Below are 71799 nucleotides of genomic sequence, written 5' to 3'. Positions count from 1 at the left end.
TATATGTGTGTGTGTATATGTGTGTATATGTATATGTGTATGTAGGTGAGAGAGTCTCTGCATGTGTGAGGTTGTGTGAATGTGTTTGTATGACGTTGTGTGTATGTGTGAGTGCAATACCGTGTGTGTGAGCATGTATGTGTGTGTGTGTGTGCGTGTGTGTGTGTGTGTGTGACCACATGGGATCCCCCGGACTTCATGGTTGCTAATCGCTCTCTTTTGCCAATATTTCCCATCTATCTGGTTTCATCAGGCTGAGATTATACAGGATTAGACAACCTTCCAGAACATAGACATGCTTTCATTCATTAAAAACGGTTCTATCTGCTCAAGCCATATTTCATTCACAATGGATCTAATACATCACGACCTTCCAACGAACATGTGTTTGTCCTATTTGAGAAGTCTGATTAATTTGTGTTATTTGATTATGGATTATGTGATTCAGAGTGGTGGTGAGATTTAGTGGAGTGGATGCTTGGTGTCATCGGGATGTAAAAGGTTGGGAGGTTTTAGCTTAGTGACCTTACCCTGACCTTCACCTTGTTTGTAATCATTTATTGCATCACACTATGTGATACATGGAGCAGACAATCCCGTGGTTCAGGATTCTGTTGGCTTGTCTGCAACATATTGTCAACAAGGGATACCTGGTCATTCTGTGTTGTTGTGAGCCTGTAAATATACAAAGGAATTTCTGATCTGATAATATAGTTTTCTGATTTATCTAACTATCACACTAATGATCAACAGACCGTTCAATGAATTAAGCAGGGAAGGAGAGAGAGAGGAGAGAGAGAGAGAGAGAGAGAGAGAGAGAGAGAGAGAGAGAGAGAGAGAGAGAGAGAGAGAGAGAGAGAGAAAGAAAGAAAGAAAGAAAGAAAGAAAGAAAGAAAGAAAGAAAGAAAGAAAGAAAGAAAGAAAGAAAGAAAGAAAGAAAGAAAGAAAGAAAGAAAGAAAGAAAGAAAGAAAGGGAGTGAGGGAATAGAGAGGGAAAATGGAGGGAAAATGGAGGGAAGGGGGAGGGTAGGAATCAATGAATAAACTTCAGCTATGACATATAAACTTTATACAGAGCTAGAGACAATCTGTTGTTCATCACTTTCAGAAAATCCCCTGTTACAAAAGGTACTATTTTCACTGAGGACATAAGATAGTGTAGGCTATTTAAAATGTGTATATCTATAGAGATGATATGATTGAGAACTTGTCTAACAGAACACAGAGGGTGTTCTTTAATGGAAGCCTATCAAATGTAGGCAGCCTGGATTGTACGGTGGAGCCTGGAGAATACATTGGAGCCTGGAGAAGACGATGAAGCCTGGAGAGAACAGAGGAGCCTGGAGAGTACAGTAGAGCCTGGAGAAGACAATGGAGCCTGGAGAAGATGGTGGAGCCTGGAGAGGACAGTGGAGCCTGGAGAGGACAGTGGAGCCTGGAGAGTAAGGTGGAGGAGTACAGTGGAGCCTGGAGAGGACAGTGGAGCACGGAGAGGACAGTGGAGCCTGGAGAGGACAGTAGAGCCTGGAGAGGACAGTGGAGCCTGGAGAGTACAGAAGAGCCTGGAGAAGACGAAGGAGCCTGGAGAGAACAGAGGAGCCTGGAGAGGACAGTGGAGCCAGGAGAAGATGAAGGAGCCTGGAGAGAACAGAGGAGCCTGGAGAAGACAGTGGAGCCTGGAGAGGACAGTGGAGCCTGGAGAGGACGATGGAGCGTGGAGAGAACAGAGGAGCCTGGAGAGGACAGTGGAGCCTGGAGAAGATGGTGGAGTCTGGAGTGAACAGAGGAGCCTGGAGATTACAGTGGAGCCTGGAGAGGACAGTGGAGCTTGGAGAGGACAGTGGAGCCTGGAGAAGATGGTGGAGCCTGGAGAGGACAGTGGAGCCTGGAGAGGACAGTGGAGCCTGGAGATGACGGTGGAGCCTGGAGAGGACAGTGGAGGAGGACAGTGGAGCCTGGAGAGGACAGTGGAGCCTGGAGAGGACAGTGGAGCCTGGAGAGGACAGAGGAGCCTGGAGAGGACAGTGGAGCCTGGAGAGTACAGTGGAGCCTGGAGAAGATGGTGGAGTCTGGAGTGGACATTGAAGCCTGGAGAGGATAGTGGAGCCGGGAGAATACATTGGAGCCTGGAGAAGACGATGGAGTTTGGAGAGAACAGAGGAGCCTGGAGAGGACAGTGGAGCCTGGAGAGGACAGTGGAGGCTGGAGATGACAGTGGAGGAGGACAGTGGAGCCTGGAGAGGACAGTGGAGCCTGGAGAGGACAGTGGAGCCTGGAGAGAACAGTGGAGCCTGGAGAGGACAGTGGAGCCTGGAGAGGACAGAGGAGCCTGGAGAGGACAGTGGAGCCTGGAGAGGACAGTGGAGGAGGACAGTGGAGCCGGGAGAATACATTGGAGCCTGGAGAAGACGATGGACTTTGGAGAGAACAGAGGAGCCTGGAGAGGACAGTGGAGCCTGGAGAGGACAGTGGAGCATGGAGAGGACAGTGGAGCCTGGAGAGGACAGTGGAGCCTGGATAGTAAAGTGGAGCCTGGAGAAGATGGTGGAACCTGGAGATTACAGTGGAGCCTGGAGATTACAGTGGAGCCTGGAGAGGACAGTGGAGCTTGGAGAGGACAGTGGAGCCTGGAGAGGATAGTGGAGCCTGGAGAGTACAGTGGAGCCTGGAGAAGATGGTGGAGTCTGGAGTGGACATTGAAGCCTGGAGAGGACAGTGGAGCCTGGAGAGGACAGTGGAGCCTGGAGAAGACGATGGAGCCTGGAGAGGACAGTGGAGCCTGGAGAGGACAGTGGAGCCTGGAGTGGACAGTGGAGCCTGGAGAGGACAGTGGAGCCTGGAGAGGACAGTGAAGCCTGGAGAATACGATGGAGCCTGGAGAGAACAGAGGAGCCCGGAGAAGACAGTGGAGCCTGGAGAAGACGATGGAACCTGGAGAGAACAGAGGAGCCTGGAGAGGACAGTGGAGCCTGGTGAAGACGATGGAGCCTGGAGAGAATAGGGGAGCCTGGAGAGGACAGTGGACCCTGGAGAGGACAGTGGAGCCTGGAGAGGACAGTGGAGCCTGGAGAGGACAGTGGAGCCTGGAGAGGAGACTGGAGCCTGGAGAGGACAGTGGAGCTTGGAGAGTACTTTGGAGCCTGGAGAAGATGGTGGAACCTGGAGAGGACAGTGGAGCCTGGAGAGGACAGTGGAGCCTGGAGATGACAGTGGAGCCTGGAGAGGACAGTGGAGGAGGACAGTGGAGCCTGGAGAGGACAGTGGAGCCTGGAGAGGACAGTGGAGCCTGGAGAGGACAGAGGAGCCTGGAGAGGACAGTGGAGCCTGGAGAAGATGGTGGAGCCTGGAGTGGACAGTGGAGCCTGGAGAAGATAGTGGAGCCTGGAGAGGACAGTGGAGCCTGGAGAGGACAGTGGAGCCTGGAGAGGACAGTGGAGCCTGGAGAGGACAGTGGAGCCTGGAGAGGACAGTGGAGGAGGACAGTGGAGCCGGGAGAATACATTGGAGCCTGGAGAAGACGAAGGAGTTTGGAGAGAACAGAGGAGCCTGGAGAGGACAGTGGAGCCTGGAGAGGACAGTGGAGGCTGGAGAGGAGAGTGGAGCCTGGAGAGGACAGTGGAGCTTGGAGAGTACAGTGGAGCCTGGAGAAGATGGTGGAGCCTGGAGAGGACAGTGGAGCCTGAAGAGGACAGTGGAGCCTGGAGAGGACAGTGGAGCAGGACAGTGGAGCCTGGAGAGGACAGTGGAGCCTGGAGAGGACAGTGGAGCCTGGAGAGGACAGTGGAGCCTGGAGAGGACAGTGGAGCCTGGCGAAGACGATGGAGCCTGGAGAGAACAGAGGAGCCTGGAGAGTAAAGTGGAGCCTGGAGAAGATGGTGGAGCCTGGAGATTACAGTGGAGCCTCGAGAGGACAGTGGATCCTGGAGATTACAGTGGAGCCTGGAGAAGATGGTGGAGCCTGGAGAGGACAGTGGAGCCTGGAGAGGACAGTGGAGCCTGGAGAGTACAGTGGAGCCTGGAGAAGATGGTGGAGCCTGGAGAGGACAGTGGAGCCTGGAGAGGACAGTGGAGCCTGGATAGTAAAGTGGAGCCTGGAAAGGACAGTGGAGCCTGGAGAGGACAGTGGAGCCTGGCGAGGACAGTGGAGCCTGGAGTGGACAGTGAAGCCTGGAGAGGAGAGTGGAGCCTGGAGAAGATGGTGGAGTCTGGAGTGAACAGAGGAGCCTGGAGATTACAGTGGAGCCTGGAGAGGACAGTGGAGCTTGGAGAGGACAGTGGAGCCTGGAGAAGATGGTGGAGCCTGGAGAGGACAGTGGAGCCTGGAGAGGACAGTGGAGCCTGGAGATGACGGTGGAGCCTGGAGAGGACAGTGGAGGAGGACAGTGGAGCCTGGAGAGGACAGTGGAGCCTGGAGAGGACAGTGGAGCCTGGAGAGGACAGAGGAGCCTGGAGAGGACAGTGGAGCCTGGAGAGTACAGTGGAGCCTGGAGAAGATGGTGGAGTCTGGAGTGGACATTGAAGCCTGGAGAGGATAGTGGAGCCGGGAGAATACATTGGAGCCTGGAGAAGACGATGGAGTTTGGAGAGAACAGAGGAGCCTGGAGAGGACAGTGGAGCCTGGAGAGGACAGTGGAGGCTGGAGATGACAGTGGAGGAGGACAGTGGAGCCTGGAGAGGACAGTGGAGCCTGGAGAGGACAGTGGAGCCTGGAGAGAACAGTGGAGCCTGGAGAGGACAGTGGAGCCTGGAGAGGACAGAGGAGCCTGGAGAGGACAGTGGAGCCTGGAGAGGACAGTGGAGGAGGACAGTGGAGCCGGGAGAATACATTGGAGCCTGGAGAAGACGATGGACTTTGGAGAGAACAGAGGAGCCTGGAGAGGACAGTGGAGCCTGGAGAGGACAGTGGAGCATGGAGAGGACAGTGGAGCCTGGAGAGGACAGTGGAGCCTGGATAGTAAAGTGGAGCCTGGAGAAGATGGTGGAACCTGGAGATTACAGTGGAGCCTGGAGATTACAGTGGAGCCTGGAGAGGACAGTGGAGCTTGGAGAGGACAGTGGAGCCTGGAGAGGATAGTGGAGCCTGGAGAGTACAGTGGAGCCTGGAGAAGATGGTGGAGTCTGGAGTGGACATTGAAGCCTGGAGAGGACAGTGGAGCCTGGAGAGGACAGTGGAGCCTGGAGAAGACGATGGAGCCTGGAGAGGACAGTGGAGCCTGGAGAGGACAGTGGAGCCTGGAGTGGACAGTGGAGCCTGGAGAGGACAGTGGAGCCTGGAGAGGACAGTGAAGCCTGGAGAATACGATGGAGCCTGGAGAGAACAGAGGAGCCCGGAGAAGACAGTGGAGCCTGGAGAAGACGATGGAGCCTGGAGAGAACAGAGGAGCCTGGAGAGGACAGTGGAGCCTGGTGAAGACGATGGAGCCTGGAGAGAATAGGGGAGCCTGGAGAGGACAGTGGACCCTGGAGAGGACAGTGGAGCCTGGAGAGGACAGTGGAGCCTGGAGAGGACAGTGGAGCCTGGAGAGGAGACTGGAGCCTGGAGAGGACAGTGGAGCTTGGAGAGTACTTTGGAGCCTGGAGAAGATGGTGGAGCCTGGAGAGGACAGTGGAGCCTGGAGAGGACAGTGGAGCCTGGAGATGACAGTGGAGCCTGGAGAGGACAGTGGAGGAGGACAGTGGAGCCTGGAGAGGACAGTGGAGCCTGGAGAGGACAGTGGAGCCTGGAGAGGACAGAGGAGCCTGGAGAGGACAGTGGAGCCTGGAGAAGATGGTGGAGCCTGGAGTGGACAGTGGAGCCTGGAGAAGATAGTGGAGCCTGGAGAGGACAGTGGAGCCTGGAGAGGACAGTGGAGCCTGGAGAGGACAGTGGAGCCTGGAGAGGACAGTGGAGCCTGGAGAGGACAGTGGAGGAGGACAGTGGAGCCGGGAGAATACATTGGAGCCTGGAGAAGACGAAGGAGTTTGGAGAGAACAGAGGAGCCTGGAGAGGACAGTGGAGCCTGGAGAGGACAGTGGAGGCTGGAGAGGAGAGTGGAGCCTGGAGAGGACAGTGGAGCTTGGAGAGTACAGTGGAGCCTGGAGAAGATGGTGGAGCCTGGAGAGGACAGTGGAGCCTGAAGAGGACAGTGGAGCCTGGAGAGGACAGTGGAGCAGGACAGTGGAGCCTGGAGAGGACAGTGGAGCCTGGAGAGGACAGTGGAGCCTGGAGAGGACAGTGGAGCCTGGAGAGGACAGTGGAGCCTGGCGAAGACGATGGAGCCTGGAGAGAACAGAGGAGCCTGGAGAGTAAAGTGGAGCCTGGAGAAGATGGTGGAGCCTGGAGATTACAGTGGAGCCTCGAGAGGACAGTGGATCCTGGAGATTACAGTGGAGCCTGGAGAAGATGGTGGAGCCTGGAGAGGACAGTGGAGCCTGGAGAGGACAGTGGAGCCTGGAGAGTACAGTGGAGCCTGGAGAAGATGGTGGAGCCTGGAGAGGACAGTGGAGCCTGGAGAGGACAGTGGAGCCTGGATAGTAAAGTGGAGCCTGGAAAGGACAGTGGAGCCTGGAGAGGACAGTGGAGCCTGGCGAGGACAGTGGAGCCTGGAGTGGACAGTGAAGCCTGGAGAGGAGAGTGGAGCCTGGAGAGGACAGTGGAGCCTGGTGAAGACGATGGAGCCTGGAGAGAACAGGGGAGCCTGGAGAGGACAGTGGAGCCTGGAGAGGACAGTGGAGCCTGGAGAGGACAGTGGAGCCTGGAGAGGAGAGTGGAGCCTGGAGAGGACAGTGGAGCTTGGAGAGTACAGTGGAGCCTGGAGAAGATGGTGGAGCCTGGAGAGGACAGTGGAGCCTGGAGAGGACAGTGGAGCCTGGAGATGACAGTGGAGCCTGGAGAGGACAGTGGAGGAGGACAGTGGAGCCTGGAGAGGACAGTGGAGCCTGGAGAGGACAGTGGAGCCTGGAGAGGACAGTGGAGCCTGGAGAGTACAGTGGAGCCTGGAGAAGATGGTGGAGCCTGGAGAGGACAGTGGAGCCTGGAGAGGACAGTGGAGCCTGGAGAGGACAGTGGAGCCTGGAGAAGATGGTGGAGCCTGGAGAGGACAGTGGAGCCTGGAGAGGACAGTGGAGCCTGGAGAGGACAGTGGAGCCTGGATAGTAAAGTGGAGCCTGGAGAGGACAGTGGAGCCTGGAGAGGACAGTGGAGCCTGGCGAGGACAGTGGAGCCTGGAGTGGACAGTGAAGCCTGGAGAGGAGAGTGGAGCCTGGATAGGACAGTGGAGCCTGGAGAAGACGATGGAGCCTGGAGAGGACAGTGGAGCCTGGAGAGGACAGTGGAGCCTGGAGGGTACAGTGGAGCCTGGAGAAGATGGTGGAGCCTGGAGTGGACAGTGGAGCCTGGAGAGGACAGTGGAGCCTGGAGAGGACAGTGGAGCCTGGAGTAGACGATGGAGCCTGGAGAGAACAGAGGAGCCTGGAGAGGACAGTGGAGCCTGGAGAAGACGATGGAGCCTGGAAAGAACAGAGGAGCCTGGAGAGGACAGTGGAGCCTCGAGAAGATGGTGGAGCCTGGAGAGTACAGTGGAGCCTGAAGAGGACAGTGGAGCCTGGAGAGGACAGTGGAGCCTGGCGAAGACGATGGAGCCTGGAGAGAACAGAGGAGCCTGGAGAGTAAAGTGGAGCCTGGAAAGGACAGTGGAGCCTGGAGAGGACAGTGGAGCCTGGCGAGGACAGTGGAGCCTGGAGTGGACAGTGAAGCCTCGAGAGGACAGTGGATCCTGGAGATTACAGTGGAGCCTGGAGAAGATGGTGGAGCCTGGAGAGTACAGTGGAGCCTGGAGAGGACAGTGGAGCCTGGAGAGGACAGTGGAGCCTGGCGAAGACGATGGAACCTGGAGAGAACAGAGGAGCCTGGAGAGTAAAGTGGAGCCTGGAGAAGATGGTGGAGCCTGGAGATTACAGTGGAGCCTGGAGATTACAGTGGAGCCTCGAGAGGACAGTGGATCCTGGAGATTACAGTGGAGCCTGGAGAAGATGGTGGAGCCTGGAGAGGACAGTGGAGCCTGGAGAGTACAGTGGAGCCTGGAGAGTACAGTGGAGCCTGGAGAAGATGGTGGAGCCTGGAGAGGACAGTGGAGCCTGGAGAGGACAGTGGAGCCTGGAGAGGACAGTGGAGCCTGGATAGTAAAGTGGAGCCTGGAGAGGACAGTGGAGCCTGGAGAGGACAGTGGAGCCTGGCGAGGACAGTGGATCCTGGAGAGGACAGTGGAGCCTGGAGAAGACGATGGAGCCTGGAGAGAACAGAGGAGCCTGGAGAGAACAGAGGAGCCTGGAGAAGACAGTGGAGCCTGGTGAAGACGATGGAGCCTGGAGAGAACAGGGGAGCCTGGAGAAGACAGTGGAGCCTGGTGAAGACGATGGAGCCTGGAGAGAACAGGGGAGCCTGGAGAGGACAGTGGAGCCTGGAGAGGACAGTGGATCCTGGAGAGGACAGTGGAGCCTGGAGAAGACGATGGAGCCTGGAGAGAACAGAGGAGCCTGGAGAGGACAGTGGAGCCTGGAGAAGACGATGCAGCCTGGAGAGAACAGAGGAGCCTGGAGAAGACAGTGGAGCCTGGTGAAGACGATGGAGCCTGGAGAGAACAGGGGAGCCTGGAGAGGACAGTGGAGCCTGGAGAGGACAGTGGATCCTGGAGAGGACAGTGGAGCCTGGAGAGAACAGTGGTGCCTGGAGAGGAGAGTGGAGCCTGGAGAGGACAGTGGAGCTTGGAGAGTACAGTGGAGCCTGGAGAAGATGGTGGAGCCTGGAGAGGACAGTGGAGCCTGAAGAGGACAGTGGAGCAGGACAGTGGAGCCTGGAGAGGACAGTGGATCCTGGAGAGGACAGTGGAGCCTGGAGAGGACAGTGGAGCCTGGAGAGGACAGTGGAGCCTGGTGAAGACGATGGAGCCTGGAGAGAACAGAGGAGCCTGGAGAGTAAAGTGGAGCCTGGAGAAGATGGTGGAGCCTGGAGATTACAGTGGAGCCTCGAGAGGACAGTGGATCCTGGAGATTACAGTGGAGCCTGGAGAAGATGGTGGAGCCTGGAGAGGACAGTGGAGCCTGGAGAGGACAGTGGAGCCTGGAGAGTACAGTGGAGCCTGGAGAAGATGGTGGAGCCTGGAGAGGACAGTGGAGCCTGGAGAGGACAGTGGAGCCTGGATAGTAAAGTGGAGCCTGGAAAGGACAGTGGAGCCTGGAGTGGACAGTGAAGCCTGGAGAGGAGAGTGGAGCCTGGAGAGGACAGTGGAGCCTGGAGAAGACGATGGAGCCTGGAGAGGACAGTGGAGCCTGGAGAGGACAGTGGAGCCTGGAGGGTACAGTGGAGCCTGGAGAAGATGGTGGAGCCTGGAGTGGACAGTGGAGCCTGGAGAGGACAGTGGAGCCTGGAGAGGACAGTGAAGCCTGGAGAAGACGATGGAGCCTGGAGAGAACAGAGGAGCCTGGAGAGGACAGTGGAGCCTGGAGAAGACGATTGAGCCTGGAGAGAACAGAGGAGCCTGGAGAGGACAGTGGAGCCTGGAGAAGACGATGCAGCCTGGAGAGAACAGAGGAGCCTGGAGAAGACAGTGGAGCCTGGTGAAGACGATGGAGCCTGGAGAGAACAGGGGAGCCTGGAGAGGACAGTGGAGCCTGGAGAGGACAGTGGATCCTGGAGAGGACAGTGGAGCCTGGAGAGGACAGTGGAGCTTGGAGAGTACAGTGGAGCCTGGAGAAGATGGTGGAGCCTGGAGAGGACAGTGGAGCCTGGAGAGGACAGTGGAGCAGGACAGTGGAGCCTGGAGAGGACAGTGGAGCCTGGAGGGTACAGTGGAGCCTGGAGAAGATGGTGGAGCCTGGAGTGGACAGTGGAGCCTGGAGAGGACAGTGGAGCCTGGAGAGGACAGTGAAGCCTGGAGAAGACGATGGAGCCTGGAGAGAACAGAGGAGCCTGGAGAGGACAGTGGAGCCTGGAGAAGACGATTGAGCCTGGAGAGAACAGAGGAGCCTGGAGAGGACAGTGGAGCCTGGAGAAGACGATGCAGCCTGGAGAGAACAGAGGAGCCTGGAGAAGACAGTGGAGCCTGGTGAAGACGATGGAGCCTGGAGAGAACAGGGGAGCCTGGAGAGGACAGTGGAGCCTGGAGAGGACAGTGGATCCTGGAGAGGACAGTGGAGCCTGGAGAGGACAGTGGAGCTTGGAGAGTACAGTGGAGCCTGGAGAAGATGGTGGAGCCTGGAGAGGACAGTGGAGCCTGGAGAGGACAGTGGAGCAGGACAGTGGAGCCTGGAGAGGACAGTGGAGCCTGGAGAGGACAGTGGAGCCTGGAGAGGACAGAGGAGCCTGGAGAGGACAGCGGAGCCTGGAGAGGACAGTGGAGCCTGGAGAGGACAGTGGAGCCTGGAGAGGACAGTGGAGGAGGACAGTGGAGCCTGGAGAGGACAGTGGAGGACGACAGTGGAGACTGGAGAGGACAGTGGAGCCTGGAGAAGATGGTGGAGCCTGGAGATTACAGTGGAGCCTGGAGAGGACATTGGAGCCTGGAGAGGACAGTGGAGCCTGGAGAGGACAGTGGAACCTGGAGAGGACATGGGATCCTGGAGAGGACAGTGGAGCCTGGAGAGGACAGTGGAGCCTGGAGAGGACAGTGGAGCTTGGAGAGGACAGTGGAGCCTGGAACGTACAGTGCTCAATGTGGACTCATTATCTTTCTCTATTATATCCAAAGTAGGATTGGCACTCATGGCCAAACTACATCATCTTGTCATGCAATTGATTAATTTATCTAAAATTATTTAGAGGTTCTTTGGTCCCTTGAGTGTTCTATTATTGCTTGGCCACTGTACAGTATGTTTCCAAGCAGGACGTGTGTGTCATGTGTAAATGGCACTGAAGAACTCAGGTTCTTCCAGGTGATTTTAGTCAAACTTGACTAAGCTTTTTGGACCAGATGAGTCCCATTATGTCTGGTGAAAACCAAACACTGCATTCCACAGTAAGAACCTCATACCAAAGGTCAAGCATGGTGGTGGTAGTGTGATGGTGTGGGGATGCTTTGCTGCCTCAGGACCTGGACGACTTGCCTTAATAGAAGTAACCATGAATTCTGCTCTGTATCAGAGAATTCTACAGGAGAATGTCAGGTCATCCGTCTGTGAGTTGAAGCTGAAGCTGAAGTGCAGCTGGGTCATGCAGCAAGACAATGATCCAAAACACACAATCAAGTCTACATGAAAATGGTCAAAAAGCAACCAATTTGAAGTTTTGGAATGGCCTAGTCAAAGTCCAGACCTAAGCCCAGTTGAGATGTTGTGGCAGGACTTGAATCGAGCAGTTCATTCTTGAACACCAAAGAATGTCACTGTTTTAAAGCAGTTCTGCATGCAAGAGTGGACCAAAATTGCGAGAGACTGATCCACAACTACAGGAAGCATTTGGTTGTAGTCATTGCAGCTAACGTTGGCACAACCAGTTATTGAGCGTATGGGGGCAATTAATTTTCACACAGGGGAATCAGAAAGGGGAACCAGAAAGGGGGCAAATACTTTTTCACGGCATTGTATAAGTGACAAGCTGAAGAAGCACCCATTTACTACATTCAAAATACTTCAACTTTTTTAATGAATGTAGCTTGCTTCTCTGGCCTTAGACTTGACTGTGCTGTGCCTCGTTAGCTGCACATAGGGGAATTCCTTTGGTGTGAGGAGCCTGGCACCAGTTTCATAGTGAACCCACCAGGTGAAGGGAGGGGTGAGAGGAGGGAAGGAAAGAGTAGAGGAGTGGAGAAGAGAGAGGAGAGAGAGGAGAAAAGGGGAAGTGAGGATAGAGAGGACAAGAGAAGAAAGGAGAGTGGAGGAAGGGAGGAGAGGAGATGAGAAGAGAGGAGGAAAGGGGAGCGGAGGTGAGTGAAGAGGAGAGGTTTGGTGGATCTAGCTTAAAAGGTGGGGGAGGATAGGAAATAATGACATAGAGGTAAATATTGAGGCGAGGTCATGGGAGGTGAGGGGAGAGGAAGGGAGGAGAGGAGGTGAATGAGAGAATAACAGGAGAGAATAACAGTAGGAAGATAATCCGCCACCTTCACTCAGAGATATTGGTGCTGCGCTTTCATTCTCTGAGAGAAAGGGTTATCTCTGATCTGATCCGGATTGATGCTCATCAGCTGTCCCAGAATTAAACTCAAGGCGCTTTTCCTTTTGGTTTTTGTCACCTACATGCATGCAAGGGTGAACTTTGGGGATTGATTATAGAAAGTGCTGGATATGAAGATTCTCTCTGATGCTGGCCAACCAATTGTGAAGGAACAAATTCAATGGGTGTGGAATTAAACTGTGCACCTACCATAGGGTTCTACATTGGAATATTCTCCAATACTTCAAAATACTCTAGTTTGCAATTTCATGGATCAGTAACTCTGCTGAAGTCCTGCTATAGATTTTAAATAGCAAAGACACTGAACTTTTAAAAATAGATGATTTTTTTGTTAAAATAAGGATTGGGCCATGGGTAGGCCTCTAGAGGAAGTTCAAACAGAAGTCAGAGGGAGAGACTCATGTCCATTACCTAGGGTCATGGAGTTGCTTTGATTTCTGAGAGTGAGCTGACACACTATTGCCATGGAGATAAGGGTAGTTCCTCGAACTAAGGACTGAAAATAATCAGACATGACATTCTCAGAGAGCGTTCATCCTCAGATCATGTGTTGCCATCTCGTAGGTCTATTTCAGTTCATTAATCAAAGTCAAGATAGACCAAAGGGGTGTGCTCCCACATAGTGGTACTCTCTCTCTCAAGCCCTTTAAGTTTAATCAAACTCAAGGCAATCCAAAGGGGTGTGCTCCCACATAGTGGTACCCTCTCTCTCAAGCCCTTTACGTTTAATCAAACTCAAGGCAATCCAAAGGGGTGTGCTCCCACATAGTGGTACTCTCTCTCTCAAGCCCTTTAAGTTTAATCAAACTCAAGGCAATCCAAAGGGGTGTGCTCCCACATAGTGGTACCCTCTCTCTCAAGCCCTTTACGTTTAATCAAACTCAAGGCAATCCAAAGGGGTGTGCTCCCACATAGTGGTACCCTCTCTCTCAAGCCCTTTACGTTTAATCAAACTCAAGGCAATCCAAAGGGGTGTGCTCCCACATAGTGGTACTCTCTCTCTCAAGCCCTTTAAGTTTAATCAAACTCAAGGCAATCCAAAGGGGTGTGCTCCCACATAGTGGTACCCTCTCTCTCAAGCCCTTTACATTTAATCAAACTCAAGGCAATCCAAAGGGGTGTGCTCCCACATAGTGGTACCCTCTCTCTCAAGCCCTTTACGTTTAATCAAACTCAAGGCAATCCAAAGGGGTGTGCTCCCACATAGTGGTACCCTCTCTCTCAAGCCCTTTACGTTTAATCAAACTCAAGGCAATCCAAAGGGGTGTGCTCCCACATAGTGGTACTCTCTCTCTCAAGCCCTTTACGTTTAATCAAACTCAAGGCAATCCAAAGGGGTGTGCTCCCACATAGTGGTACTCTCTCTCTCAAGCCCTTTACGTTTAATCAAACTCAAGGCAATCCAAAGGGGTGTGCTCCCACATAGTGGTACCCTCTCTCTCAAGCCCTTTACGTTTAATCAAACTCAAGGCAATCCAAAGGGGTGTGCTCCCACATAGTGGTACCCTCTCTCTCAAGCCCTTTACGTTTAATCAAACTCAAGGCAATCCAAAGGGGTGTGCTCCCACATAGTGGTACCCTCTCTCTCAAGCCCTTTACGTTTAATCAAACTCAAGGCAATCCAAAGGGGTGTGCTCCCACATAGTGGTACCCTCTCTCTCAAGCCCTTTACGTTTAATCAAACTCAAGGCAATCCAAAGGGGTGTGCTCCCACATAGTGGTACCCTCTCTCTCTCAAGCCCTTTAAGTTTAATCAAACTCAAGGCAATCCAAAGGGTGTGCTCCCACATAGTGGTACCCTCTCTCAAGCCCTTTACGTTTAATCAAACTCAAGGCAATCCAAAGGGGTGTGCTCCCACATAGTGGTACCCTCTCTCTCAAGCCCTTTACGTTTAATCAAACTCAAGGCAATCCAAAGGGGTGTGCTCCCACATAGTGGTACCCTCTCTCTCTCAAGCCCTTTAAGTTTAATCAAACTCAAGGCAATCCAAAGGGGTGTGCTCCCACATAGTGGTACCCTCTCTCTCAAGCCCTTTACGTTTAATCAAACTCAAGGCAATCCAAAGGGGTGTGCTCCCACATAGTGGTACCCTCTCTCTCAAGCCCTTTACGTTTAATCAAACTCAAGGCAATCCAAAGGGGTGTGCTCCCACATAGTGGTACCCTCTCTCTCAAGCCCTTTACGTTTAATCAAACTCAAGGCAATCCAAAGGGGTGTGCTCCCACATAGTGGTACCCTCTCTCTCAAGCCATTTAAGTTTAATCAAACTCAAGGCAATCCAAAGGGGTGTGCTCCCACATAGTGGTACCCTCTCTCTCAAGCCCTTTACGTTTAATCAAACTCAAGGCAATCCAAAGGGGTGTGCTCCCACATAGTGGTACCCTCTCTCTCAAGCCCTTTACGTTTAATCAAACTCAAGGCAATCCAAAGGGGTGTGCTCCCACATAGTGGTACCCTCTCTCTCTCAAGCCCTTTACGTTTAATCAAACTCAAGGCAATCCAAAGGGGTGTGCTCCCACATAGTGGTACCCTCTCTCTCAAGCCCTTTACGTTTAATCAAACTCAAGGCAATCCAAAGGGGTGTGCTCCCACATAGTGGTACCCTCTCTCTCAAGCCATTTAAGTTTAATCAAACTCAAGGCAATCCAAAGGTACCCTCTCAAGCCTGCATTTCCCTGGGAAATTAGTTTTGTGCAGAATATTTATAAGAAATGGCAGATGAAGAAGTATTGGCAATCAGAAGAGAAATGTCGTTTATTTACGCAGTCGCAGGAAGAGGTATAATTGTATTAAAGTGCCTGTGGCTACCCAACACGAGGTAGAAATGGAGACAGCTTCCAGATCACTGCCAACAATGCTACAATCTCCAGGAGACACAGACACACTTTTTGAAGGAAGAGATGACAATCAATTAAAATATCCTTCAAATCTCCTTAAAAACACTCAGTGCTTATTAAGCTCAATCTGTCAGCATAGCCACCCTGAGTAAACAGTTCTCTCTCCTCTGGTATAAAAGATATGTGGAAAGGGAAGAGAGTTTGAACAAAAAGCATTTGCAGTATTGCGAAAATTTGCCAAAGGGATAAAATACTTAATATAAGGGACGTGTGCTATAACTGCAGTGAAAATACTCTGAAGCTCAATACTCTTATGTGGAGAAGGATTAGTTGGAGGAGATCTTGTAGTTAGAGGTATTGTACTGTGTACTGTCCTTGGATTAACAGTTATCCCTGATGTATAACAGGATTAATCAACATCAGTTACCATCAATTGTGGTGAGAAATTAATTGTCTTCCTCCATATTCATATTATATGATTCTAGAATAGGGCTCCCGAGTGGCGCAGTGGTCTAAGGCACTGCATCTCAGTGCTAGAGGTGTCACTACAGACCATGTTCAATTCCAGGCTGTATCACAACTGGCCATGATTGGGAGTCCCATTAGGGTGGCACACGATTGGCCCAGCGTTATCCAGGTTAGGGTTGGGGTAGGCCGTCATTGTAAATAAGAATTTGTTCTTAATGGAATAAAGGTTAAACAAAAATAATACTCTAATGTAACAAAATGTGGAAAAAGTCAAGGGTTCTGAATACTTTCACAATGCACTGTAAGTGATAGATGCTGTTAGAACACTAATGGCGTTGTTCTGGTCACATGTTTCAGATTTCCTTACAAAAATTATGTATTTCCCTGTGAACAAAGATCCACCTTTATTTTTGTTGAATGATGACTCTTAATTTTTAATGCAACTAGTTCAGAAAATAATCATTTATGCAAGGTTAACAGCAGCAACATTTTTTTATCCTTAGTGCTGATTACACCTACATTCCTCTCACCTCAAACATGGTTGTCATATTTTCAAGATATTCATTTAGAACAATCAATGGTCCTACACGATAAGGACATTTTCTTTTCTGACAATAATATATAATATTTTTTATTGTAAATTATACTCCCTTCCTGTAAATTTCATTTAGTGTATTTAAATAATTGACTCCTGACAATATGTAAATAGTTTTATTGTATGTTTGTTTGTACAAAAGAGTGTTAGTGATGTCATGTCAGTTATTATTTGTAATGTGATCCTGTTTTAGGTGTATTGTATAATGTGAAGAAAAAATGCGGATAACAACAACAACAAAAATGACGTGGTAATCACCTATTCATGTAATCATTTGCAAAGTAAGGGCTCTGGTCAAGGTAGTGCACTAAATAGGGAATAGGGTGCCATTTGGGATGCACATAATGGCTGCTGCTGTTCCACTATGAGTAAATGTGATAATTTTTCAGCTCTGCCTCAGAGCCAATTACATCATCACCTGCAGGGCCGGGTGTCACGAGTCAAGTGTATGTCAGATACCTCTGCCTCTCAGTGTTCTTCAGTCGGCTACAGCACCAGGAAGTGGAAAGCTATTCTGATAACTCAAACTCTCACTCTCTAACTGCCTTTGGCTGGTAGGGCTACTTGTGAAAGGAAACTTAGCCAAAGTTGACTTATACATTTTCAACCATGTGCTTTGTTTCCTCCTCTTACTAAATGAGAGACATGTTTGTGTGAATAGCAGTGAATAACAGTGAATAACAGTGAATAGTACAACCAAGACATGGCTTTGGTGTAGCTTACTTACATCACAGGAGGTTGGTGGCACCTTAATTGGGGAGGATGGGCTCGTGGTAATGGCCGGAGCAGAATAAGTGTAATAGTATCAAATACATCAAACATATTGTTTCCTTGTGGTTGATGCCATTCCATTCGCTCAGTTCCAACTATTATTATGAGCCGTCCTCCCCTCAGCAGCCTCCACTGACTTACACAACCATTGAAAACACTCAACGTGATATAATGCACTGTTACAAAAATGACATATACCATTTCCAGTGTTTATTGGTTTTATTTGTGGTTACATATTTTTAACATATCTATCATCTTGCCTTGGGAAAGGTATGAGTGGCTGAAACCTTTTGAGCAGTTCAAAGTATTTAAATATTTTGCACCCAGTTGTAGAGAAAAACACATGACTCTGGCATTCCCTGGTCTCTAACATTCTGTCTTAATGGACTATATATTCACAGGCGTACTATTCCTGACGAAAACCCAATTTGGCTTTGAAATGTTGTCCGATTCTATCACACTTTAGAAGCATATATACCAGTGTGGAGGTACATTTTTTGTTGTTTGTTAATTTACTCCGTATGATCACACAGTCTATGATTAGGGAGGTTGACACTGGGCCCGTTGCTGCTGCAGAGGTTCATGCCAATTACTGTTAGGCCAATTAAAATGTATTTGTACGGATTGCTCATTTATCAAACAGAACAAAAGGTCAGACCGATTTAAAAACACACTTAATGCACATTATTGGAAGAATTCATTAACCATGCAACGATACATGCTTTCTGTTTGTGTGACCATGTTGTCCATCACAATTTAGCAATGAAATGAAATACAAAATGCAAAACATTTTGACTCCCTGGAAAGCTGTGGCAGATGTTACTGAGTGGACTATCATAGTTAGATTAATACAAATGAGAGATAGGAAGATGAGAGATAAAAAGAGAGATATAATAAGAAAGCTAAATGGGAAGAGAAAAAGAGAGAAAGTTAGAAGGAGAGAGAGGAGAGACATACAGTATAGCTTATATGTAGAGAGAGAGAGAGAGACGGAGAATTAGCATGTGAGAAAGGTCGAGAGAGATTGGGAGATCGGGAGACAGATCTGTAGAGCGAGAGTTAGATAGATGAAAGCTAGAGGGTGGGCTCTCTGATGTCTACACAGTCGTTAGTGGCCAGCCCCTGCAAAGGGGGCACCACTAAGGGCCCACAGAATACCACCCCACCTCACCTCAATATGATACAGTAAATGTGGCCCTTAATTAGGGGTTCACAGCGAAGCTGAAACCTATTGTGGTTCTCTGTATTCTTTTAATCTTTTTTTCTTCAGCAGCCTGGTTGTCTGAGGGTAGAAACTATCGGCCAGTCTTTCAGTATTCGCCATGATGCTCCTGAACTGCCCGCGCCTGAGTGATTGAAACGGAGAGAACAGGGCATTGCTTGGATGGTGGGGTCCCTGATGATCTTTTTGGCCTACCTGCAACACCTAGTGTTGTAGGTGTCCTGCAGGGCCGGCAGTGTGCACCCAATGCTGTGTTCAGCTGCACATATCACTCTCGGAAGAGCCTTGCGGTCCGCGGGGGTGGAGTTGCTGTACTAGGCTGCGATGCAGCAAGACACTATGCTCTCCCGTAGAACACTGTGAGAGCCCTCAGGGACATGCCAAATTTCCTCAGCATCCTCAGTTGAAGAGTGCCTCCTTCACTACGTTGTACGTGTGGTTAGGTTGGTAACTTTTTTTCTAATTTGGCACTCATAAGTAACTTGGTCAAAAATACCTTTATTTAACTAGGCAAGTCAGTCTAGGAACTGCCTGTTTAGGAGCAGAATGACAGATTTGTACTTTGTCAGCTCAGGAGTTGGAACTTGCAACCTCCTAGTTACTAGTCCACCACTCTAACCACTAGGCTACCCTGCCGCCCCAGCAGTGATTGGAGGATAGGTGGTGCTGTATAAGCAGTTTCACTTAAAACCTCATATACATCACCCTGTTTGACCTACCCACTTGGTAAAAACTGGTTGAATCAGCATTGTTTCCATGTCATTTCAACGAAAACAATCTATGTGAGGGCGCTGAACCAACGTGGAAAAGTCATCAACATAAGGGCATTTTGTATTTTTTTCGACCAAATTTTAACCTAAATCCTTTTTTTTTTCATGTTGAATTCAAGTTAGTTGACAATGAAAACCACATGTAAATAAAGGTTAAATAAAAAATAAAGGTTAAATAAAAATATTTTTTTTAATTAACATTGAACTGACGTCTGTGCCCATGATGAACAAATTTGCCTCAAGGACCCATAAAGACCATCAGGATAGATTTCAAATAACACCATATTCCATATGCAGGTCCATGGAACACATCTAAACTTTTACCTGTCAATTTAAATCCTTCATAAATTGACTCAACAATGGCCTATCAACTTGAAACTTTTTAGGATCATCAAAGCCAACCATGATGAATCCATGTTTGAAATTGATATTTTAAAACAAATAAGGAAATTATTAATAATTCACCTTTTTGGCTATGTAACGCTAAAGCTTAAAATAATCATATAAAATATTTTTCTCATGGTCTAAAAGTCAGATTCACTCCAAATGTGGTCTTTGGATTCATCACAACAGTTCATAAAGAGTTTGAGAAAATAACGTTTATGCATTCAAAGATGGCTACACTATACCAGTAGATGCATATTAGCACATATGCTAATATGCTAAAATAGGCAAAAAATACTTACAAAATCTTCTTCTCATGAACAGTAGGACCAAATTACACCATGTAGTCCAATGGTACATGTCTTATCTTAGTTTGAGACAAACTAAGGGATTGGTCAAAAGTTGTTGACAAGTAAAAAATCTGATTTTATGTTTCCATTTTAACCACTGTAAATCCACTCCAAGCAAGACTATACCAACAAGTTACTGCTACAAACAAAAATATTGTAGAGATCTTTTCCAAGCTATAGCTGTTGCATTGTTTTATTTGAGAGAGTAGCTGTTGTGAAACAGCTAGGTGTTAGGTGTTAGAAATGTGAACAACATTCAAAACACTCTATCCTTTCAACGACTGTTGGAACTTTTGGACAAAACTAGTTTAGGAGAGCAAATTATTTATTTGTTAACTGCCTCACTCTTGACAGATGTAGCCTACTGGAACCATACTATTGTAAAAAGACAGGAACCTTCCCTCTAGCCATGATTGTCTGATATAATGGATGGGCTGGACATGTCGAGAGATGAGTTTGGATTGGTCTGCCATGTAGTGCGTTTCTGTCTATAACATGAGCTGTTCAGCATATTTTTTAATATTTTTTTTTCACCTTTATTTAACCAGGTAAGCTAGTTGAGAACAAGTTCTCATTTACCACTGTGACCTGGCCAAGATTAAGCAAAGCACTGCAACACAAACAACAACACAGTGTTACACATGGAATAAAAAAGCATACAGTCAATAACACAATAGAAAAAAAAGAAAGTCTATATACAGTGTGTGCAAATGGTGTGTGGAGGTAAATAGGTAAATAGGCCATAGTAGCGAAGTAATTAAAATGTAGCAAATTAACACTGGAGTGATAGATGAGCAAATGGTGATGTGTAAGTAGAAATACTGCTGTGCAAAAAAGCAGAAAAGTAAATAAAAACAATATGGGGATGAGGTAGATAGATTGGGTGGGCTATTTACAGATGGGTTATGTACAGCTGCAGTGATCGGTTAGCTGCTCAGATAGCTGATGTTTAAAGTTAGTGAGGGAAATATAAGTCTCCAGCTTCAGCAATTTTTGCAATTGTTGGCTTTGGGGATGACCAGTGAGATATACCTGCTGGAGCGCAGGGTGGGTGTTGTTATCGTGACCAGTGAGCTGAGATAAGGTGGAGCTATACCTAGCATAGACTTATATATGACCTGGAGCCAGTGGGTCTGGCGACAAATATGTAGCGAGGGCTAGAGCATACAGGTCGCAGTGGTGGGTGGTATAAGGGGCTTTGGTGACAAAACGGATGGCACTGTGATAGACTGCATCCAGTTTGCTGAGTAGAGTATTGGAAGCTATTTTGTAAATGACATTGCCAAAGTCGAGGATCGGTAGGATAGTGAGTTTTACGACGGTATGTTTGGCGTCGTGAGTGAAGGAGGCTTTGTTGTGAAATAGGAAGCCGATTCTAGATTTGATTTTGGATTGGAGACGTTTAATGTGAGTCTGGAAGGAGAGTTTACAGTCTAGCCAGACACCTAGGTATTTGTAGTTGTCCACATATTGTAAGCCAGAACCGTCCAGAGCAGTGACGCTAGTCGGGCGGGTGCAGGCAGCGAAGCGGTTGAAGAGCATGCATTTGGTTTTTCAGAGCAGTTGGAGGCCATGGAAGGAGTGTTGTATGGCATTGAAGCTTGTTTGGAGATTAGCTAACACAGTGTCCAAAGAAGGGCCAGATGTATACAGAATGGTGCCGTCTGCGTAGAGGTGGATCACGGAAGGTGGATCACCTGGAGCAAGAGCGACATCGTTGATATATACAGAGAAAAGAGTCGCCCCGAGAATTTAACCCTGTGTCACCCTCATAGAGACTGCCAGAGGTCCGGACAACAGGCCCTCCGATTTGACACACCGAACTTTGTCTGAGAAGTAGTTGGTGAACCAGGCGAGGCAGTCATTTGAGAAACCAAGGCTGTTAAGTCTGCCGATAAAAATGCAGTGATTGACAGAGTCGAAAGCCTTGGCCAGGTCAATGAAGACGGCTGCACAGCACTGTCTTTTATCAATGGCGGTTATGATATCGCCTGCGACTAGCTTTGAAAACCGTATTGCACAGCGGAGAAGGTACGGTGGGATTCGAAAGGGTTGGTGATCTGTTTATTAACTTGGCTTTCGAAGACTTTAGAAAGGCAGGGCAGGATGGATACAGGTCTATAACAGTTTGGGTCTAGAGTGTCACCCCCTTTGAAGAGGGGCATGACCGTGGCAGCTTTCCAATCTTTAGGGATCTCGGACGATACGAAAGACAGGTTGAACAGACTAGTAATAGGGGGTGAAACAATGGCTGTGGATAATTTTAGAAAGAGAGGGTCCAGATTGTCTAGCCCAGCTGATTTGTACAGGTCCAGGTTTTGCAGCTCTTTCAGAACATCTGCTATCTGCATTTGGGTGAAGGAGAAGCTGGGGAGGCTTGGACAAGTAGCTGCGGGGGGTGTGGAGCTGATGGCCGGGGATGGGGTAGCCAGGAGGAAAGCATGGCCAGTCGTAGAGAAATGCTTATTGAAATTCTCATGAAATTCATGTTTTAGTGCCGGTCGATGGCAGTCAGGTCTGGAGTGAACCAAGTGCTATATCTGTTCTTAGTTTTACATTTATTGAAAGGTAAGCCTTTCTAGGTAAGCCTTTCTAACATGTTTTTTTAAAGATACCATGAAGAACTGCAAAGGTGTTGCTAATGCTCTCCACTTTCTGGAGAACCAAGTTTTGAAATCAGTGGACTGCCAGTGGAAGCAGAATGTGATAGCCAAGGAGATGGAGAAAGTCCAGGCGTTTGATTGCAAATATGCGGAGGGACTTAAAAAGAGAATGCACAGAAATATGTGGTATAAAACACCTGTCTCTGGATTATATCTTCAAACGAAGGGCAACCATTGCATCCGTGACAGAGAGGGAGAAGCGTATTTCCATGTATTTTTCTAACTTTGCAAATGAATGCGTACTGTTACCTAGCTAGCTAATGTTACCTGGCTGGCTGGTTTGCTTGCTAATGCTACGTGTATGATCTGTGTAGTAATATTATCCATATCTCAGAGTAATTTGCATTGCTAGTTATAGCCTAATGTTAGCTAGCTAACATTGAACCTAGTTGGTTAGCTTTAGCTACTTGTAGATTCATGCAGGGTAGTAATGTTATGAGATGGGATTATGGTTCATTATTTAGCTAGCTAGCTACATGTCTAAACAAAAGACTCCACTATGCATGTAACCATTTCACTGTACAGTTTACACCTTCTGTATCCTGTGCATGTGACAAATTAACTTTTATTTCATTTGATATAGTGTGTGTTTACCAGAGACGGTAATGTGAATAACAACATGACCTGCACCAAAGTCAAATTAGAATATAACGTTAGGCCAACGAGACAGTGTCCAAAAAAATCTAAAATTCACCAGTAGAATGTCAAGCTTTTATTTCATCACACTCACAACCGTAAGCTATTTTCTGTAATTAGTTTGCCATTAACTTATAAATAATGATCTCGTTGTGAGTTTATTTTCCTTTAATAATGAACACAAATTTGCTAAAGTTAAGACGTCAGCTATGATATGGTCATTATTTGATCTGGCTAGCCTGCTAACGTAGCGTTAGCTAGCCAACTAGCTAGCCAATACATTCTTTAGAAAGTTGCTTTTAGTTGCCTGGTTTGCTAGATTGATATATACTAAATCCCATTTTAAACAGATACACCAGTTATGCTATTTTGGACCACCAGGCTGCTGATGTCATGCAGCATGTCATTTTTGTGTTTATACTTTTTCATAACTACAATGACAAGTTTGATGTCGAACGACAATAGAATGGTCATGATGTCACTGTGACAACTGTACACAGAAATGTCGATAGAGGTAGCATAAACCTGCCTTTAGTCTTGAAATCTTTGATTTAGTACACTACTGTACTCACTCTGTTTAGCACATAGCCTCACATATGAATGCCTAAAGAGATGGGTGAGGCTATGGCTTAATACTGTAGGCCTATCTTACTGTCAAAGAAACACAGAAGCACCATTCAACATCCCACTTTTTTTATTTGACCTTTATTTAACTAGGCAAGTCAGTTAAGAACAAATTCTTATTTTCAATGACAGCCTACAAACAGTTCAGGGGCAGAACGACAGATTTGTACCTTGTCAGCTCGGGGTTTGAACTTGCAACCTTCCGATTAGTCCAGTTCTCTAACCACTAGGCTACCCTGCCGCCCCAATCACACACCAAAGACATCCATGATAATATATGCTTTACATTGCAAACAGCAATTCAACTATTTCTATTTCCAATAGAATGTAACCATTAACATACCAACCAGTGGGCAAAACTGACAATAAACTCATGCATCCTGGTGCACCGGACGTGGATACAAATTAGCCCCAAGGACATCTATACTCTGTTAGGGAAGGCCAAATGAAGGCAATTCTGAACAGATGCACACGAGCGCGCGCACACACAGAGAGAGGTACAGTGTTTTCTTTGGAGATTACAGTGGGGCGAGTAGAGCGCGAGAGAGAGAGGTGGGCTCAGTAATGGGGACTTACTTAAATACCTTGCAAATCAACCAGCAAGACACAGAGCACTCTGCTGTTTGGATCTAACAGATTGTATAGTTGGCGTGTCTGCGCGTTTGGGGTCAGCATGAGCGCGGACTGCACGAGCTACTACAACGCAGAGAAAGTGCTCGTAAACGAGTTCACGTGCCCTAAACCGGACAACGATGCAGGAGCCCTTTTCTGCTGTGGCTTCAATGACATGAAATACTGTTGTGATGACCCAAACAGTTTTTTCCCATACGAGTATGGATACATGTGGTGGTTGAGGTAAGAATAATAATGTAACTTTGCTAACTTATAAGGAATGCCTAAAACACTTTGCACTGCACTCTTTCTCTTATACAGTGAATTTCTCTCTGGCAACTCCCAAATGTGATAGTTGTAGTGGTGTATTGGTGAGAATATGTATTGTGTATTGGTAAAAAGCAACTAGAAGCCATGCATCAATGGCTCCATCATGATCAACACATCACAGGAAGGTGCTTGTTGCATTATGTAAACCTATAAGTGAAAATAAATGCTGTCAAGTCCCCACATTAACATACTCATATAAAACAAATCTAATGATGATGCAGCCTGTGGATTTAAGAATGGGAACAGCTCTTTCACAGCGACCTTTGCAGCATTGCAGTGTAGGAGAAGTGAAGACTTCAATAAGCAAATTAGTAGAAGCTGTGGAAAATTAGATGCTCTTGATATTGTGAGGATCCAGATCTGAGCTTCTACAAAAATACATTGAAATGTCAGAGAATAGCCTACCAAAGTGCTAAACTTTTAGCCAGTGATACAAAAGCTATTATATGAGTAATTCAGAAGCTGTTAGAAGGCACATTGTACTACTGTACTATAACGTCTTCTTCACGATGTGAAGATGATGTAGCCAGCTGTTGAGTCTGTCAGGCAGGTAGTCATCATGTATAAAAGCCACCTTAAAGCACCAATCTGCAGTTCAAACAATAAACAGTTGAGGGATGCAGCTTGAGAAACTCTAGACAGAGCCATGGATGCAAGGACTGACCATCCATGAGATAAAAATGATAGTTTTAAGCATGTTTTGAAGCAAGAAAAGTGTTTGTTATCATTGACTTTGTTTACAAACATTGGAGTAAAACAAAAATCAATGGCTTTACATATATCATTCATTTAACAGTCTAAAAATGAATGTAGCAACTGCAGATTGCCCCTTTAATGCATTATTCAGTTATACAGGCTTTTAAACATTTCCATGGAGTCAGTCCTTCAAACCACCCAACATTATGAGAGGGGGTTCTGTTTTCTCCTACAAATACAGTAGTATCCTGAAGCGATATTGTGTTTGAGCAGTAGCTGTCTTACGATCTCTTTCATTCACATGGTAACAAAACGCCTGGCTAACCTGTAGTGTTTGTGATATTGTATAATTGTAGTTCCATGTTTTTAATAAAAAGGCTGCGAGGCTCCATGCAAGGCTCCCTACGAGGCTCCCTATGAGGCTCCCTGTGAGGCTCCCTACGAGTGAGCTGCTTTAAGGCTCCCTGTGAACTGCTTTAAGGCTAAATGCAAGAATCATTGCGAGGTTCCCTGTGAGGCACCGTGCGAGGCTCCCTGTGAGCTGCTTTAAAGCTACTTACGAGGCTCCCTGTGAGGCTCCATGTGAAGCTCCCTGTGAGGCTCCCTGTGAGGCTCCCTATGAGCTGCTTTAAGGCAACCAGCAATGGGGAAGGTTCCTGTCAACAGCATCCCCTCTCCTTCTGATCTAGTTCTATAAATAGATCACAAGGGCAAGCTGTGGAGAAAGAAAGATATTTAGAAAGGGCTTTCTGTCGACCTGTGGAGAAAGTCATCTTGAAAGGGCTTCTTGTTGACCTGTGGAGAAAGAAAGCCATCTTGAAAGGGCTTTCTGAGGATCCCACAGTGAATGACTGATCATAGAGAGGTCACATGAATAAGGGTTGCTGCTGTGAAAGAAGTGAAAGAAGTCCTTACAGAACTGACCAGAAAAGTTTATGATTTTAATCCCATGGCAGAGAGCAGAGAGTGATGCAGGTTTGTAAGTGTTCCTTTGATGCCTTGGTTAATAACAGGAAGTTGAAAATTATACATCAGGCTTAGGTTGTGTGTGTGTGTGTGTGTGTGTGTGTGTGTGTGTGTGTGTGTGTGTGTGTGTGTGTGTGTGTGTGTGTGTGTGTGTGTGTGTGTGTGTGTGTGTGTGTGTGTGTGTGTGTGTGTGTGTGTGTGTGTGTGTGTGTGTGTGTGTGTGTGTGTGTGTGCGTGCCAAACATAATATAGATCTCAAAATAATCTTTTGCTGATCCTAATGCCTTTTCAAAAAGCTGCTCTGTGTCGCTTTCAGACTCATTCGTCATTATTGTTAAGTTGTGGATTTGGCATCTTGTGGCAACAGTGATCTGTCTTCATAAACCACTATAGGCTCTTTCAGAATGCATATTAAATGCTCTTGTAATTGATTGATAATCCGCCTGGCTAGTCACTGATACAGGATAACTATTCCCTCCACTCTCTTGTGCTTTAAGTTTTAGGTGAGACTTAATTGATTTGATTGATTTAACAGTCAATTAGTTTGATTGAAGTTGTTTTCTTAGGTGCTTTGCATTTTGGGTAAAACAAAATAAGAATGTTCTAGTTTCTGAGAATGAAACACCAGTCTGTCAAAGCAGAAATTAAAAGTAAATGCAAATAGTCTGGTATAATTTCAAATGAAAATACTTAGAGGCAGTGATTATAGATATCATAAAAGGTTTTTTTTCATCAAAGGACGTTTCTTCTCATTTCAGTGGAATGCATGTGTCATCACTGCATACTGGGGAAGAATTTCATTTGAATTTGATGATATGTGCATTTTCTGAAGTGGAATGTTGTCAAAGTGGAAATTATGTTTTGCCTTTGATCACACTCAACAGTCTCTCAGTTACTGCTGCACAACTTTTAAAACGTATGATAACATTTTCAAACGTCATAAGAAATGTTTATATCTTTGAAAGTGCATAGAAGAACTTAAAGATCTCTTGTTTTCTTCCTCTCCTATTCTCTCTTTCATTTGTCTGCTGTACTTTATATTCCCTTTTCTCTTTCATTCGTTCCATGAAATTCTCTCTCGCTCTTGCTCTCTCTCGTCTTTCTCTCTCTCTATCGCTCTCTCACTCACACTCCCTCTCTCTATTCCTCCCCTCTTCTCACCCACTCTGTCTGACAGTCTGGGAGCGCTGGTTGGCCTGTCCATAGCAGCTGTGGTCCTGCTAGCGTTCATCATCACTATCTGTGTCCTGTGCTATCTCTTCATCGCGACCAAACCCAGAGGCCTTGACAACGGACTGCCCCTCATAGCACCAGGTATGTCACCAATTGTATGACACACTATTACAAGGCAAGGGTTGTATTCACTAAGCTACCTGTTTTCGTTTTCTGTTAAAACGCTTTGCTATGTTGTGCCCCAATGAATAGGACCCATGCCAAAAGAGCCTATAGAATTCAATATAGTATCATATGTTCATTTGATGGCTATAAAAATGCATTTTATTTGAATTGCGTTTATCCCACCCTCAAGGTGCTTTAATGCTACAGTATATGATGGAAACAGAAGATATGAACAGAAGTTAAGCTCATCTCTATGGAAATCATTTTAATTTGACATGCCAGAAGGGCTTGGGGCATCTGTCTTCTGTTGTTGCAGTAGCACTCAGATTCAGATTGGAATGACTTCTGGTGTATAGGATGCAGTAAGATGCCCATTCCTTAGTACAGTAGGAACAAATAACATTGAAAACAGGGGCTGATTATGAATGCTCTAGCAAAGGGCTCCTACAGTGGCTCAATGACTTTCCACTTATCTGGCAGAATAACCTCCAAGCCCTAAAATCCATTATCATCCTAGATACCAAAATTGTACTTAATATATGTAGCCTTCTTAGAATAAAAGTTCATTGTGAGAGAGAGAGAGTGAGAGAGTCAGTATAAAATGTGTGTGTGAGCAAATTAAGTGTGTGTGTGTGTTGAAGTGTCAGTGTGTGTGAGTGTGTAGAGTCCTGTGAGTGTGCATAGAGAAAAAATGGGTAAACAGATAGTCCGTGTAGCCATTTTGTTAGCTATTTAGCAAATTTATGGCTTGGGGATTGAAACTGTTCAGGAGACTGTTGGTATCAGACTTGATGCACCGGTACCGCTTGCCTTGCGGAAGCAGAGAGAACAGTCTATGGCTTGGGTGGCTGGAGTCTTTAACACGTTTTGTCTGGTAGAGAGGCATTGTAGGGCAGATCACGGTTGGGTCTTCCCCTGTAATCCGTAATGGACTGTAGTCCCTGTCACATGCGGCAGGTGTCGGCATCTATGTAATATGATTTTACCTTTCCTATATTGTCCTTTTGCTCGTTTGATGACTCTGTGGAGGTCGTAGCAGGATTTTTTTGTACTTGTCAGCGATACCCCTGTGTGCGGTAACCCTGTCCTTTAGTTTAGCGACAATCTCTGTGTTATTTCAGGGCTTTTGATTGGGGAAGCAGTGAACCTTCACTGTGGGGACAACGTTGCTGATGCATTTCCTAATGAAGCCGGTGACGGAGGTGGTTAGCTCGTTGATGTTATCGGGGGAGTTTCGGAACATAGTTCAGTCACCGCTAGCAAAGCAGTCCTGTAGCATAATCTCTTATTCTGATGACCAATTCTCAACAAAGCAAGTCACTGGTACTTCCTGTTTGACCTTCTGCTTGTAAAACAGGAAACAGGAGTACATAGTCATGATCTGATTTGCCGAATGGGGGACGCAGGAGTAGGAATGTGGCGGTCATGAAATTTTGTCACCCGGTGATTGTCAATTACTGCCAGACTCACTGTAATTTACCGTTAATTAGCTTAAACACATTTAGCATCTCCTGGCTTCCATGCATAGCCTACAAGCCACTGATTCAGACCTTTGGAACACCTACATTTTAAAAAGTCTAATAAATCCATTTAATATATAGCCTACACCATCACAATAAATCGCACAATAGACAGGTACTTTGTGTTGTAGCTTACAGGAAAAGGAAGACCGAGCACGCCCCCATTCTCGTCGACGGGGCTGTAGTGGAGCAGGTTGGGAGCTTCAAGTTCCTTGGTGTCCACATTGCCAACAAACTAACATTGTTCAAGCTAGAGGTCGACCGATTAATCGGCATGGTTAATTAGGGCCGATTTCAAGTTTTCATAACAATCGGTAATCAGCCTTTTTGGACGACGATTATGGCCGATTACATTGCAATCCACGAGGAAACTGCATGGCAGGCTGACCACCTGTTGTGCGAGTGCAGCGTCAAAAGGACCTTGTGGCTGCAAGAAGCCAAGGTAAGTTACTAGCTAGCATTAAACTTATTATTATTTTATTTTTTAAATTAACCTTTATTTAACCAGGTAGGCCAGTTGAGAACAAGTTCTCATTTACAACTGTGACCTGGCCAAGATAAAGCAAAGCAAAGCAGTGCGACAAAAACAATGACAAAGAGTTACACATGGGATAAACAAACATACAGTCAATAACACAATAGAAAAAAAAAATCTGTATACAGTGTGTGGAAATGAAGTAAGGAGGTAAGGCAATAAATAGGCCAATGGTGGCGAAGTAATTACAATTTAGCAATTTACACTGGAGTGATATATGTGCAGTAGAAATATTGATGTGCAAAAGAGCAGAAAAACAAAAACAAATATTGGAATGAGGTAGGTAGTTGGTTGGATGGATGGGCTATTTACAGATGGGCTGTGTACAGCTGCAGCGATCGGTAAGCTGCTCAGACAGCTGACGCTTAAAGTTATTGAGGGAGGTATAAGTCTCCAACTTCAGGGATTTTTGCAATTTGTTCCAGTCATTGGCAGTAGAGAACTGGAAGGAAACGAGGCCAAAAGAGGTGTTAGCTTTGGGGATGACCAGTGAAGTATACCTGCTGGAGCGCATGCTATGGGTGGGTATTGCTATGGTGACCAGTGAGCTTAGATAAGGCGGAGCTATACCTAGCAAAGACTTATAGATTACCTGGAGCCAGTGGGTTTAGCTACGAATATGTAGAGAGGACCAGCCAATGAGAGCATACAGGTCGCAGTGGTGGGTAGTATATGGGGCTTTAGTGACAAAACGGATGGCACTGTGATAGACTGCATCCAATTTGCTGAGTAGAGTGTTGGAGGCTAATTTGTAACTGGCATCGCTGAAGTCAAGGATCGGCAGGATAGTCAGTTTTACAAGGGTAAGTTTGGCAGCATGAGTGAAGGAGGCTTTGTTGTGAAATAGGAAGCCAATTCTAGATTTAACTTTGGATTGGAGATGCTTAATGTGAGTCTGGAAGGAGAGTTTACAGTCTAAGCAGACACCTAGGTATTTGTAGTTGTCCACATATTCTAAGTCAGAACCGTCCAGAGTAGTGATGCTAGTCGGGCGGGCGGGTGCGGGAAGCGATAGGTTGAAGAGCATGCATTTAATTTTACTAGTATTTAAGAGCAGTCGGAGGCCACGGAAGGAGAGTTGTAATGCATTGAAGCTCGTTTGGAGGTTTGTTAACACAGTGTCCAAAGAAGGGCCAGATGTATACAGAATGGTGTCGTCCACGTAGAGATGGATCAGAGAATCAAATCAAATCAAATGTATTTATATAGCCCTTCGTACATCAGCTGATATCTCAAAGTGCTGTACAGAAACCCAGCCTAAAACCCCAAACAGCAAGAAATGCAGGTGTAGAAGCACGGTGGCTAGGAAAAACTCCCTAGAAAGGCCAAAACCTAGGAAGAAACCTAGAGAGGAACCAGGCTATGTGGGGTGGCCAGTCCTCTTCTGGCTGTGCCGGGTGGAGATTATAACAGAACATGGTCAAGATGTTCAAATGTTCATAAATGACCAGCATGGTCAAATAATAATAAGGCAGAACAGTTGAAACTGGAGCAGCAGCACGGCCAGGTGGACATCATGTCAGGTAGTCCTGAGGCATGGTCCTAGGGCTCAGGTCCTCTGAGAGAGAGAAAGAAAGAGAGAAAGAGAGAATTAGAGAGAGCACACTTAAATTCACACAGGACACCGAGTAGGACAGGAGAAGTACTCCAGATATAACAAACTGACCCTAGCCCCCCGACACATAAACTACTGCAGCATAAATACTGGAGGCTGAGACAGGAGGGGTCAGGAGACACTGTGGCCCCATCCGAGGACACCCCCGGACAGGGCCAAACAGGAAGGATATAACCCCACCCACTTTGCCAAAGCACGAGTATAGCCCACAAAGATCTCCGCCACGGCACAACCCAAGGGGGGGGCGCCAACCCAGACAGGAAGATCACATCAGTGACTCAACCCACTCAAGTGACGCACCCCTCCCAGGGACGGTATGAAAGAGCCCCAGTAAGCCAGTGACTCAGCCCCTGTAATAGGGTTAGAGGCAGAGAATCCCAGTGGAAAAAGGGGAACCGGCCAGGCAGAGACAGCAAGGGCGGTTCGTTGCTCCAGAGCCTTTCCGTTCACCTTCCCACTCCTGGGCCAGACTACACTCAATCATATGACCCACTGAAGAGATGAGTCTTCAGTAAAGACTTAAAGGTTGAGACCGAGTTTGCGTCTCTTACATGGGTAGGCAGACCATTCCATAAAAATGGAGCTCTATAGGAGAAAGCTCTGCCTCCAGCTGTTTGCTTAGAAACTCTAGGGACAATTAGGAGGCCTGCGTCTTGTGACCGTAGCGTACGTGTAGGTATGTACGGCAAGACCAAATCAGAGCGATAGGTAGGAGCAAGCCCATGTAATGCTTTGTAGGTTAGCAGTAAAACCTTGAAATCACCCCTTGCCTTGACAGGAAGCCAGTGTAGGGAGGCTAGCACTGGAGTAATATGATCAAATTTTGGGGTTCTAGTCAGGATTCTAGCAGCCGTATTTAGTACTAACTGAAGTTTATTTAGTGCTTTATCCAGGTAGCCGGAAAGTAGAGCTTTGCAGTAGTCTAACCTAGAAGTGACAAAAGCATGGATTAATTTTTCTGCATAATTTTTGGACAAAAAGTTTCTGATTTTTGCAATGTTACGTAGATGGAAAAAAGCTGTCCTTGAAATGGTCTTGATATGTTCTTCAAAAGAGAGATCGGGGTCCAGAGTAATGCCGAGGTCCTTCACAGTTTTATTTGAGACGACTGTCCAACCATTAAGATTAATTGTCAGATTCAACAGAAGATCTCTTTGTTTCTTGGGACCTAGAACAAGCATCTCTGTTTTGTCCGAGTTTAAAAGTAGAAAGTTTGCAGCCATCCACTTCCTTATGTCTGAAACACATGCTTCTAGCGAGGGCAATTTTGGGGCTTCACCATGTTTCATTGAAATGTACAGCTGTGTGTCATCCGCATAGCAGTGAAAGTTAACATTATGTTTTCAAATGACATCCCCAAGAGGTAAAATATATAGTTAAAACAATAGTGGTCCTAAAACGGAACCTTGAGGAACACCGAAATTTACAGTTGATTTGTCAGAGGACAAACCATTCACAGAGACAAACTGATATCTTTCCGACAGATAAGATCTAAACCAGGCCAGAACTTGTCCGTGTAGACCAATTTGGGTTTCCAATCTCTCCAAAAGAATGTGGTGATCGATGGTATCAAAAGCAGCACTAAGGTCTAGGAGCACGAGGACAGATGCAGAGCCTCGGTCTGATGCCATTAAAAGGTCATTGACCACCTTCACAAGTGCAGTCTCAGTGCTATGATGGGGTCTAAAACCAGACTGAAGCATTTCATATACATTGTTTGTCTTCAGGAAGGCAGTGAGTTGCTGCGCAACAGCCTTTTCTAAAAATTTTAAGAGGAATGGAAGATTTGATATAGGCCGATAGTTTTTTATATTTTCTGGGTCAAGGTTTGGCTTTTTCAAGAGAGGCTTTATTACTGCCACTTTTAGTGAGTTTGGTACACATCCGGTGGATAGAGAGCTGTTTATTATGTTCACCATAGGAGGGCCAAGCACAGGAAGCAGCTCTTTCAGTAGTTTAGTTGGAATAGGGTCCAGTATGCAACTTGAAGGTTTAGAGGCCATGATTATTTTCATCATTGTGTCAAGAGATATAGTACTAAAACACTTGAGCGTCTCTCTTGATCCTAGGTCATGGCAGAGTTGTGCAGACTCAGGACAACTGAGCTTTGAAGGAATACGCAGATTTAAAGATGAGTCCGTAATTTGCTTTCTAATAATCATGATCTTTTCCTCAAAGAAGTTCATGAATTTATCACTGCTGAAGTGAAAGCCATCCTCTCTTGGAGAATGCTGCTTTTTAGTTAGCTTTGCGACAGTATCAAAAAGAATCGTAAATGTTAGCAACACTTCCGCCTTTGCGGGATGCACGGGGGATATTGTCACTAGTGTAGCCAGGAGGTGAGGCCTCATTTAACACAGTAAATTCATCAGGCTTAAGCCATGTTTCAGTCAGGCCAATCACATCAAGATTATGATCAGTGATTAGTTTATTGACTATAATTGCCTTTGAAGTAAGGGATCTAACATTAAGTAACCCTATTTTGAGATGTGAGGTATCATGATCTCTTTCAATAATGACAGGAATGGAGGAGGTCTTTATCCTAGTGAGATTGCTAAGGCGAACACCGCCATGTTTAGTTTTGCCCAACCTAGGTCGAGGCACAGAGACTGTCTCAATGGGGATAGCTGAGCTGACAACACTCACTGTGCTAGTGGCAGACTCCACTATGCTGGCAGGCTGGCTAACAGCCTGCTTCCTGGCCTGCACCCTATTTCATTGTGGAGCTAGAGGAGTTAGAGCCCTGTCTATGTTGGTAGATAAGATGAGAGCACCCCTCCAGCTAGCATGGAGTCCGTCACTCCTCAGCAGGTCAGGCTTGGTCCTGTTTGTGGGTGAGTCCCAGAAAGAGGGCCAATTATCTACAAATTCTATCTTTTGGGAGGGGCAGAAAACAGTTTTCAACCAGCGATTGAGTTGTGAGACTCTGCTGTAGAGCTCATCACTCCCCCTAACTGGGAGGGGGCCAGAGACAATTACTTGATGCCGACACATCTTTCTAGCTGATTTACACGCTGAAGCTATGTTGCGCTTGGTGATCTCTGACTGTTTCATCCTAACATCGTTGGTGCCAACGTGGATAACAATATCTCTATACTCTCTACACTTTGCCAGTTTTAGCTTTAGCCAGCACAATCTTCAGATTAGCCTTAACGTCGGTAGCCCTGCCCCTTGGTAAACAGTGTATGATCGCTGGATGATTCGTTTTAAGTCTAATACTGCGGGTAATGGAGTCGCCAATGACTAGAGTTTTCAATTTGTCAGAGCTAATGGTGGGAAGCTACGGCGTCTCAGACCCCGTAACGGCAGGAGTAGAGACAAGAGAAGGCTCGGCCTCTGACTCCGACTCGCTGCTGAATGGGGAAAACCGGTTGAAAGTTTCTGTCGGCTGAATGAGCGACACCGGTTGAGCATTCCTACAGCATTTCCTTCCAGAAACCGTGAGAAAGTTGTCCGGCTGCGGGGACCGTGCGAGGGGATTTATACTAACGTTACTATCTGTACTTACTGGTGGCACAGACGCTGTTTCATCCTTTCCTACACTTAAATTACCCTTGCCTAACAATTGCGTCTGAAGCTGGGCTTGTAGCACAGATATCCTCGCCGTAAGGCGATCGTTCTCCTGTATATTATGAGTACAGCGACTGCAATTAGAAGGCATCATGTTAATGTTACTACTTAGCTTCGGCTGTTGGAGGTCCTGACGAACCATGTCCAGATAAAGCGTCCGGAGTGAAAAAGTTGAGGGAAAAAACTAAAATATAAACGGTAATTAAAAAGTAAAAACCGTAAAGTTGTCAGGTAGCAAAGTAAGGTTGGCAACAAAACGCACAGCAACACGTAAACAAGTCTGCAAGTTATGACCGGAAATGGCGTGAATCACCCGCAGCAAGAGCGACATCATTGATATATACAGAGAAAAGAGTCGGCACGAGAATTGAACTCTGTGGCACCCCCATAGAGACTGCCAGAGGTCTGGAAAAGAGGCCCTTTGATTTGACACACTGAACTCTATCTGAGAAGTAGTTAGTGAACCAGGCGAGGCAGTCATTAGAGAAACCAAGGTCTGTTGAGTCTGCCGATAAGAATGCGGTGATTGACAGAGTCGAAAGCCTTGGCCAGGTCGATGAACACGGCTGCACAGTATTGTCTTTTATCGATGATGGTTATTATATAATTTAGGACATTGAGCGTGGCAGAGGTGCACCCATGACCAGCTCGGAAACCAGATTGCATAGCGGAGGAGGTACGGTGGGATTCGAAATGGTTGGTGATCTGTTTGTTCACTTGGCTTTCGAAGACTTTAGAAAGGCAGGGCAGGATAGATATAGGTATGTAACAGTTTGGGTCTAGAGTGTCTCCCCCTTTGAAGAGGGGAATGACAGCGGCCGCTTTCCAATATTTAGGAATCTCAGACGATACGAAAGTGGGGTTGAACAGACTAGTAATAAATCAAATCAAATGTATTTATATAGCCCTTCGTACATCAGCTGATTTCAAAGTGCTGTACAGAAACCCAGCCTAAAACCTCAAACAGCAAGCAATAGCAATAGTAATAGTAATTTTATCTTAGAAAAAACAATCAATCTTCACATAATCACTAGTTAACTACACATGGTTGATGATAATACTAGGTTAACTAGCTTGTCCTGCATTGCATAGAATCAATGCGGTGCCTGTTAATTTATCATCGAATCAAAGCCTACTTCAACTTCGCCAAACGGGTGATGATTTAACAAAAGATAATTCGTGAAAATAGCACAATCGTTTCACAAATGAACCAACCCATAGACATCAATGCCTTTCTTAAAAACAATACACAGATGTATATTTTTTTAAACTTGCATATTTAGTTCAAAGAAATTCATGTTAGCAGGCAATATTAACTAGGGAAATGGTGTCACTTCGCTTGCGTTCAGTGCAAGCAGAGTCCGGGTATATGCAACAGTTTGGCTCAGTTTGGCGAACCGTGTGAAGATCGTAATTAATTTGCCAAAATTGTACATAATTATGACATAACATTGAAGGTTGTGCAATGTAACAGCAATATTTAGACTTAGGGTTGCCACCCTTTCGATAAAATACGGAACGGTTCTGTATTTTACTGAAAGAATAAACGTTTTGTTTTCGAAAATATAGTTTCCGGATTTGACCATATTAATGACCAAAGGCTCGTATTTCTGTGTTTATTATATTATAATTAAGTCTAGGATTTGATATTTGATAGAGCAGTCTGACTGAGCGGTGGTAGGCAGCAGCCTGCTCGTAAGCATTCATTCAAACAGCACTTTACTGCATTTTGCCAGCAGCTCTTAGCAATGCTTGTGACTTCAATGTTTATGACTTCAAGCCTATCAACTCCCGAGATTAGGCTGGCAATACTAAAGTGCCTATAAGAACATCCAATAGTCAAAGGTATATGAAATACAAATATGAAAAACTTTTTATTTTATTTAAAATTTTACCCCTTTTTCGTGATATCCAATTGTTGTAGTAGCTACTATCTTCTCTCATTGCTACAACTCCCGTACGGGCTCGGGAGAGACGAAGGTTGAAAGTCATGCGTCCTCCGATACACAACCCAACCAGCCGCACTGCTTCTTAACACAGCGCGTATCCAACCCGGAAGCCAGCCGCACCAATGTGTCGGAGGATACATCGTGCACCTGGCAACCTTGGTTAGCGCGCACTGCGCCCGGCCCGACCAAGCCCTCCCTAACCCGGACGACGCTAGGCCAATTGTGCGTCGCCCCACGGACCTCCCGGTCGCGGCCGGTTATGACACAGCCTGGGCGCGAACCCAGGGACTCTGAAGGCACAGCTGGCGCTGCAGTACAGCGCCCTTAACCACTGCGCCACCCGGGAGGCCTAACCTAAAACTTCTTAACTGGGAATATTGAAGAACTGGGAATATTGAACCACCAGCTTTCATATGTTCTCATGTTCTGAGCAAGGAACTTAACTTCTTCCGTCGAGCCATCCCGGATCCGGGATCGTGACTACAGCCTCAAGCCCATTACCATAACGCAACGTTAACTATTCATGAAAATCGCAAATGAAATGAAATAAATATGCTAGCTCTCAAGCTTAGCCTTTTGTTAACAACACTGTCATCTCAGATTTTCAAAATATGCTTTTCAACCATAGCAAAACAAGCATTTGTGTAACAGTATTGATAGCTAGCGTAGCATTTAGCGTTAGCATTCAGTGGGCAACATTTTCACAAAAACAAGAAAAGCATTCAAATAAAATCATTTACCTTTGAAGAACTTCGGATGTTTTCAATGAGGAGACTCTCAGTTAGATAGCAAATGTTCAGTTTGTCCAAAAAGATTCTTTGTATAGGAGAAATCGCTCCGTTTTGTACATCACGTTTGGCTACCAAAAAACCCTGAAAATTCAGTCATCAAAACGCCAAACTTTTTTCCAAATTAACTCCATAATATCGACTGAAACATGGCAAACGTTGTTTAGAATCAATCCTCAAGGTGTTTTTCACATATCTCTTCGATGATATATCGTTCGTGGAAGTGTGCTTTCTCCTCTGAATCCCATGGGAAAATGCCTGCAGCTGAAGATTACGCACCGATTTTGACAAAGGACACCGGGCGGACCCCTGGTAAATGTAGTCTCTTATGGCCAATCTTCCAATGATATGCCTACAAATACATCACAATGCTGCAGACACCTTGGACTAACGGCAGAAAGCTTAGGCTCGTTCATGGCACATTCACAGCCATATAAAGGAGACAATGGAAAACAGAGCCTCAAAAATTCTACTCATTTCCTGTTTGAAGTTTCATCTTGGTTTCGCCTGTAGCATGAGTTCTGTGGCACTCACAGATAATATCTTTGCAGTTTTGGAAACGTCAGGTGTTTTCTTTCCAAAGCTGTCAATTATATGCATAGTCGAGCATCTTTTCGTGACAAAATATCTTGTTTAAAATGGGAACGTTTTTTTATCCATAAATTAAAAGAGCGCCCCCTATATCCAAGAAGTTAAACATTAGCTTTTTTACATGGCACATATTGCACTTTTACTTTCTTCTCTAGCACTGTGTTTTTGCATTACTTACACCAAATTGAACATGTTTCATTATTTATTTGAGACTTAATAGATTTTATTTATGTATTATATTAAGTTAAAATAAAAGTTTTCATTCAGTATTGTTGTAATTGTCATTATTACAAATATATATATAAAAATCGGCCAATTAATCGGTATCAGCTTTTTTTGGTCCTCCAATAACCGTTATCGGTATTGGTGTTGAAAAACCATAATCGGTCGACCTCTAGTCCAAGCACACCAAGACAGTCGTGAAGAGGGCATTACAAAACCTATTCCCCCTCAGGAGACTGAAAAGATTTGGCATGAGTCCTCAGATCCTCAAAAGTTCTACAGCTGCACCATCGAGAGCATTTTTACTTTTACTGGTTGCATCACAGCCTGGTATGGCAACTGCTCGGCCTCTGGCCGCAAGGCACTACAGAGGGTAGTGCATACGGCCCAGTACATCACTGGGGCCAAACTTCCTGCCATTCAGGACCTTTATACCAGGCGGTGTCAGAGGAAGGCCCTAAAAATGGTCAAAGACTCCAGCCACCCTAGTCATAGACTGTTCTCTCTGCTACCGCATGGTAAGCAGTACCGGAGCACCAAGTCTAGGTCCAAGAAGCTTCTAAACAGCTTCTAACCCCAAGCCATAAGACTCCTAAACATCTCATCAAATGGCTACCCAGACTATTTGCATGCACCCCACCTCTTTTACGCCGCTGCTACTCTCTGTTATTATTTGTGTTTAGTCACTTTAATAACTCTACCTACATGTACATATTACCTCAATTACCTCGGCACCGGTGCCCCCGCACATTGACTCTGTACTGGTATCCCCTGTATATAGTCTCGCTATTGTTATTTTACTGCTGCTCTTTATTCAACTTGTTCCTTTTATTTCTTAATCGTATTCATATTTTTTACACTGCATTGTTGCTTGTAAGTAAGCATTTCACTGTATTTGGCGCATGTGACTAATAAAAGGTGATTTGATTTGATATGTGGTAGTGGAGTACAGGCCTGAGGGCACACACTTAGTGTGTTGTGAATGTTTTAAAAATTGTATAACTGCCTTAACTTTGCTGGACCTCAGGAAGAGTAGCTCCTGCCTTGGCAGCAGCTAATGGGGATCCATAATAAATACAAATATAAATGTCAGAGTGATTAGAGGGATAATAGAGTGCTGAGTACCAAGTTTGGTAGGTTACTAATGACCATCAGCAGCATCAGTGTAACGGCTGTCGTCGGTGGAAGAAGGTGAGGACCAAGGTGCAGCGTGGTAGGTGTTCATGATTTTTTATATAATCAACACTGAACACTAAACAAAATAATAACTAGGAAGAACGAACAAACGAAACAGTCCTGTCTAGTGAAATACACACAAAACAGAAAATAAACACCCACGAAACCCAGATGGAAAAAGGCTACCTAAGTATGATTCTCAATCAGAGACAACTAACGACACCTGCCTCGGATTGAGAACCATACCAGGCCAAACTCAAAAACCAACATAGAAAAACCAACATAGACTGCCCACCCCAACTCACGCCGTGACCATACTAAAGCAAAGACAAAACAAAGGCACTAAGGTCAGAACGTGACAGTACCCCCCCCCCCCTGAAATTTGCAGACTCCGACCGCAAAACCTGAACCTATAGGGGAGGGTCTGGGTGTGCGTCTGTCCGCGGTGGCGGCTCTGGCGCGGGACGTGGACCCCACTTCACCATAGTTTTTCTCTGCCTCTTTATTCGCCTCCGTGGCCTCTTAAGAGCGGCGACCCTCGCCGCCGACCTCGGACTGGGTACCCTAGCCACAGGTCCCGAATGGACGGGAGATTCCGGCAGCACCGGACGGACGGGAGACTCCAGAGTGAAGGGCGATTCTGGCAGTTCCTGGCTGACTGGCGGCTCTGGCAGCTCCTGGCGGCTCTGGCAGCTCCTGACTGACCGGCAGCTCTGGCAGCTCCTGACTGGCGGGCGGCTCTGGCAGCTCCTGACTGGCGGGCGGCTCTGGCAGCTCCTGACTGGCGGGCGGCTCTGGCAGCTCCTGACTGGCGGGCGGCTCTGGCAGCTCAGGACTGGCGGGTGGCTCTGGCAGTTCAGGACTGGTGGCCGGCTCTGGCAGGTCAGGACTGGCGGGCAGCTCATGCAGCTCAGGACTGGCGGGCGGCTCTTGCAGCTCCTGACTGGTGGGCAGCTCTGGCAGCTCCTGACTGGCGGGCGGCTCTTGCAGCTCCTGACTGGCGGGCGGCTCTGGCAGCTCAGGACTGGCGGGCAGCTCTGGCAGCTCAGGACTGGCTAGCAGCTCAGGACAGATGGGAGGCTCTGGCAGCTCGGGACAGACGGGAGACTCTGGCAGCGCTGGAGAGGAGGAAGGCTCTGGCAGCGCTGGACAGGCGGGAGCACCTGTAGGAAGAAGACGGAGAGACAGCCTGGTGCGGGGGTTGCCACCGGAGGGCTGGTGCGTGGAGGTGGCACCGGATAGACCGGACCGTGAAAGCGCACTGGAGCTCTTTAGCACAGAGCCTGCCCAACCTTACCTGGTTGAATGCTCCCCGTAGCCAGGCCAGTGCGGCGAGGTGGAATAGCCCGCACTGGGCTGTGCTGGCGAACCGGGGACACCATGCGTAAGGCTGGTGCCATGTAAGGCTGGTGCCCCGGCCCGAGGAGACGCACTGGAGACCAGATGCGCAGAGCCGGCTTCATGGCACCTGGCTCGATGCCCACTCTAGCCCAGCCGATAAGGGGAGCTGGGATGTAGCGCACCGGGCTAAGCACGCGTACTGGTGACACTGTGCGCTCCACCGCATAACACGGTGCCTGCCCGGTCCCCCGCTCTCTCCGGTAAGCAGGGGAAGTTGGCGCAGGTCTCCTACCTGACTTCCCCACACTCCCCGTGTGCCCCCCTCAATACATTTTTGGGGCTGCCTCTCAGGCTTACAACCGCGCCGCCGTGCTGCCTCCTCATACCACCGCCTCTCGGCTTTCGCTGCCTTCAGCGAAAGCCTTAGGGCGGCGATATTCTCCAGCCTGTGCCCAGGGTCCCTTGCCGTCCAGAATCTCCTCCCATGTCCAGGAGTCCTGTGATCGCTGCTGCTGCCCGTTACCATGCTGCTTGGTCCTTTGGTGGTGGGTGTTTCTGTAACGGCTGTCGTCGGTGGAAGAAGGTGAGGACCAAGGTGCAGCGTGGTAGGTGTTCATGATTTTTAATATAATCAACACTGAACACTAAACAAAATAATAACTAGGACGAACGAACAAACAAAACAGTCCTGTCTAGTGAAATACACTCAAAACAGAAAATAAACACCCACGAAATCCAGGTGGAAAAAGAGACAACTAACGACACCTGCCTCTGATTGAGAACCATACCAGGCCAAACGCAAAATACAACATAGAAAAACAAACATAGACTGCCCACCCCAACTCACGCCCTGGCCATACTAAAACAAAGACAAAACAAAGGAACTAAGGCCAGAACGTGACAATCAGAACTTGGAGAAGACTAATTATCATGACTACACCGTCATGTGGATTTTGACTGCTGTTATGACTCGTAACCAGTGGTGGAAAAAGAACCCAATTGTCATTCTTGATGAATAGTAAAGATACCTAAATAGAAAATGGCTCAAGTAAAAGTGAAAGTCACCCAGTAAAATACTACTTGAGTAAAAGTCTAAAAGTATTTGGTTTTAAATATACATATCAAAAGTATCAAAAGTAATGGCATGGAATTAACATCACGAGAAACAAGGAAATCAGCTTCTGGGTGCAAGTTTACCTGCTTGTTTATAGCCTCGTACACTTTTTTAAGTGCCAGGTAGAATGTGTACAACAGTCACAATAACAGCTGAAAACTCCCTGGAGAGGTAGAAGCGTCGGCATTTGACCATCAGGTGAACAATGGTTCTAGACTTCCACTGCGCTTGATTAAGCACAACATTTGTTGTTGATGAAGAGGTAAACCCCTCCCCCTCTCGATTTCCCTGACTGGATAGCCATAGAGAAAGCCTGCAGGAAGCCAGAAAGCGTCTGTTAATAGAAAAGTTCACAGTTAATTTCTTCTCACACCTGCTGAGATAATTGTCTGTGTTTGCGTGTGCGTTTCTGTGCGCTTGCGCATGCGTGTGTGCGTGGTTGCCTCCAACCCACGCCTGTACCTTCCTTCACCCTGGAGGTACATGGTCTCGCAACACTCTGCCTGAGTTACTTAACGAGTCTAAAGCCCATGGTACGCTGGCAAGAACTGGGGAGGATCCTTCTAATCCTTCTCTTATTCTAAAGTATTTTCTATGGTCTTGAACATGCCTTGAAAAAGTATTCAAGTGCACATTTTTCACATTTTGTCGCCTTGGAGCCTTCAATTTGTGCAGCACATTCGAAACATGACCCTGTGTGAAGCGTACATTCTAATTGGTTTTTATTTCTCACGTGTTTCTATTTTATCTTATTCTTACCTTATTCTTACCTCTTTATCTTATTCTTACCTTAGATATACTGCATTGCTGTACTGTTTACACCTGCTGTATCCTGTGCACGTGACAAATAAATGCATCAACTGAACTGGGTGAATACTTTTTCAAACTGTGTGTGTGTGTGTATATTTGTGAGTGTCTCTTTGTGTGCCTGCCAGGCCAGAGCAATAACAAAATATACCCACTGCTGCCATGCTGAGAAAAACAATGAATGCTGCGTAGCCCTTGAAATTTGATGGGGAACCAGAAGAAAACATAGCCAATCCACAGTGGAGTGTACTACTGATGTTAATCCTCTGCGATCAGTTTCAAGGTGGGGGATGAAACTGAGCTGATGCTGAAAGGGGCGGCTGTCTGCTCGTAATTGTAATGTAGATTCATGCAGCATTCAGAGTGCCTTTCGTTAACTACACAACTCGACTCAAAATGAAAGCGTCATTAACCAAAAAGAAAGTGTCGTTCTGAAAATGAAAAAGGGTTCATTGAGATGAAATTCTGTAGCATTCTCAAAGTAAGGACTCAGGGTAGTCGTTTCCATATGAAAGTCTATCTCACTCACGAACACTCACTCTCAATATGCACAGTTTGACCAGTCTAGCAACGTCAACCAATAACTGCCATTGTGATTGCCTTTGTCTGATTGGTAAAGTGAACCAAATCCATTGGCTAACTGGCTACCGAGATCATGGAGTTTAAGGTTTTTATAGTGAAAAGAAAGCACATAGAATTAGAATTGAATTAGATGTTGGACATGCCTGTAGGAGTCGATTATTTGTCACTCTGTGTAATCAGTTCATGTGAATGTGAAAGTAGACTGATTCATTTTACAAGATGGTGTACAAGATGTCCCTAATAAGAATAGCGAAAGATTGATTTTTCCTATGACATGTCAAATATATTTTTAGACAGCCCCTATTTAGGATTCCTCCTTGTCCTTTCCACTTGAGATATGAAAGGATTTCAGTTAGCTATCCAATTGTATGCTATCCAGCATGGCTACTCAGAAACCATATTTTTTATGAATAAGAAGCTACTGGTTCTGGAGTATAAGGAAAATAACTAAGATTTCAGTCAGCAGATATTTGTATCATTTTAGAGTGGGGACCCATAGAGAGAAAAGCTCTCCATCTCATAGTAATGTATTACATGATTCTTCATCAGACACAAAATACAAAATACTAATACTAATGTGAAAACATTGTATTTTCAGGTGCTGAACCCAGTCCACGAGAGGGGCCAAGTCGGAGTCACCCCAGTAGCCCCCCTACGGGTCCCCAAGGGTTTAAGAAGCACTTCTTGAGTGGTAAACTGGACTGTGACAACCAGCCTCCAGATCCAGACCGCCTCTTCCAGAGGTGCTTCATGGCCACCGTCACCACCATCAATGTGGAGGGGTCCTCATAGACTGGCCTAGGATTCTCAAACCAGTATAGACTGGGAGGAGAGGGGGATGGCTGTGTAAGAGGAGGAGAAGATAGGAGCATTAAACCAGACTGACAATGCATCTACTACCAGGACTCTCTTTCTCTCTCTTTCTCTCTCTATTTGTGTCTCCTCTTTAAAGGTCCAATGCAGCCTTTTATATCTCAATATCAAATTCTTTATGGGTAATAATTAAGTATCTTACTGTGACTGTTTTCAATTCAAATGGCCAAAAATATGCAAAAATAGCTTCTTAGCAAAGAGCAATTTCTCAAGCAAGAATTTTGCTAGGACTGTCTAGGAGTTGCCTGAGTGAAGGGAACACTGAAAACTCATTGGCAGAGAGGTTTGGAGCTCTCTTTCTTATTGTGCTGTTAACTAATTTTCCGCCTGGTGATGTCACCAGGAAGGCCAAAACATTTCAGGCGGTCTTTTCAAAGAGCTCTTACAATTAAAGGGCATTATCATAATTTCCACAATTTCACAGTACTATTCTAATCTCAGTGTGGAAATATATAAAATACAGGAAAAGGGACTGCACTGGGCCTTTAACTCTCTCATCCCCCCACTCTCTTGTTGGTAATAATTTGTGGCTGTCCAACTGTTGCAGCTCTGGTGAAGCTATAGGGGAAGGGTAAAGGAAGAGAGGGGAGGGTAAAGGAAGGGGAGGCTAAAGGTGGGGAGGGGAGGGTAAAGGTGATTAGGGAGGGTCAAGGTGGGCAGGGGAGGGTAAAGGTGAGTAGGGGAGGGTAAAGGTGGGGAGGGGAGGGTAAAGGTGATTAGTGGAGGGAAAGGTGGGCAGGGGAGGGTAAAGGTGAGTAGGGGAGGGTAAAGGAAGGGGAGGCTAAAGGTGGGGAGGGGAGGGTAAAGGTGATTAGGGAGGGTCAAGGTGGGCAGGGGAGGGTAAAGGTGAGTAGGGGAGGGTAAAGGTGGGGAGGGGAGGGTAAAGGTGATTAGTGGAGGGGAAAGGTGGGCAGGGGAGGGTAAAGGTGAGTAGGGGAGGGTAAAGGTGAGTAGGGGAGGGTGAAGGTGAGTAGGGGAGGGTGAAGGTGAGTAGGGGAGTGTAAAGGTGGGGAGTGGAGGGTAAAGTTGGGTAGGGGTGGGGAGGGAAGGTAAAGGAAGGGAAGGAGGGTAAAGGGAGGGAGGGAGGGGGTTAAAGGAAAGGAGGGAGGGTAAAGGAAGGAAGGGAGGGGGTTAAGGGAAGGGAAGGAGGGTAAAGGAAGGGAGGGGTTTAAAGGAAGGGAGGGAGGGTAAAGGGAAGGGAGGGAGGGTAAAGGAAGGAAGGGAGGGAGGGAGGGTAAAGGAAGGGGGTAAAGGAAGGAAGGGAGGGAGGGTTAAAGGAAGGGAGGGAGGGTAAAGGAAGGGAGGGAGGGGGTTAAAGGAAGGGAGGGAGAAAGGAAGGGAGGGAGGGTAAAGGAAGGGGGTAAAGGAAGGGAGGGAGGGGTTAAAGGAAGGGAGGGAGGGTAAAGGAAGGGGGTAAAGGAAGGAGGGGGGGGTTAAACGAAGGGAGGGAGGGTAAAGGAAGGTTAGATTAGATTTAGATCAAAACAAATCTCCTTGCATGATGACATATAAAACTTGATTTGCCAGTACTGTACCTCCTCCAAGACACTTCATTATAGGCCATGAGATTGGTTCATTTAACAGCTTTCTGGTGCATATCATGAGTATGAACTGTTCTGTCTATATGATGCAGTGTGAGTCATCATCGTTTCATGGCCCTATATGTCTCTGTGTGGGTTGACACAAACATATTGAAATTCAAACATGCTATGACTAACTCTGCATGTGGTAATGTCATAACATCATGCCTGTAAAACATTTTTTATCCACAAAACACAGGGAAAAGCACATTGAACAATCACTCCCCCCGCCCCAAAATATTATACATTTTGGGGAAAAAATCCAACGCGGCTCCATCATTCATTTAATCAGATGACTCGCATCACAAAGCCCACTGATATTGCAAACTACTTTAATGACTTTTTCATTGGCAAGATAAGCAAACTTAGGGATGACATGCCAGCAACAAATGCTGACGACACTACATATCCAAGTATATCGGTCCAAATTATGAAAGACAAGAATTGTACTTTTGAATTTCGTAAAGTCAGTGTGGAAGAGGTGAAAAAAATATTGTTGACTATCAACAATGACAAGCCACCTGGGTCTGACAATCTGGATGAAAAATTACTGAGGATAATAGCAGACGATATTGCCACTCCTATTTGCCATATGTTCAATTTAAGCCTACTAGAGAACGTGTGCCCTCGGGCCTGGATGGAAGCTAAAGACATTCCACTACCCAAGAATAGTAAAGCCCCCTTTACTGGCTCAAATATCTGACCAATCAGCCTCTTACCAACCCTTAGTAAACTTCTGGAAAAAATGGTGTTTGACCACATACAATGCTATTTCACAGTAAACAAATTGACAACAGACTTCAGCACGCTTATGAGGAAGAAAACTCAACAAGCACAGCACTTTCACAAATGACTGATGATTGGCTGAGAAAAATTGATGATACAATTATTGTGGGAGCTGTCTTGTTAGACTTCAATGCAGCTTTTGACATTATCGATCATAGTCTGCTGCTGGAAAAACGTATGTGTTATGGCTTTACACCCCCTGCTATAATGTGGATAAAGAGTTGCTTATCTAACAGAACACTCAGTCTGCAGCTGGAAAAACATATGTGTTATTTAAAAAATAAATAATGATTTCACCTTTATTTAACCAGGTAGGCAAGTTGAGAACAAGTTCTCATTTACAATTGCGACCTGGCCAAGATAAAGCAAAGCAGTTCGACACATACAACAACACAGAGTTACACATGGAGTAAAACAAACATACAGTCAATAATACAGTAGAAAAATAAGTCTATATACAATGTGAGCAAATGAGGTGAGATAAGGGAGGTAAAGGCAAAAAAAGGCCATGGTGGCGAAGTAAATACAATATAGCAAGTAAAACACTGGAATGGTAGATTTGCAGTGGAAGAATGTGCAAAGTAGAAATATAAATAATTGGGTGCAAAGGAGCAAAATAAATAAATAAATACAGTAGGGGAAGTGGTAGTTGTTTGGGCAATATTATAGATAGGCTATGTACAGGTGCAGTAATCTGTGAGCTGTTCTGACAGCTGGTGCTTAAAGCTAGTGAGGAAGATAAGTGTTTCCAGTTTCAGAGATTTTTGTAGTCCGTTCCAGTCATTGGCAGCAGAGAACTGAAAGGAGAGGCGGCCAAAGGAAGGGGGTGACCAGAGAGATATACCTGCTGGAGCGCGGGCTACGCTACAGGTGGGTGCTGCTATGAGGACCAGCGAGCTGAGATAAGGGGGGACTTTACCTAGCAGGGTCTTGTAGATGACCTGGAGCCAGTGGGTTTGGTGACGAGTATGAAGCGAGGGCCAGGCAACGAGAGAGTACAGGTCGCAGTGGTGGGTAGTATATGGGGCTTTGGATGGCACTGTAATCAACTGCATCCAATTTATTGAGTAGGGTATTGGAGGCTATTTTGTAAATGACATCGCCGAAGTCGAGGATCGGTAGGATGGTCAGTTTTACAAGGGTATGTTTGGCAGCATGAGTGAAGGATGCTTTGTTGCGAAATAGGAAGCCAATTCTAGATTCAACTTTGGATTGGAGATGTTTGATGGAAGGAGAGTTTACAGTCTAGCCAGACACCTAGGTATTTGTAGTTGTCCATATATTCCAAGTCAGAACCGTCCAGAGTAGTGATGCTGGACGAGCGGGCAGGTGCAGGCAGCGATCAGTCGAAGAGCATGTATTTAGTTTTACTAGTATTTAAGAGCAGTTGGAGGCCACGGAAGGAGAGTTGTAATGCATTGAAGCTCGTCTGGAGGGTTGTTAACACAGTGTCCAAAGAAGGGCCAGATGTATACAGAATTGTGTCGTCTGCGTAGAGGTGGATCAGAGAATCACCAGCAGCAAGAGCGACATCATTGATGTATACAGAGAAGAGAGTCGGCCCAAGAATTGAACCCGGTGGCACCCCCATAGAGACTGCCAGAGGCCCGGACAACAGGCCCTCCGATTTGACACACTGAACTCTACCAGTGAAGTAGTTGGTGGAACCAGGCGAGGCAATCATTTCAGAAACCAAGGCTATCGAGTCTGCCGATGAGGATGTGGTGATTGACAGAGTCGAAAGCCTTGGCCAGGTCAATGAATACGGCTGCACAGTATTGTTTCTTATCGATGGCGGTTAAGATATCGTTTAGGACCTTGAGCGTGGCTGAGGTGCACCCATGACCAGCTCTGAAACCAGATTGCATAGCGGAGAAGGTGTGGTGGGATTCGAAATGGTCGGTAATCTGTTTGTTGACTTGGCTTTCGAAAACCTTAGAAAGGCAGGGTAGGATAGATATAGGTCTGTAGCAGTTTGGGCCAAGAGTGTTCCCCCCCTTTGAAGAAGGGGGTGACCGCAGCTTTCCAATCTTTGGGAATCTCAGATGACACAAAAGAGAGGTTGAACAGGCTAGGAATAGGGGTTGCAACAATTTCGGCAGATCATTTTAGAAAGAAAGGGTCCAGATTGGCTGATTTGTAGGGTTCCAGATTTTGCAGCTCTTTCAGAACATCAGCTGACTGGATTAGGGAGAAGGAGAAATGGGGAAGGCTTGGGCGAGTTGCTGTGGGGGGTACAGTGCTGTTGACCGGGGTAGGGGTAGCCAGGTGGAAAGCATGGCCAGCCGTAGAAAAATGCTTATTGAAATTATCGTGGATCGGTGGTGACAGAGTTTCCTATCCTCAATGCAGTGGGCAGCTGGGAAGAGGTGTTCTTATTCTCCATGGACTTTACAGTGTCCCAGAACCTTTTTGAGTTTGTGTTGCAGGAAGCAAATTTCTGCTTGAAAAAGCTAGCCTTGGCTTTTCTAACTGCCTGTGTATATTGGTTTCTAACTTCCCTGAAAAGTTGCATATCACGGGGGCTGTTCGATGCTAATGCAGAACGCCATAGGATGTTTTTGTGAACCAAGGGCTATATCTGTTCCTGGTTCTAAATTTTTTGAATGGGCCATGCTTATTTAAGATGGTGAGGAAGGCATTTAAAAAATAAAAAACAGGCATCCTCTACTGACGGGATGAGGTCAATATCCTTCCAACATACAGGTCGGTTAGAAAGGTCTGCACGCTGAAGTGTTTCAGGGAGCGTTTGACAGTGATGAGTGGAGGTCGCTTGACCGCTGACCCATTACGGATGCAGGCAATGAGGCAGTGATCGCTGAGATCTTGGTTGAAAACAGCAGAGGTGTATTTAGAGGGCAAGTTGGTTCGGATGATATCTATGAGGGTGCCCATGTTTAAGGCTTTGGGGTGGTACCTGGTAGGTTCATTGATAATTTGTGTGAGATTGTGGGCATCAAGCTTAGATTGTAGGATGGCTGGGGTGTTATAAGCATGTTCCAGTTCAGGTTACCTAGCAACATGAGCTCTGAAGATAGATGGGGGCAATCAGTTCACATATGGTGTCCAGAACACAGCTGGAGTGGTCTATAGAAGGCTTATAACAGGTTATGGCTTAATACCCCCTGCTAAAATGTGGATAAAGAATTACTTATCTAACAGAACACAGAGGGTGTTATTTAATGGAAGCCTCTCAAACATAATCCAGGTAGAATCAGGAATTCCCCCTTGTTTTTTTTTCATTTTTACTCACAACATGCCACTGAGTAAAGCCAGAGTGTCTATGTATGCAGATGATTCAATACTTTACACGTTAGCTACTTTTGATTTATTTTAATTTTATCTAATATTTATTTATCTAGGCAAGTCAGTTAAGAACAAATTCTTATTTACAATGATGGCCTACCAAAAGGCAAAAGGCCTCCCGCGGGGACGGGAGCTGGGATTAAAAATGAAAAATAAAGAAATATAGGACAAAACACACATCACGACAAGAGAGACAGCACTACATAAAGAGACACCTAAGACAACAACATAGCAAGGCAGCAACACATGACAACACAGCATGGTAGCAACACAACATGACAACAACATGGTAGCAACACAACATGGTAGCAGCACAAAACATGGCACACACATTATTGGGCACTGACAACAGCACAGCAAGGGCAAGAAGGTAGAGACAACAATAAATCACACAAAGCAGCCACAACTGTCATTAAGAGTGTCCATGATTGAGTCTTTGAATGAAGAGATGGAGATAAAACTGTTCAGTTTGAGTATTTGTTGCAGCTCGTTCCAGTCACTAGCTGCAGTGAACTGAAAAGACGAGCGCCCCAGGGATGTGTGTGCTTTGGGGACCTTTAACAGAATGTGACTGGCAGAATGGGTGTTGTATGTGGAGGATGAGGGCTGCAGAATATATCTCAGATAAGGGGGAGTGAGGCCTAAGAGGGTTTTATAAATAAGCATCAACCAGTGGGTCTTGCGACGGGTATTCAGAGATGACCAGTTTACAGAGGAGTATAGAGTGCAGTGATGTGTCCTATATGGAGCATTGGTGCCAAATCTGATGACCGAATGGTAAAGAACCATTCGGTTCTTTTTTTGTATATAAAAAAGAAGGTCCAAGTGTCTTCGACAGAGGGGATCAAGCTGATTCTATACCAAATCAGGACAGGTTGTTTCACTGAGCATCCATTACGAACACAGGCTGATAAACAGTGATCACTAAGGTCATTACAGAAAACGCCAGACTGATACCTATCAAGATTATTTTTGAGGATAACATCAAGAAGAGTAGCTTTTTCTGGGTGTTTGGAGTCATACCTTGTGGGATTGGTAATGATCTGAGAATGATTTAGGGAGTCCCATTGCTTTAGGACTTGGTCAGATAGTTTAAGTATGTCCCAGTTTAGGTCACCTAGCAGGACAAATTCAGGCTTGGTGTAAGTGGGCAGGAGAAAGCTTGGGCCAGGAGAGAGTAGGGTACAGGCCGGTGCTGATGGAGGACGATAGCACCCAGCAACAGTCAACAAAGAACTATTTGAAAGTTTAATACTTAAAACCAGCACATCAAATTGTTTGGGGACAGACTTGGTGGAGACAACTGAGTAAAGATTGTCACTCCCCCACCTTTTTAGGCAAGATCTGTCTTGCCTAAAAAGGTTATAACCAGAAAGGTTAACATCAGTATTCCAAACACTCTTCCTTAGCCACATCTCAGTAATGACCAACACTACTACAGTGACTGAAATGACTGTGACACTTAACAAAGAGTTGCAGTTAGTTTCAGAGTGGGTGGCAAGGAATAAGTTAGCTAAATATTTCTAAAACTAAAAGCATTGTATTTGCTACAAAACATTCACTAAACTGTAAACCTCAACTAAATCTTGTAATAAATCATGTGGAAATTGAGCATGTTGAGATGACTAAACTGCTTAGAGTAACCCTGGATTGTAAACTCACGGTCAAAACATATTAATTTAACAGTAGCTAAGATGGGGAGAAGTATGTCCATAATAAAGCACTGCTCTACCTTCTTACCAACACTATCAACAAGACATGTCCTACAGGTTCTAGTTTCTACCTTCTTAACAACACTATCAACAAGACAGGTCCTACAGGTTCTAGTTTCTACCTTCTTACCAACACTATCAACAAGACAGGTCCTACAGGTTCTAGTTTCTACCTTCTTAACAACACTATCAACAAGACATGTCCTACAGGTTCTAGTTTCTACCTTCTTAACAACACTATCAACAAGACAGGTCCTACAGGTTCTAGTTTCTACCTTCTTAACAACACTATCAACAAGACAGGTCCTACAGGTTCTAGTTTCTACCTTCTTAACAACACTATCAACAAGACAGGTCCTACAGGTTCTAGTTTCTACCTTCTTAACAACACTATCAACAAGACAGGTCCTACAGGTTCTAGTTTCTACCTTCTTACCAACACTATCAACAAGACAGGTCCTGCAGGTTCTAGTTTCTACCTTCTTAACAACACTATCAACAAGACAGGTCCTGCAGGTTCTAGTTTCTACCTTCTTACCAACACTATCAACAAGACAGGTCCTACAGGTTCTAGTTTCTACCTTCTTAACAACACTATCAACAAGACAGGTCCTACAGGTTCTAGTTTCTACCTTCTTAACAACACTATCAACAAGACATGTCCTACAGGTTCTAGTTTCTACCTTCTTACCAACACTATCAACAAGACAGGTCCTGCAGGTTCTAGTTTCTACCTTCTTAACAACACTATCAACAAGACAGGTCCTGCAGGTTCTAGTTTCTACCTTCTTACCAACAAGACAGGTCCTACAGGTTCTAGTTTCTACCTTCTTACCAACACTATCAACAAGACATGTCCTACAGGTTCTAGTTTCTACCTTCTTACCAACACTATCAACAAGACAGGTCCTGCAGGTTCTAGTTTCTACCTTCTTACCAACACTATCAACAAGACAGGTCCTACAGGTTCTAGTTTCTACCTTCTTAACAACACTATCAACAAGACAGGTCCTGCAGGTTCTAGTTTCTACCTTCTTACCAACAAGACAGGTCCTACAGGTTCTAGTTTCTACCTTCTTACCAACACTATCAACAAGACAGGTCCTACAGGTTCTAGTTTCTACCTTCTTACCAACACTATCAACAAGACAGGTCCTACAGGTTCTAGTTTCTACCTTCTTACCAACACTATCAACAAGACAGGTCCTACAGGTTCTAGTTTCTACCTTCTTACCAACACTATCAACAAGACAGGTCCTACAGGTTCTAGTTTCTACCTTCTTACCAACACTATCAACAAGACAGGTCCTACAGGTTCTAGTTTCTACCTTCTTACCAACACTATCAACAAGACAGGTCCTACAGGTTCTAGTTTCTACCTTCTTACCAACACTATCAACAAGACAGGTCCTACAGGTTCTAGTTTCTACCTTCTTACCAACACTATCAACAAGACAGGTCCTACAGGTTCTAGTTTCTACCTTCTTACCAACACTATCAACAAGGCAGGTCCTACAGGCCCTAGTTTTGTTGCATCTTGACTACTGTTCAGTCGTGTGGTCAGGTACCACAAAAAATTGCAATTTGCTCAGAACAGAGCGGCACGGTTGCCCCTTGGATGTACACAGAGAGCTAATATTAATAATCTGCATGTCAATCTCTCCTGGGTCAAGGTGGAGGAAAGATTGACTTCATCACTACTTGTATTTATGAGATGTATTGACATGTTGAATATACCAAGCTGTCTATCTAAACGACTAGCACACAGCTCGGACACCCATACATACCCCACAAGACATGCCACAAGAGGTCTCTTCACAGTCCCCAAGTCCAGAACAGACTATGGGAGGTGCACAGTACTACATAGAACCATGACGACATGGAACTCTATTCCACATCAAGTAACTAATGCCAGCAGTAAAAGAAGATTGAAAAAAACAGATAAAAAAACATTATGGAACACATTGTGGAACAGCGGGGACTGTGACGCAACACTCACATAGGCACAGACACATGCATACACACAAACACACACACACATGGATTTAGTACTGTAGATATGTGGTGGTGGTGGTGGAGTAGGGACCTGAGGACACACAGTGTGTTGTGAAATCTGTGAATGTATAGTAATGTTTTTTTAATTATGTAAACTGCCTTCATTTTGCACGACCCCAGGAAGAGTAGCTGCTGCCTTGGCAGGAACTAATGGGGATCCATAATAAACCCCAGGAAGAGTAGCTGCTGCCTTGGCAGGAACTAATGGGGATCCATAATAAACCCCAGGAAGCGTAGCTGCTGCCTTGGCAGGAACTAATGGGGATCCATAATAAACCCCAGGAAGAGTAGCTGCTGCCTTGGCAGGAACTAATGGGGATCCATAATAAACCCCAGGAAGAGTAGCTGCTGCCTTGGCAGGAACTAATGGGGATCCATAATAAACCCCAGGAAGAGTAGCTGCTGCCTTGGAAGGAACTAGTGGGGATCCATAATAAACCCCAGGAAGAGTAGCTGCTGCCTTGGAAGGAACTAGTGGGGATCCATAATAAACCCCAGGAAGAGTAGCTGCTGCCTTGGCAGGAACTAATGGGGATCGATAATAAATAAAAATGCAAAAGAGTTACATTGCTCGTCCTAATTTAGGCCTACTTTGCTCCAGTATGCAGAAGTATTTCATTGCTGGACAAAAATAAGAAATTAGTGGTATCATGTGCCCAAGCTGTTTTACAGACAATGATGAGCCTCTAGCTGCAGTCGCTTTTTTGCAAAGGTGTTGGTTGTTCTGTTTGGTATGTGAAATGTTTGTCAACAACATGTGTTTGTCTCAATCTTTGACTGATTTAAACAATGTGTGCTACTGTGAGGCTTTTATGCATTTTTCAAAGTGCCAAATAAAATGTTTTTGTATTGTTTTTGTTTTATCAGGCAGATAATGATAGCCGGTTGTGTATCATGCACACAAAAACCTGTAGGGTTTATATTCAGAGAACTGAAATGTCTGAATCAGCTGTCGATTGACTTTGTACATAATAGTTGTCAATAATGTCGCTGTTTACAAATGCCAGATGTGTGCTTTTGTCTGGTGAGGCATTGAGAATCCTGATTTAATGTTGTGGTTTGATTAAATACAACAGGATTGCTTCATGTTATGGGCAGCTTCAGTAAAACTCAATGTTTCATCTACCACCATAATGAATTCAATATTTTCCAAATAGTGAAAATGATACCACTGTGTAAGGATGCACCTTTTAACTCTGCCAGATGCACTGTTTATTTATTGATGGTAGTAGGCCTTCATGTAACTACATGATTATTATTATTACTATTATTTAAGAGTATTATATATTTATATTAATATGATTTATTAATATTATATACAAGACAGGTCCTGCAGGTTCTAGTTTCTACCTTCTTACCAACACTATCAACAAGACAGGTCCTGCAGGTTCTAGTTTCTACCTTCTTACCAACACTATCAACAAGACAGGTCCTACAGGTTCTAGTTTCTACCTTCTTACCAACACTATCAACAAGACAGGTCCTACAGGTTCTAGTTTCTACCTTCTTACCAACACTATCAACAAGACAGGTCCTACAGGTTCTAGTTTCTACCTTCTTACCAACACTATCAACAAGACAGGTCCTACAGGTTCTAGTTTCTACCTTCTTACCAACACTATCAACAAGACAGGTCCTACAGGTTCTAGTTTCTACCTTCTTACCAACACTATCAACAAGACAGGTCCTACAGGTTCTAGTTTCTACCTTCTTACCAACACTATCAACAAGGCAGGTCCTACAGGCCCTAGTTTTGTCGCACCTTGACTACTGTTCAGTCGTGTGGTCAGGTACCACAAGAAATTGCAATTTGCTCAGAACAGAGCGGCACGGTTGCCCCTTGGATGTTCACAGAGAGCTAATATTAATAATCTGCATGTCAATCTCTCCTGGGTCAAGGTGGAGGAGAGATTGACTTCATCACTACTTGTATTTATGAGAGGTATTGACATGTTGCACTGTTTATTTATTGATGGTAGTAGGCCTTCATGTAATTACATGATTATTATTATTACTATTATTTATGATTATTATATATTTATATTAATATGATTTATTAATATGATATATTATGATTTATTTTTACTAAATTATGTATTATTATACATTAACACTGGGAGCACAGTAAACAACGTTGAAATGACTGTTGTAATTGAATATCCATTAAAGCTATTTTTGTTCTATTAAATGTTTGATTTGAGACTCATACTTATTAGAAGAGTATGAAGACTATGATCAAGACAATAATATCCTCTCTGCCCCCCTCCCTCCCTCCTTCCCTTTCCTTCCTCCCTCTCTCTCTCTATCGCTCTCTCAGTCTCTCTCTCTCTCCTCTGTCTCTTTCTTTATTTCTCTCTCTCCCTCTGATTGCTTCTTTCTCTCTCTCTCTCTCTCTCTGTGTCACTGTTTCTTTCTTTCACTCTCTCTCTCATGCTTTATTGGCATGGGAAACATGTGTTTACATTGCCAAAGCAAGTGAAATAGGCAAGAAACTTATCTATTACGTATTTCACCGAACCGATTCCACGCTGCGCAGCACACCATGCACGCACGCAAACACACACACACACACACACACACACACACACACGCAAACACGCACACCTCCTGCAACAAGCTCTCACAGTCTCACTGCTAAATCCAACGTTTGTCCATAAACATCAAATTTCTAGGTTTAGTTAATCATGGACACTCTTACTGACAGTTGTGGCTGCTTTGCGTGATGTATTGCTGTCTCTACCTTCTTGCCCTTTGTGTCTGTGCAAAATAATGTTTGTACCATGTTTTGTGCTGCTACCATGTGCTGCTGCCATGTTGTGTTGCTACCATGCTGTGTTGTCATGTGTTGCTGCCATGCTGTGTTGTTGTTTTAGGTCTCTCTTCATGTAGTGTTGTGTTGTCTCTCTCGTAGTGATGTGTGTTTTGTCACCTATTTTCATTTGATTTATTTGTATTTGTAATCACAGCCCCCGTCCCGGCAGGAGGCCTTTTGCCTTTTGGTAGGCCGTCATTGTAAATAAGATTTTTTTCTTAACTGACTTGCCTTGAATAAAGGTTAAATAAAAATTAAATAAAACAATTGATTTGCTTAATTAACTCAGGAACCACATTTGTGTGGAGGCACCTGCTTTCAATATACTTTGGATCCCTCATTTATTCAAGTATTTTGGCAGTTACCTGTAGATTATTTGATTTATCACAAGACATGACTGCAAATGATTTGTTTATCTGCGCACAGGAAGCAGGGTTTAACTACAGTCTAAGCCGTGTCTAAGCCAGGGGAGGGACTATTTAATTAGGAATTTTAAGACCCCTTTAAGTTTCCAAAAAATACATCAAAAATTATTTTTGGCCTTACTGCTATTAGCCCATACAAACTCATTCAATAACACATTCATTACATGGAACAACACATAGTCCCCCCAAAAAATCTAAAGGAAGTTTGTTTTGAAGTGTCTGTCCTATGTTTGAGAGATAAAAGAAAGATCAGGAAACATGTTTTTTATTTTATTTTGTTCATGTATTTAACCCCTTATTTTTGGTACTAAACTATCTCCTATATACTTCCATTCATTTTTTAAACTTGCACCGGGGGACCTTCAGATGAGTCTTGTGAGGCCTGTGGGCATCCTAGAGTCAAAACATATTCGTGAGAGTCTCATCGTTCCACAAATGGGTCATATTAGTGTGCAGCCCAAACTGGTCAGAGAGTTTGAGACGCAGATTGGGACGCATCCAATGCAAAAGAACAGATATCTGTAGGTTTGAACCTTTATAACCCCTGGGCATGTATAGCGTATGTGTCTCAAATGGCAGCCTATTCCATAGTGCACTTTAATGACAGCGTAAATGTATAGTGCATACATTTTGACCAAAGCTATGGAAAGTACCCAGTGTAGCACTATTTGGTGGGTATTAAAATAAATAACCTTCACAAGTACAAAAGAGAATGCTACCTCTAACCTGTTCCATGTTGACATCGTACATCTCTTTATTTATCCCCATCTCCCTAGCAACACTCTCTTTCTCCTCTCTCTCTCTTTCTCTCTTTCCACACTGTGCTGCTGTTCTTCTTTATGTACATGGCAGGTTAAGGAGTAATGCATTTCACTGGGAATACAAGCACACTCTAGGCCAACACATACATTACAAGTTTCTTCTGTGCAACAGGCAAGGATGACGTGACAGTACCGTGAAAGGTGAAGCAGGTGAGGCAGATTAGGGAATTTAAAAAATAGTGCTGATGATATTCAAATTAAGTAAGAAACCTAAAACTATTCTAATCTCTTTGTATTGAGATAATGACAGTGCATTACCTATAATCATCCTGTCTTAGTTTGAAAGCCAAGACCCTAGACATCAGATGAGGAACTCACTGAGACAGCCAGACTTGTCTGAACTATCAGCTAAAATGTATTTTTCTACAGACAGATAGGAAATTAGATATTGGGGGCTATTCATGCCATTTTTCTACCGTGTTAAGTTTAATTAAGTTTACCTCTAGATTTTGATAGCCAAATGTCGTACCTCTGCTCAGTCTGAGGGTGGAAGCACTGTGTCCAAAGCTTCCAGAGTTCTCAAGCACTAGTTCAGCAAGCACTGGAAATACAGTAGGATACAAATGCTACATGCTACATGTATGACACATTCTAAACCATCTCCTGATCCCCTCACACATACAGTACATAAAAAAATCTATGTATAGTGATAGAAGAAGGTGAGGACCAAGGTGCAGCGTGGTAAGTGTTCATGATTTATAATCAAAACTGAACACTAAACAAAATAACAACTAGGAAGAACGAACAAACGAAACAGTCCTGTGTAGTGATGACACACAAAACAGAAAATAATCACCCACCAAACACTGGTGGGAAAAGGCTACCTAAAGTATGATTCTCAATCAGAGACAACTAACGACACCTGCCTCTGATTGAGAACCATAACAGGCCAAACGCAAAATACAACATAGAAAAACAAACATAGACTGCCCACCCCAACTCACGCCCTGACCATACTAAAACAAAGACAAAACAAAGGAACTATGGTCAGAATGTGACACAATCTCCCAAGACCTGTTCAGTATTCTTCAATCTCCTAAGAAGCTGCTCAATATGATTAATTGGTATTACTGTATCTGATCCTAAAGCACATTTTGTAAATTATGTAACACAATTTCAAAAATGTGTCTTTACCTTTCTTCTTGTTGGCCACCAGAGAGGGTTCTATCAGTTTGTGTGGGAGTTCTTTAAACATTTAATATTTTCTCCAAATGTCATGTTCAAGAACAAATCAGGTAAATCCTACATTTTATTAATGTTGTTAGAATTTTCAACAGCTCAGGTTCCAATTATTCCTTTTGGGAACAAAAAAACACTAAATCATTTAGCAGTTGTTTGAACAACAACAAAACCTCAGACATATCACATTTGCCTTGGAATTGGGGTTATATTGACTTTCACAGCCCAGGTACATCTTAACTTGCATCAAAATGTCTCACAAAGCCATCCTTCAACAATTTGCTAAATTCAATTGGGAGGTGGATTGAAACATAGTTTGCTCACAAATCGGTGTTGTATAATGACATGCATATGAAGATCTGTGTTATATAATGTCATGCATATTAATGATACTTTTATGTTTCTGCTCTGAAGTCTTCACATAAACAGAAAACAAAAAGCGAGAACCCTGCTGCCTTTTGTCTCCGTGGTAAGGAACATGTGCAGTCCACAAACAACAGGGTTCTTTCTGATATTCTAGCCTACTGCACATGGGGTCTGAGGACAAGTCCTAAAAAGTTATTGGATAATATAGAAGCATAGCTTATGGTGTTTAAATGTGTTACATTAAGTCTTTAAACTCAGAGCAAGGTCACAGGGATACTACAAAGTAGGTTTAAGGATTTAGCCAGCTAACTTGTCTTAACTTTTAATTGAAAGATAGGCTTGAAATGGTCATGGTCTAATTGATTCAACAAACAAAAATACATCTAAGTTTAACTTTTTTATTGATCCATAAGATCTAGTTATTTATATCTAACTCATTTATCCTGCCTTGTTGTACAGTCGTGACCAAAAGATTTGAGAATGACACAAATATTAATTTTCACAAAGTCTGCTATGAATGTTAAAATGTTATGAAGAGTGATCAGATGAAGTGCAAAGTCCCTCTTTGCCATGCAAATTAACTGAATCCCAAAAAAACATTTCCACTGCATTCCAGCCCTGCCACAAAAGGACCAGCTGACATCATGTCAGTGAATGGTGAACACAGGTGTGAGTTTTGACGAGGACAAGGCTGGAGATCACTCTGTCATGCTGATTGAGTTCGAATAACAGACTGGAAGCTTCAAAAGGAGGGTGGTGCTTGGAATCATTGTTCTTTCTCTGTCAATCATGGTTACCTGCAAGGAAACACGTGCCATCATCATTGCTTTGCACAAAAAGGGCTTCACAGGCAAGGATATTGCGGCCAGTAAGATTGCACCTAAATCAACCATTTATCGGATCATCAAGAACTTCAAGGAGAGCAGTTCAATTGTTGTGAAGAAGGATTCAAGGCACCCAAGAAAGTCCAGCAAGCGCCAGGACAGTCTCCTAAAGTTGATTCAGCTGTGGGATCGGGGCACCACCAGTACAGAGCTTGCTCAGGAATTGCAGCAGGCAGGTGTGAGTGCATCTGCATGCACAGTGAGGCAAATACTTTTGGAGGATGGCCTGGTGTCAAGAAGGGCAGCAAAGAAGCCAATTCTCTCCAGGAAAAACATCAGGGACAGACTGATATTCTGCAAAAGGTACAGGAATTAGACTGCTGAGGACTGAGGTAAAGTCATTTTCTCTGATGAATCACCTTTCCGATTGTTTGGGGCATCCGGATGAAAGCTTGTCTGGAGAAGACAAGGTGAGCACTACCATCAGTCCTGTGTCATGCCAACTGTAAAGCATCCTGAGACCATTCATGTGTGGGGTTGCTTCTCAGCCAAGGGAGTGGGCTCACTCACAATTCTGCTTAAGAACACAGCCATGAATAAAGAATGGTACCAACACATCCTCCGAGAGCAACTTTTTCCAACCATCCATGAACAGTTTGGTGATGAACAATGCCTTTTCCAGCATGACGGAGCACCTTGCCACAAGGCAAAAGTGATAACTAAGGGAACAAAAGGGAACAAAGGAAAAGGCTCAGGGAACAAAACATTGATATTTTGGGTCCATGGCCAGGAAACTCCCCAGAACTTAATCCCATTGAGAACAAGAGGCGGGTGGACAAACAAAAACCCACAAATTCTGACAAACTCCAAGCATTGATTATGCTAGAATGGGCTGCCATCAGTACTACTCAACGATGCACCAAAAAAAGAGCCTATTAGTTTCCTCAAAAGCAAACAAAGAAAAGCTCCATAATCTTGTGGCCCAGAAGTTAATTGACAGCATACCAGGGCGGATTGCAGAGGTCTTTAAAAAGGGTCAACATTGCAAATATTGACTCTTTGCATCAACGTCATGTAATTGTCAATAAAAGTCTTTGACACTTATGAAATGCTTGTAATTATACTTCAGTATTCCATAGTAACATCTGACAAAAATATCTAAAGACACTGAAGAGGCGAACTTTGTGGAAATTAATATTTGTGTCATTCTCAAAACATTTGGCCACAACTGTATACCCTTAGGGGTGTGTCATGATAGTCTCAAAGGTCCTACAGTCTGTGTCCCCGGCCCTCATTCATCTGTAAGGGCTAATTTACAGACCCTTGCGGTAAATCTGTTCCTGATAGAGACATGAGAGGGAACAGTAATTGTCAGTGGTGGAGATCCGAGACCTATTGTACATTCCCACTTTCTTGCTGTTCAATGAAACAGAGCTCTGAATGCATTGTATGTTGGTACAACATTCCAGGTTGTTATTTCATCTGAATTCAAAACTACTGACAATGCAGTGTCAGCCAAACTGGGTCTTCTCCGAAATCAACAGCACTATTTTTTTACCAAGGTAATCAACCGAAATCTTCCAAGGATAAAAACACTTTGCTGAACAGAGAAACGACACCTTGTACCATAGAAAACACATTCAGGACACATTCAGGACAGGTAATCTATTTTCATTCTCCAAAGATATGGTTTCAAATGAGTTGAAAGCAAAGCGGTGGCAGGACAAGCACACAGTCTAAGAAAAGTGTAAATGACAACAAGGTAAAGAACACAAAAGCACAAAGCACAGTGTTAACCTTGAAAACATTAGAGAGTGAAAGACTTATCTACAAAGGAATGTGATTATTCCTTACAGGCAGAGACAGTCAAAAAACAAACAAATCTATTTGAGAAAAACGTTAATGCAAAAGTCAAGTTTGACCGAAATGAACCTCCTACACATTTCCATGTACAGCTTTGTGTAGAGAAAAGACTGATGAAAGCATTCATGCCACTTTGTAAAAGTATATTTATTAATGTGCACACATGTACCATGAAAAGGCAATCCAATACAAAGAACCTCTCAACAGCACAACAATAAGCTCTGATTACTGATGAGTTTTTCGCAGGCAGATCAACTGCTTCCAAAAGAGGATATCAGTATGCTGAATGCAGTCGTAGAGGTGGTTTCATAAAAGTTAACAGGGGCACAGATACAGGATCTTAATTTGATCACCCTGTTGCAGGAGATTTTAAACTATTTAGTGTATTTGAGGTTTAAAAAGGCTTCTGAAGCTTGTAATTTCACATTTGAAATTCCAGACTTGATTTTCCCTAAAAATGTATCAACACCTACAAAAATGCCCATTAACTATAATCCACATAATAATTCACATTTTCTATTGCTGCAGGATTATTTTCCTGATGTAGCAAACTAGCTCAAATTAAGATCCTACATCTGTAGAATACAACATTTACCGTATGTAGTGTGTGGTGCTTGGAGTGTGTGGTGCTTGGTGCGTATTTTTATGATGCTCGGGGTGTTTTTGTTGCAGACAGTGGATTTCAATCACAGGATATTCCTGAATAGCTTGTCAGATGGGTCTTGAGGTGTTGAGTTAAAGTTCCTCTTTCTTCTTGAGAATGATATTCCGTACCATTTCAGCTATTTTAGGTCGGAGTTCTTTGACAGAGACACTGGGTCCCCAGGCATCCACGACTTTCCCATCTGTATCGATGAGGTACTTCCAGAAGTTCCAGTCAGGCTCTTTTCCTGACATCTCTGTAAAGAATCAAAAGAGAAAAATTTTTTTGTGACAATTACATAAATACCTATGTGTTTTTGGGGCGGCAGGTAGCCTAGTGTTTAGAGCGTTGGACTAGTAACCGAAAGGTTACAAGATCGAATCCCCGAGCTGACAAGGTAAAAATCTGTCGTTCTGCCCCTGAAAAAGGCAGTTAACCCACTGTTCCTAGGCCGTCATTGAAAATAAGAATTTGTTCTTAACTGACTTGCCTAGTTAAATAAAGTATAAGGTATAAAAAAAATATTTTAAAAATGGCATAATAATGAAATCGGGAATTAACCATATATACAGTATTTTCATTGTGTGGTAATATATCATGAATACAAATTAGCATCTGATGAAAAGCCATGTTGCAACCCCTAGTTGTTGCGGTTTAAAAACAATGCATTGAATAAAATATTTAGACATAGTACACTTAAAGGTGAGGAGAAGATTGCAATCATCATTCCTTTCACGAGCACTCCATCAGGAAAATATGAGAGTGTGGTAAAAATGTAATTTGCCTCTTTTTCTCCTTCCCCTTGATTTTTCCTGACGTTTGAATCACCTACGCTCTGAGGGTCCGTTTGTAAAAACGTGCAGCCTGCCAGTAGCCTGCCATTTTATCTCCCGCTGGGGGACCCAACCTGCCACTCAAACCCATAATAAACCAAACACACTTAAGACACACACACTCTCTGAGCTGGCCTAGGCTTGCTAATGAGTCCAAAGACGGTCGCTGTCTGCCCATGTAAGTCAGGGGTTATAGACTTGTTGTTCACACTTCAAGCTATTCAGGAAAAAGTTGGAAAATGCATCCCCCACCCATCGCCGTGTACAAAACATTAAGAACACTGGCTCTTTCCATGACATCCACTGACCAGGTGAATCCAGGTGAAAGCTATGATCCCTTATTGATGTCACTAATCAAATCCACTTCAATCAGTGTAGATGCGGGGGAGGAGACGGGTTGAAGAAGGATTTTATGCCTTGAGACCATTGAGACATGGACTGTGTATGTGTGTCATTCAGAGGGTGAATGGGCAAGACAAAATATTTAAGTGCCTTCGAACGGGGTATGGTAGTTGGTGTCAAGTGCACCGGTTTGTGTCAAGAACTGCAATGCTGCTGGGTTTTTCACGCTCAACAGTTTTGCGTGTGTATTAAGAATGTGTGTCAAGGCATTATTCCACGGGGACACAGGTGGCAAATAGAACCGTCATTGGTACAGCGCTGGTGTGCCATCCTGAACACATGCTCTATTGATTTAATAACATTAATTGTTGACCAGTTGAAAAGGGATTTTATTGAAATGGATAACAATTCAAGCGAAACGCACAGCTCTGCCAGGAGCTGTTAATGATGATGGCATATTCAATGAACTGATGAAAACTAACCAAGCGCTCCAGGACAAGGTGTCTACAGAAATAAAGGAGCTTAAAATCAAGAAATTCAACCAAGACAAAAAAGACAAGGCTGAGAACAAAGTATACTTCTGGAGAAACCCTGACAAGAGGTCCTGCTCCTCCTCTCCATGACAGACACAGGAGGGATGCCGCTTACTTCTATCCACCCCTGTCTGACCCACGCTCTACAACCAGCGCCTCATCGGCTTCCAGCGGTAGTTTTTTATTCAACCAGAGACTGGGCGGACGGAAGGGTGGAGGTGGCCGCAGCCACGCACATCGACGAGATGCCGCACCCGACGGGGTAAGAAGAAACGACTATCAGAGGCAGAGGAGACCGTTCACACGGTCCTAGAACCCACGGGACTGGGTGACTTTAATTTATCAGGCAAGATATAGAGCCATGCCCATGTCTCTTTGCTTAATAAAGGGTTATTTTGTGCCTACAACCCAGTGCAACGATTTTGATTTAAAGGTAGACAAGTTTAAGTTTTTTAGTAACATCCGTTTAAGGGAATACTTTAGCTCCCCTAATCGTTATATTTCTACTGAACATGTAGGTTGCTCACCTGCACATACTCCGACTCCTTTTAGAAGTAAGAGTTATTTTATGCCTCCAGCCAATCACAATCACTTGATCGAGACATATTGCAGACTCGTTGAAAAAGATGTTGCTCATCTCCTTAAGAACAAACAGGACTCCAAATCTTTCCATAATTTACCCAAGGATGAAAAACAAGCTTTGCTTGATTTACAATCCGATACGTCAGTCCTTATTCGTCCTGCTGAAAAGGGTGGGTCGGTTGGACTTATGGATAGGACAGTTTATGTAAATGAGTGTCATAGACAACTGCTTGACAACACCTTTAACAACAAACTCAGAAGTGACCCCACTTCCCAATTGCAGAACACTGTCTTTACTCTCCTAGATGGGTATTTAATTTCTGGTCAGATCACCAAGAAAGAACATGACTTAAAATTGCCACTTTCTATACAGAATTACACAAGAATGTAGTTGACGCAGTAACGGCTCCTTTATCGACTTTAGTTGACTTTTTTTATTAGACCACCTGCAGAACAGCTCCCCTTCTTTGTAAAGGACACCAGCAGTATGATCTCTATCATTGAATCTCTTCTTCTCCCTGAGAATACCTTGTTTGTCACTTTTGATGTTGAGTCGTTATACACAAATATTCCACACGAGGGCGGTATTGAAGCCATGGAACATTTTCTTCTGCGACGTGACCCTAATGAATTACCTTCCAGTGCATGCATTATATCATTGGCTGAAATAGTACTCACACACAAGTACTTCATGTTTCTAAATTATTTCTTTATTCAGACAAAGGGTACTGTGATGGGATCCCCTATGACTCCTAACTATGGTAATTTGTACGTGGGTTACATGGAAAAACAGTCCATTTTCAACTCTCTCAAAAATATTTTCTTGCCGAACATTACTATTTGGAAACGGTATATTGTTGATATTTTTGTTCTATGGAGGGGTGATGCAAAACAGCTCCAGGCGTTCCATGCTTTTGTTAACTCTTGTTCTGAGCACCTGAGATTTACTATGCAATCTGATACACATCAAATCAGTTTCCTTGATCTTCTGATCTTATGTGAGGATAATGTTCTATACTCTGATCTTTACAGGAAACCTACTGATCCTAACAGTTTGTTGAGGGCTGATAATTGTCACCCACTTCCCTTGAAAAGCAGTTTGCCCTACAGCCCATTCTGTCGAATCAAAAGTGTGGTGTATTGAGAAATGTATTATGTGTTAATGAGTTTAGATTTGAAATGGTTGCAAATAGCCAATGAGATTTGTATGCAGAGGTTGAGTTATTTGAATTAACAAATGACAATGGGGTTTCCGTTCTTGCATTGAAGTGATTGGATTACGAGATGCAAGGGAGGTAAAGGTTCAATGATGTATAGGAGAGTTGGGCTGAAGACACCGTAGAGAGTAGTTGACCGTAATGTGTTAAGGAGAACATTCAATAAATCTGTTCTGTTTATTATAAGTACGCTTCGGAGTCTTCAGTAAAAGAACCCAGCATCTTAGGATGCAGTAAAATAACCCAGCATCTTAGGATGCAATAAAAATAATTTGCAAAAACGATCAGAATTCAACAAAAATATGGCTGAAACACAAAGAAAATTAAAGGAGAAGGGGTACAAAAATTGTCAGATTAATACTGCTATTGAGAAAATTCTAAACAAATCGAGACATGATCTCTTACAAGGACAGTCTCGCAAAAAGAAGCATTCTTGCGTTGTAACTACCAGCTATTCAAAGTGCTCTGAACAAATTAAGGGAATCGTTCATAAACATTAGCACATTCTAAGATCCGATGACAGTATCGTTATTGTGTTTTCAGACCCTCCCTTGGTCCTATTCTCTCGGGGGAGAAATCTCAGAGATCAATTGGTAAACTCTGATATACCACCCCAAAATATCTCTGCACAAAGTCTATTTGCGCCTCTACCGGATGGAAACTACAAGTGTAATGGCTGCGCTCAATGCAATGGCACTTACAAATGTAGATCTTTCAAACACCCACAAACAGGGAAACAGATCCCAATCAAAGGTGTTATCACGTGCTCCACTAAGGCAGTTATTTATCTTATAACTTATAAGCGTGAATTAAAAGTATGAATCTCGGAGGAAAAACTCGACTTACCCAGTTGGGGCCCACTTTATGGAAGTGAGCCACTCGATTTTGTACCTACGTTATATTGGCATCGAAAATGTCAACCTCCCTAGGAGAGGCGGTGACCTCGACAATTTATTATTAAAACGAGAAGCTGCCTGGATCTTTAATTTAAAGACCCTTGCTCCTTTCGGTCTCAACGTAGACTTTGATCTGAAGTCATTCTTGTGATTTTGCTATTCATTGTAAACATTTGTAGGCCTATGTAGCCAAATTCTATCTATGATCAAATGCTATCCATTCATGTTGTTTTGTATGTTATTTTTATATGAGAATTAACCAATGATATCAGGCCACACCTGGCCATGATTACAGACACCTGTGTGTGTCCTTTGGCACTATATAAATTAGTGACCCGCAGTGTTTGTCATTATACCCTGATGAAGACTGCTCGTCTGTGGAAACATTGGATATTAGGTTATAAAATGATTACATCTGAGGTCCTAGAGCTCCCCTCACCACCCAAAACACATCCAGTTAGGTGGGTGCTTACATTTGTCCTATTTCACAAATGAATATCCCACTCCCCCTGAGAGTGGGGTCAGAGCCAGGAATCAGCCATTACTGACAGTGACCCTGGAGCAATTATGGTTAAGTGCCTTGCTCAAGGGCATATCGACAGATTTTCACCTAGTTGGCTGGGGAATTTCAACCAGCGACCTTTCGGTTACTGGCCCTACGCTCCTAACCACAAGGCTGCCTGCCGCCCATACAGCGAGATGTATATGTGTGTATGCCTCTGCCCCCATCCATCCCTCATCTGTTCACTCACCCACAAGGTACTTGAAGGCATTGTTGGCCCCGGTGCCCACCACAGCAATCTTGCTGAAGAGGGGGAAGGAGACTCCGTAGACACGCCGGACAAAGGCGTCAATGTCCTTGTCGCTGCCAGGCTCCTGCTGGCCAAACTGGTTGCAGGGGAAGGCCAGGATGTTGAAGTGGGACGGCCCAAAGTCCCTCTGCAGCTGTTGAAGGTCTGTGTAGTGATCCTCAGTGAAGCCACAGTCACTGGCCACATTCACCACAAGAGACACCTGCAGGCAACCATAATACTAAAAATATAAATGTACTGATGAAAACTGTTATCGATAATAAGAAAATAACCAGTAGCCTTTCATTGGTGCTGAATGCAATTTCCAGTGCTTGACTGAAATAGGTACCAGTACTCATTTTGGGTGCTGGTACTTCTTATATTTAGGTGGAGGAGCTCCACAATACTTTAGAGCAAATATTCTATAAGAGGAACAGGAGCTCAACAATTGGAACATTTGAGGTGCCGGTACTCAGCTCCAGTGAGCTCCTGCCAAAGTCACGCACTGGCTATTTCAATGTGAGGATTTGTTGTCTATGTGACCAGATGACACATTTGGTAAGGGCACAGGGGTTATTCCATTAAATAGTTTGACCCTTTTATCCTTCCTGCTCTCTGTGTAGGAACTACCACAGAGCTACAAGGCTAAGAATTGAGTGGGCATGGTAGGAAAACAAGATCAAAGGTTTGGAGGTGAATGTAAGTGATGAGGAGTCTCTGAGCAGAGTGAATAGTGGAGGTTCAGGCCAGATAGTAATGAGGGTGATAGTGAAAGAAGCTCTGGAAAATGGTCAATCGTTGCAATAATGTTTGGTCAAGTCAAATTCTTTATATCCATTAAAATATTTGAGCAATTCTGGGCCAATAGCTTGGTTTTAGTATTGAACAGATGCAGTGACTTTTTGATCAAATATAAGATATATTACTTGTGATTTGCTATAACACATGTTTTTTTTGCCTGCACTACAGATGGGTCCTCTAATGCAGGACAAGTAAAGCACCAGTGCACTACTTTTATTCCCCCAAAAATTATCCAATGAATCACTTGAACACTGGAATTATAGAATTGCACAAACACATTCCAAACATCCTTGAGGTGAATGTTTGAGCCATTACTTCCCACTGGGCACACACTTGGTTTAATCAATGCTGTTTCCATCTCATTTCATTGAACCAACGTGGAATAGATGTTGAAGTAATGTCTGTGCCCTGTGGGCTGTCCTATGTTCTCTTATGTGAATGTGTGACTCATCGGAGACGGCAGCAAAAAAAGTGTTTGGTGAGGCATGTTTATGGCCAACTTTATATTTCTGTATTTTTCTATACATCTCCCTTCCTCTTCAAGGTCTATAATTGTATCCATCAAAATGAAAAGTTGCTATTCCATTTCCAAAGTTTGACATTTTACACTACTCCAGAACTACTTACTACGTGAGTGCATACATTTTCATACTGGTCCCCCATGGGAATCAAACCCACAACTCTGGCATTGCATGCTCTACCAACTGAGCTACACAGGACTGTTTCATTATTTCTTTTTTAATTGAGCTTCTATGATTTTATAAATCCCTTTTGTAAAATTGTATAAAGCGCTAGAATAATACTGCACAATAATAAACTCTAAAAGGATAAATAAATAAATGCTTCGCAATAATTTAGCAGACATGCACTTTTAATTGTGCATTGCGTTTTCGTTTATTAATAGGTTACTTGGACTTCTTAGGTCAAAAAGTGTTTGCATCAGTATCCCTGGCTGTGCACCCGGCCTTTAAATAAATGGAGCTCGGAGGTAAACACTGCGAGAGAAAAAAGGTTTTACCCGTAGTGCTCATATGGTATTGCTGTCCTCTAGTGTCAATACGACGGAACTACACGTGATAAGGATAGAAAATGGGCAGATTTGGGAACGCCTCTCTACTGTATCACTTTAAATTCTGTTCAGATTATGCAGCATGCAGACGGTCTATAAAATGTGCCCTGTGAAGTTTTAAATATGTATTAAAATGGCCAACCTTGATGTTTTAAAAATATTAAATTATCACTGACTACAGAAGGGAATATGACCTCTCTTTTATAGGGCTTATGAAATAACTGCATGCAGGTTACATTATAGTCAGTAATACACAACCAGACATAACAGTTGGATCAAACTAAAGGCTAGCTATTGGCCTATAAATCAATTTAGTATTCTAAGCAACGTTGGAGTCCAGCAGCAGATGCCACGTATACAGATGATAGACACAAAGAATTTGGTCTTAAATTTAGCATTTTATTCATAAGAGTAAGATGCTATTGTTATAAAACGTGCATAGATCATACATGCCTTGTGAAAGGAAAATCCGCAGCATGCATTCACCGGTAAACAAATGGCAATTTTGCATAGGCTACCGTGCAAAAGTTGGTAGGCTCGAGTTTCAAACTTACCGAACCCCTGTATTTTTCCAAAGAGACTAATCTCCCTCTGCTATTAACAACTTTGAAAGTGTACAAATCTTTCTGTTTGGCCTCATTTAGACTGAATAAGATCAATAGCAATCTGAGGACGGAAAGCATGTCTTCTTATTTATCAATGTACAACGTAAGCTATTTACTGTAGAAGCTTCTGTGCACTGAACTTCTTCTTCTACTTCTTATTCAAGGTTTTATGGCAGACTACATATTTTGGTGAATTGCCGCCATCTACTGTACCGGGTTTAGTGATGGGCATTCCGGTTCTTTTCAGTTAGCTCTTTTAGCTCTAAAACGGCTCTTTAAAAAAAAAAAGTTTTGTATTTTTTCAAGTCAAACAGTTGCGATAGTTTGATTATGATTGGTGTTAAAACGATTATAATTAAATTATTAAATGAAATCATACTCTACATTAACCACAATGTATTTAAAAATGCATTAGTTTGTTATGAAAAATAATGTTATTAAACATTTGCATTTAAAGTATAACTTTTTAATGTATATAAACAAAGTGCATATAAATCTAACCATTCAAAACGAATACAATCTGAAGAGCATAATAGAATACTGCACTATATCAAAGAAAAATAAATAACAATTTGCAAAACTGCAGCATCCCACGTAAAACATTAAACTTGTCCCTCTTTTCTCTCTCTTCTTTATTGCCATGTTATAACCAGCAGCACACAGCACTGCTGACCAATGCTGCTTTTATGAGAGATTTGCATTCAGAAATGCAAGCTGCCTCACTTTCGAGGGGCTGATGCGGTTTCTTCTCTCAGTAATTATTTGTCCCGTTTTCAAGAAGACCCTCTCACAGGGAACGGATGTGGCCACTATGCAGATTCTCCCTGTCATGACTTTAGTAAGCCGTGGGTAGACAGAGGCCTTGTTTTTCCACCAGCTCAGAGGATCTGCAGATCTTTGGAGGAGTTGCTCCTCCAAATAGGATTTGGCCTCCATTATGACATCTGCTGAGGGATTCCTTCGTGCTGCATCCCCAGTTGCTTTCTCGTCAAACAGCATTCAAACGACAGTTGTTTGTGGCACTACTGCTGGTGCTTCTGCTCCATCTGATCCCTCTTCTTCCTGTTGCCCTGGTGCCTGAGCCAGCTGACTGCTGGGGCTGTTCCTCCCTGCAGCTGAGGTTATTCTTAGAAGAGCCTCATCAATACCTCTGGCATCACTGAAGGCTAACTTCTTAAACCTGAGGTCAAGTGCAGCAGTTTCTTAAAGCATGTGATTATATTCCATTCTGTGGAATTTTCTGTCCATTTATGAACATAGGGTGTCCATCAACTCTGTCACATGTCCTGTGGTTACATTTGCTTCTCTCTGGCGGCCGGCTGGCTCCTTACACAGGAGTATCATTTTTGAGGCTGTCACATAGCTGAAAAGAGAGAACAGTAACTTATTAGTTCAGGTTCATGTTTTGTCTACTGATACTACATTTTCAATATATATGACCAAATTATGAAAGACAAGCATTGCAATTTTGAATTATGTAAAGTAAGTGTGGAAGAGGTGAAAGAATGATTGTCTATCAACAATGACAAGCCACCGAGGTCTGACAACTTGGATGGAAAATTACTGAGGATAATAGTGGAAGATATTGCCACTCAACCAGTGCCTTCAGAAAGTATTCAGACCCCTTGACTTTTTCCACATTTTGCCACATTACAGTTTTCATC

The 71799-nt window shown here is 44.5% G+C and overlaps 2 protein-coding genes across 2 annotated transcripts; one reads left to right on the top strand and one right to left on the bottom strand.

Annotated features, from left to right (window-relative positions):
• Positions 1 to 23979: 23979 nt before the first annotated feature.
• Positions 23980 to 44117, top strand: LOC112251852 (protein shisa-like-2A). The gene is made up of 3 exons (XM_024422783.2): positions 23980 to 24324; positions 27251 to 27387; positions 43820 to 44117. Exons 1-3 carry the CDS (start codon positions 24143 to 24145, stop codon positions 44011 to 44013), a joined length of 513 nt encoding a protein of 170 aa, XP_024278551.1. The 5' UTR covers positions 23980 to 24142; the 3' UTR covers positions 44014 to 44117.
• A 17834-nt stretch (positions 44118 to 61951) lies between these two features.
• Positions 61952 to 70305, bottom strand: gpx7 (glutathione peroxidase 7). Its single transcript, XM_024422272.2, has 3 exons — positions 70085 to 70305; positions 67622 to 67883; positions 61952 to 62722 (listed from the first exon to the last, which is right to left on the bottom strand). Exons 1-3 carry the CDS (start codon positions 70211 to 70213, stop codon positions 62559 to 62561), a joined length of 555 nt encoding a protein of 184 aa, XP_024278040.1. The 5' UTR covers positions 70214 to 70305; the 3' UTR covers positions 61952 to 62558.
• Between the last annotated feature and the right edge of the window lie 1494 nt (positions 70306 to 71799).

This window comes from Oncorhynchus tshawytscha, linkage group LG05 (genome assembly GCF_018296145.1).
Source record: "Oncorhynchus tshawytscha isolate Ot180627B linkage group LG05, Otsh_v2.0, whole genome shotgun sequence".
Taxonomy (NCBI): domain Eukaryota; kingdom Metazoa; phylum Chordata; class Actinopteri; order Salmoniformes; family Salmonidae; genus Oncorhynchus; species Oncorhynchus tshawytscha.
Note: the sequence above shows the minus strand (reverse complement) of the source record. Positions and strands in the feature narration are given on the sequence as shown.

What these genes read in the sequence shown, in the direction of transcription:
- LOC112251852 (XM_024422783.2), top strand. Translation starts at nt 24,143, where the DNA reads ATGAGCGCGGACTGCACGAGCTACTACAACGCAGAGAAAGTGCTCGTA. An exon ending in GGATACATGTGGTGGTTGAG is followed by an intron (nt 24,325 to 27,250) that starts GTAAGAATAATA and finishes TCTGTCTGACAG; the next exon opens with TCTGGGAGCGCTGGTTGGCC. An exon ending in ACTGCCCCTCATAGCACCAG is followed by an intron (nt 27,388 to 43,819) that starts GTATGTCACCAA and finishes TTGTATTTTCAG; the next exon opens with GTGCTGAACCCAGTCCACGA.
- gpx7 (XM_024422272.2), bottom strand. Translation starts at nt 70,213, where the DNA reads ATGCTTTCCGTCCTCAGATTGCTATTGATCTTATTCAGTCTAAATGAG. An exon ending in TGGAAAAATACAGGGGTTCG is followed by an intron (nt 67,884 to 70,084) that starts GTAAGTTTGAAA and finishes GGTTGCCTGCAG; the next exon opens with GTGTCTCTTGTGGTGAATGT. An exon ending in TGCCTTCAAGTACCTTGTGG is followed by an intron (nt 62,723 to 67,621) that starts GTGAGTGAACAG and finishes GATTCTTTACAG; the next exon opens with AGATGTCAGGAAAAGAGCCT.